The sequence below is a fragment of the Babylonia areolata genome, chromosome 2, assembly GCF_041734735.1.
Source record: "Babylonia areolata isolate BAREFJ2019XMU chromosome 2, ASM4173473v1, whole genome shotgun sequence".
Lineage (NCBI taxonomy): Eukaryota > Metazoa > Mollusca > Gastropoda > Neogastropoda > Buccinidae > Babylonia > Babylonia areolata.
Genome location: NC_134877.1, coordinates 67,139,219 through 67,210,636, shown reverse-complemented (window position 1 = coordinate 67,210,636; position 71,418 = coordinate 67,139,219). Strand labels below are relative to the sequence as shown.

At 42.2% G+C, this 71,418-nt stretch overlaps 4 protein-coding genes across 11 annotated transcripts in view; 2 read left to right on the top strand and 2 right to left on the bottom strand.

The window, feature by feature from the left end:
- LOC143276550 (vasoactive intestinal polypeptide receptor 1-like) overlaps positions 1-15,628 on the top strand; it is a 251,435-nt gene extending 235,807 nt beyond the window's left edge. For all 5 annotated transcript variants that reach the window (XM_076581141.1, XM_076581150.1, XM_076581123.1 and 2 more), the window contains 6 exons: positions 1,286-1,442; positions 3,495-3,555; positions 4,477-4,546; positions 5,862-5,953; positions 6,975-7,155; positions 10,119-15,628. In XM_076581141.1, the coding sequence (XP_076437256.1) occupies positions 1,286-1,442; positions 3,495-3,555; positions 4,477-4,546; positions 5,862-5,953; positions 6,975-7,155; positions 10,119-11,114 (1,557 nt within the window). In that variant the 3' untranslated portion in view covers positions 11,115-15,628. The remainder of the gene's footprint in view (positions 1-1,285; positions 1,443-3,494; positions 3,556-4,476; positions 4,547-5,861; positions 5,954-6,974; positions 7,156-10,118) is intronic.
- A 7,336-nt stretch (positions 15,629-22,964) lies between these two features.
- LOC143276545 (uncharacterized) lies at positions 22,965-33,031 on the bottom strand. Its single transcript, XM_076581108.1, has 6 exons — positions 32,959-33,031; positions 29,529-30,442; positions 28,525-28,698; positions 26,034-26,219; positions 24,643-24,697; positions 22,965-23,416 (listed from the first exon to the last, which is right to left on the bottom strand). Exons 2-6 carry the CDS (start codon positions 30,414-30,416, stop codon positions 23,280-23,282), a joined length of 1,440 nt encoding a protein of 479 aa, XP_076437223.1. The 5' UTR covers positions 30,417-30,442; positions 32,959-33,031; the 3' UTR covers positions 22,965-23,279.
- A 1,630-nt stretch (positions 33,032-34,661) lies between these two features.
- On the top strand, positions 34,662-49,127 carry LOC143279558 (bifunctional coenzyme A synthase-like). 4 transcript variants are annotated; one of them, XM_076583631.1, is made up of 11 exons: positions 34,662-34,702; positions 36,518-36,968; positions 38,342-38,580; positions 39,371-39,585; positions 39,903-40,034; positions 41,138-41,264; positions 42,674-42,801; positions 44,864-44,945; positions 47,028-47,128; positions 47,825-47,971; positions 48,893-49,127. In XM_076583631.1, exons 2-11 carry the CDS (start codon positions 36,553-36,555, stop codon positions 48,947-48,949), a joined length of 1,644 nt encoding a protein of 547 aa, XP_076439746.1. In that variant the 5' UTR covers positions 34,662-34,702; positions 36,518-36,552; the 3' UTR covers positions 48,950-49,127. The 4 variants fall into 4 exon arrangements, with proteins under 4 accessions (XP_076439746.1, XP_076439747.1, XP_076439748.1 ...); XM_076583632.1 differs by having other exon boundaries at positions 34,665-34,702; positions 36,540-36,968; XM_076583633.1 differs by lacking the exon at positions 34,662-34,702 and adding an exon at positions 35,425-35,514 and having other exon boundaries at positions 36,540-36,968.
- A 5,195-nt stretch (positions 49,128-54,322) lies between these two features.
- Positions 54,323-71,418, bottom strand: part of LOC143276537 (cyclic nucleotide-binding domain-containing protein 2-like) — a 26,656-nt gene continuing 9,560 nt past the window's right edge. Inside the window, exons 4-11 of the mRNA XM_076581096.1 lie at positions 70,595-70,743; positions 69,020-69,098; positions 68,141-68,206; positions 63,624-63,792; positions 60,319-60,407; positions 59,397-59,555; positions 56,743-56,903; positions 54,323-56,447 (exon numbers count right to left, since the gene is read on the bottom strand). Of these exons, the coding sequence (XP_076437211.1) occupies positions 55,628-56,447; positions 56,743-56,903; positions 59,397-59,555; positions 60,319-60,407; positions 63,624-63,792; positions 68,141-68,206; positions 69,020-69,098; positions 70,595-70,743 (1,692 nt within the window). The 3' untranslated portion in view covers positions 54,323-55,627. The remainder of the gene's footprint in view (positions 56,448-56,742; positions 56,904-59,396; positions 59,556-60,318; positions 60,408-63,623; positions 63,793-68,140; positions 68,207-69,019; positions 69,099-70,594; positions 70,744-71,418) is intronic.

Below are 71,418 nucleotides of genomic sequence, written 5' to 3'. Positions count from 1 at the left end.
AAAAAAAAAAGGAGAAAAGAAAGGGAGGGTGGGGGGTGGGGAGGGGTAGGGGGTTAAGGAGGAGCTATTTTTGGATAAAAGTAGGTTCTACATAAGGCCATACATGGAAGGCCTGAGTGCAGGAATTTGACGAAGCGAAACACTGAGATGGCTTCAAGTGTAAGGCGGTCGATTTCTTGGGTGTTCGAATCTGGAAACGCAGAAACAGGGTGGCTCTGAATTAAGCTGATCGTAAGCGAGACACGGAGCCTAGAAGTAAAGGCTGCCACACATAGATTGGATGGGGCAGATTGTTAGGGTCTGTTGTGAGGAAGAAGAAAGAAGAAAGGTAAGTGCATTGGGAAGCACGCGCGCATGTGGTGGGGAGCTGCAGCGAACGTTCTACGTCGTTTAACATCAACCACGGTATGTTGTCCTTTCATGTTCGGGTTGAAGAGTAGGTATATGCTCATGTGTGGATTCCTGTCAATGCTACTTTGGTGTTTAAACCACGTTTTCTTTCTTTGTGTGTGTGTGTGTGTGTGTGTGTGTGTGTGTGTGTGTGTGTGTGTGTGTGTGTGTGTGTGTGTGTGTGTGTTTCCCCTTTTTTTTCTGCTTCTTCTTTTTTATACATTTCTCTGTGTGTGTGTGTGTGTGTGTGTGTGTGTGTGTGTGTGTGTGTGTGTGTGTGTGTGTGTGTGTGTGTGTGTGTGTTTCATCTGTCTATCTGTCTATCTCTCTATTTATTCATTTATCAACAACCATCTACTTGAAGATCTACATGTAATGTGCGGCTTCTGTTCAAACGCGCGTGTGTGTGTGTGAGGAAGAGAGAGAGAGTATGTGTGTGTGTTTGCGTGTGTGTGTGTGTGTGTGTGTGTGTGTGTGTGTGTGTGCGTGCGTGCGTGTGTGTGTGCGCGCGCGTGTGTGTGTGTGTGTGTGTGTGTGTGTGTGCGTGCGTGTGTGTGTGTGTGCGTGCGTGCGTGTGTGTGTGTGTGTGTGTGTGTGTGTGTGTGTGTGTGTGTGTGTGCAGTACGTGCATGTGTGAGTATGCACAAGTTTTTAGATTGATATGCACTTGTATCATAATTTCTACTGTATTTGTGTTTGTGTATGATTTTCGATTTATGTTCGTATCTTGTTTTGTACTATCCCCCCTCCCCCTTCCCACCCCCCATATTCTTTGTGACCCCGGTACACTTGGTAATTCTATTCTGTTCTTCTATTCTATTCTATTATTCTATTCAGTATATCTCTCTATCTACCGATTGATTTATTCACGTGTGGCTGTCCTGTGTTGGCACAGCATTGGGAGTGCAAGCTGTTCTTCACGCTGTTCTACTACATCCTGCTGGCCAGCGTCATGTGGCTCTTCAACGAGGGCCTCTACCTGGTCCTCATCCTCTCCGTGTCCGTCTTCGCCGAGAAGACCAAAGTGCGCTGGTTCGTCCTCCTCGGATGGGGTCAGTTCAATCACTGGAGCGTTACGAATGTCACGATGCACGTTGCCATGTTGCACATGATTATTCACACTGGAGCGTTACGAATGTCACGGTGTCCGTTGCCGTGCTGCACATGATTATTCACACTGGAGCGTTACGAATGTCACGGTGTCCGTTGCCGTGCTGCACATGATTATTCACACTGGAGCGTTACGAATGTCACGGTGCCCGTTGCCGTGTTGCACATAACCATTCACTGGAGCGTTGCAAATGTCACATAATAGAATAGAATAGAGTAGAATACTTTTTATTGTCATAAAACCTTAACGTTTATAAGACACAATGGAACATAAACATGAGCATATTAAGAAGAGAAACATTCGTGAACAAATTTCGCCAGCCTTGGCTGTAATTCTGTTAGAAGGATCAATTCACTAGGCTTTGCATTTGGACGACGTACATCGATTAGGATGTCTGTGTCTGTAAGTATTGTACTTTACACAATTGTCTAAAAGGTGAATCTCATCTTCTAAACTGTTACAAGTATCACACAGTCTTTGTTCTTTCGGTGTTTCTTTATATCTTCCCTTTTCGATTTGTAAGTCATGGGCGCTGATTCGTAACATGGCCAGTGTTTTCCTGTGTTGTGTATTTGCTGTATTATTTGAATACGGTTCAATTTGATAATTTGTCACAGCGTTCTTGTAAAATTCTAGTTTAGATGAACTGTTATGTTTCTGTTTCCAAAATTTTACATATTCATTTTCAAGCTTCTTGGATAAAGTATACTTTAATCTTTTAAAACTAAAAGTGAACTGATTTTTTCCAAACATGATCTAATCCAGTGCTAGTTACTACATTTCTAATGAAAAGTAGCCACTAAACATTTTATTTGTTTGACGATACATGCTTTTATATGTTGTGTATACAAGTGAATTTTGAAAAAGCTCTAGTATGTGTATCCACATGCGTGTGCACATAGTTATTCACTGGAGCGTTACGAATGTCACAGTGTCCGTTGCCGTGTTGGACATAGTTATTCACTGGAGCGTTACGAATGTCACAGTGACCGTTGCCTGTTGGACATAGTTATTCACTGGAGCGTTGCAAATGTCACAGTGTCCGTTGCCGTGTGCACATACTGATTCATTGGAGCGTTACGAATGTCACAGTGTCATTTGCCGTGTGCACATGATAATTATTACGTACACGTGACATTTTGTATTTTCTCAACTTTTATGTGACATTGTTGTGGATATGTTTGTACTGGGCATGAAAACATAATTTTTTGTTAGTAACCCTCCATTACTCAAAAAGAAGTGAAAGGATGATTAAAACTTGAAACGTGGATAAGAGATTTATAACTACATACGTGTGAGCAAGTGTGCATGAACACACATAAGCGCGCGCGCGCTCACAAACACGCGTACACACACATAGATACACATTATACACATACACACACATGAATTATATACACACGCACACGCACATGCACGCCCACACAAGCACGCACGCAAACACACGCACGCGCTACGCACGTACACGCGCTCACACACTGAAACTGGTGAATAGTAGCTCGCCAGATCATACTGCATACTGTTAAAATCTCTTCTCAAACAACTATAAAAAAAAAACTGCATAATATCTCTCTCTCTCTCTCTCTCTCTCTCTCTCTCTCTCTCTCTCTCTCTCTCTCTCTCTCTCTCTCTCTCTAACGTGTGGACTGAATAGAATGTGTGTGTGTGTGTGTGTGTGTGTGTGTGTGTGTGTGTGTGTGTGTGTGCGTGCGTGCGTGCGTGAGTGCGTGTATTCAAAATATGTCATCGAGTTGTTTCCATCACTGTTTGCTCTTTGTATGAACAACTATCTTTTCCAGTATATAGAAAATTATTGATTAGGCGAATCGGGATTAGAAAATTCGGGAACAGGAAAATAGGGAATAGTTGAAGAGTGATCATGCGAAATGTGAATATGTTAGTAATTAAGTGAGGATAGGCGAATTGGGAATGGGTGAAGCGGCAGTAGGCTAAATGGAATGATGACATCATTGTCTTGTTTGTGTGTTTTCAGGCTCTCCGGTGATCTTCGTCATCCCGTGGGTCATTTGCAGGATCAAGTTCGATGATATGCTGTAAGTGGTGTGTGTGTGTGTGTGTGTGTGTGTGTGTCTGTCTGTCTCTCTCTCTCTCTCTCTCTCTCTCTCTCTCTCTCTCTCTCTCTGTCTTTGTTGGCCAACTTGTGTAAACAAAGTAAGTCTGTATCATAAATCGGTGTTCGGTTGTGTGTGTGTGTGTGTGTGTGTAGTGATTTTTTTTTTTTTTTTTTTTTTTGGGGGGGGGGGGTACATTTCAGTGTCAAAGATGAAGGTCACATCAGTATGTCTTTTAGCCAGATATCCATTTTATCGGGAGATAGGGGAGGGTGGTTGCGTTGTTGTTGTTTTTGTTTTTTTGTTTGTTTGTTTTTTGTTTGTTTGTTTGTTTTTTGTTTTTTGGTGGGTTGTTTTTTGTTTGTTTGTTGTTGTTTTTTTTCTTTCTTTCATTTTTTTGAGTATTGTGATTCCTTTGCAGGAATAAGTGCATAAAAAAAATTATCACAAGGAAGTCGTGGAGGCCTCACCTCTCTTGTCTCTTCTCTTTACACTTTCCCTCTCTTGCTTTCTCCCCTCTCTCTCTCTCTTTCTCTCTTTCTCTCTTACAAGCACACCCATACATGCACACACACACGCACACATACACACGCACACACGCACACACACTCACACACCACACACACACACACACACACACACACACACACGCACACACACACACACACACACACACACACACATATTATACTTGAACTTGTGTGTGGAGTGATTATGTATTGATTGTTTGTTACTCACATGTGAGCCATCACCTTTTTTTTTCTTTTTTTTTTTAGTGAAAATTAATGGTAAGCAGAGTGAAAAGGTCAAAAAGCCAAGGAATTTATTAATTAAAGAAAAACAAAAGCTTGACAAGATACCGTATTTAACATCTAATTGTAATCATGCTTTGTGCTGCTGCAGATGCTGGAACGTGCACGTGAAGGCCAAGTTATTCTGGATTCTGAGAGGGCCCATGGTGGCCTCTGTTGCTGTGAGTGTTCCTGCTGTTGTTTGTTGTGAATGCTGTTACAGTGCTTACAATTATCATCAGTGGTTTCTCCATTGCAACTGGGAATTCATTTACAGCTTTAGTCTTTTGTGAAGAACTATGACTCTCAAACTAGAAGGCTACACTGTACTGGCTCTAAGTGCCGCAGCCTTATTGGGGGAGAGGGGGGGTTGCGGGGATCGGGGGGGGGGGATAGTTAGCCTTTGGGGACCATCCCAACATCGACTATCCTGAATCCGATCAGCTGCAAAAATACTAAACACAGAGGAACACTATGTCGATTGTGAATAAGTGCACATGAACTTGAAATTGAGCGTGGACGTCACTACAATGTAACTAGGAAAGACCGGCTATGTAAATCATGTGGAATTATAGAGGATGAACTGCATTTTCTGGACAAGTGTAGTGTGTACTCTGACTTGAGATCTCGCCTACTTGTGACAGTTAATTCCCAGTCTTCTAATCATTGACCAGATGGCACTGGCAACACAATAATCCAAGGGCCGAGTTCTCTGTTGCCACAAAATTATTTCCAACCAGAACTGGCAAAATACATATATGAATGCTTTAAAGTTCGCAGTCCATAACTATGTCCTATGGAATATCCTGCATGTGCTCACAACTTATTGCTTTTACTTTTTGTTTGCTTGTTGTGTTTAGTTTATAGTATCCATAATTCCTATGATGGTTTTACGACAATTAAATGAGTTCTGAGTTCTGAATCCAACCCTCAGAGCCAGGAGAGTGGGGATGATGTCACTTGGGCAAGACACTCTCCACTATAATCAAATCAAGTCTGGACCAGAGAGTCAGCTCAGCCAGCAGTTGTTATCCTCTGCTGCTCTGATTGTCATGGCCGAACACGGCTGACTGTCATACATTATCCATCATCATGGTTCTTATTTCATGAGTCGAGTGGCGGCATCGTGGCAAAATTGATGGCCCGACTGCTGGGGAGGCGAGTGTCCATGGGTTCGAATCCTGTGTGTGTAAGACCGATATTTTTTAGCACAATATGTATGGATGCATTGTTTTATTCCCTTTGCTGCTGTACACTTCTTCGTTGTTGTTCAATACAATCATCGGTGTGTGTGTGTGGGGGGGGGGGGGGGTGCGTGCGTGTGTGTGCGTGCGTGCGTGTGTGTGTGTGTGCGTGCGTGTGTGTGTGTGTGTGTTGTTAACCTCAAGACAGTCCAGATATAGTCACTCATTCGGGTGTGTAAGTTTGTTGGTTTGTTTGTTTGTTTTATCCTAATCATCAAACAAAGCGTTGCCATTGGCAATTTAACGTGTGCAGGTAAATTTTGCATTCTTCATCGTCATCATCCGCATGCTGTTCTCAAAACTGACCGCATCCAACTGCCCAGAGTCCAAGAAAGTCCGATACAGGTGAGGAAACCTTCTAGACAGGTCAGCTCGTTTTCAGCGTGCGATTAATTTAGTGCGCTCACGCTTATGTATGCGCGTGTGTGTGTGCGCGCGTGTGCGTATTTGCGTGCGCGCGTGCGAGCGTATATGTATACGTAGGTGCGCTTGCGCGCGCGCGCGTGTATGTGTGTATGTGTGTGTGTGTGTGTGTGTGTGTGTGTGTGTGTGTGTGTGTGAATTCGTGCCAAAGACCAGAGTCGAACCCATGTACGCTTGTGATTGATTAATCAAGAGGATGGCATGGTTTTATTCCTGTACCAAGCGGGAGTCCAGCTGATGTGCACTTCAGCAGAAAACTGTGGTAGTGTTAGTGTTAGCGTGTAAACGTGTCAGGGAAAAAGATTTATCAACAATTAGCAACCAGCTTCTCGCTTGTGCATCACACTATCAGAGCACACAATCAGCCGAGTTGCACCAGATCTGGCGGTGCCTTTAACCTTTTCGCTTAACAAGACAAGACGAGAGAAGCCAGTTCACGTGGATGTGTGTGTGTGTGTGTGTGTGTGTGTGTGTGTGTGTGTGTGTGTGTGTGTGTGTGTGTGTGCATGACTAAGTACGTGCTTGTCTGTGTTTGTGTATGTGAGAGTGATTTCGCGCGCGCGTGTGTATGTGTGTGTGTGTGTCTGTGTGTGTCTGTGCGTCTGTGTGTCTGTGTGTGTGTTTGTGTGTGTGTGTGTGTGTGTTCGTGTGTGTGCGTGTGTGTTTGTGTGCTGTGTGTGTATGCGTGTGTGTGTGTTCAAACTTAAGTGCCTCCGTATCCGTGTGTGTGTATGTACATGCGTGCACATGTCTGTGCATGCGTACATAACTACATGTGTGTGTGTGTGTGTGTGTGTGTGTGTGTGTGTGTGTGTGTGTGTGTGTGTGAGCGTGTTCGCTCGCGTTCGCATGCGTGTGTGTGTGTGTGTGTGTGTGTGTGTGTGTGTGCGCGCGCGTTCGCGTGCATCAGAGTTTGACAATATGTCGGTCTGTGCTGTGACAGGAAACTGGCCAAGTCGACGCTGATCCTGATCCCGCTGTTCGCCGTGTACTACATGGGTTTCATCTGGCTTCCTGACGGGCTCAGCCCGGCCTCCGACCTCTTCAAGCTCTACGTGGAGATGCTCTTCAACTCCTTCCAGGGCTTCCTCGTCGCCCTCCTCTTCTGCTTCCTCAACGCTGAGGTCCGTGGGGTGTGGAAAGAGGGGTTGTGGAGTAAAAATGTTTTTTTTTTTATGCACACACACACACACACACACACACACACACACACACATATATATGTATGTATGTGTGTGTGTGTGTGTGTGTGTGTGTGTGTGTGTGTGTGTGTGTGTGTGTGTGTTTCTTTTTATCACAACAGATTTCTCTGTGTGAAATTCGGGCTGCTCTCCCCAGGGAGAGCGCGTCGCCTACACTACAGCGCCACCTTTTTTTTTTCTTTTTCTTTTTTCTTTTTTTCTTTTTCCTGCGTGCAATTTTATTTGTTTTTCCTATCGAAGTGGATTTTTCTCCAGAATTTTGCCAAGAACAACCCTTTTATTGCCGTAGGTTCCTTTATGTGCGCTAAGTGCATGCTGCACACGGGACCTCGGTTTATCGTCTCATCCGAATGACTAGCGTCTAGACCACCTCTCAAGGTCTAGTGAAGGGTGAGAAAATATCGGCGGCTGAGCCATGATTCGAACAAGCGCGCTCAGATTCTCTCGCTTCCTAGGCGGACGCGTTACCTCTAGGCCATCACTCCACCGATATATCTATATATCGAGAAAGAGGTGTGTGTGTGTGTGTGTGTGTGTGTGTGTGTGTGTGTGTGTGTGTGTGTGTGTGTGTGTGTGTGTGTGTGTGTTTGTTTGTGATTATTGAGGTCGGTGGTGAGGGGTTTAGTAGCAGTAGGAGAAGCAGTAGTAGTAGTGCAGTTGTTGTTCTTCTTCTTGATGATGATGATGACGATGATTTTTATATAGCGCCTATTTTCGGTTAGAGACCAAGGTCTAGGCGCTTTGCAAACACAGAGGCATTTGCTTGAGAGGCTGTCTGCATGGGTAGCACCAACCGAGAGCTGCTTTAGGTGCTCATCATTCATTTCCTGTGTCATTCAGTCAGGTACATGTGTGCTGCGGACAGCTATGCTAAAAATGTTCCTGAATGTGTAGCTGTGTAATTTTATCAGTGATCATCGAGGTTGGTGGCGAGTGCTGCAGAGAGATAAGTCAAACATTTAATGTTCTTTGACGTGTCAGTGTCACTGTGCGTGATATTTTTGAATGCTTAAAAATGCACATGCTCACTACGATCGGCCTCGGATCCACTCTCTTTACGCATACCCAGATTCAAACACTCGACTATTGGCCGCCGTTCTTTCTCTGTTTCTGGACCTTGCGATTGGAATGAACTTCCTTTTTCGCTTCGTCAAGTCTCCACACTCAGCTCTTTCAAGTCTGGCCTTAAAACCCACCTCTTCCAAAAAAATAGCCTCCCTTGCCTGCCCTTCCTTGTCTTTAGTTTCTACAGTATTAGAGTTATGCATGCGTGTGAATGACTGGTGCGAAAGCGCTTTGATTTGTCTCTACACAAGATCCAGCGCTATATAAATACCATTATTATTATTATTATGTATTACACAAACTTACACTTGTGTTGACCAGTTGATTCTGGTTGCAGGACTCTGGACCTAACGCAAACATTCAGCTGACAGGCCTACAGTATTACTTTCTTGACTCAAGTGAACCCGACAGCTGTTTAAGGCAATCTCTAAGCCATAATTCTATAACTGATCAAACACTACATTTGTCGTTGAAATTCCCCAAGTCGCACTATATTGATCAAACTCCACAGTTGTCATGGAAATTCTCCAAGTCATATTACTGGCCTAACCCCACGGTTGTCCAAGCCATTCTCAAAGTCGTATTCGCAACTAGACCCCCAGCCCCACTCCTACTTCCCACCCACTCGTATTTTACTCGTATCAACTTTAATCAAGCCATTTCCTTAATTCTTCTTCTTCTTCTTCTTCTTCTTCTTCTTCTGCGTTCGTGGACTTCAACTCCCACGTTCACTCGTATATACGCGAGTGGGCTTTTTACGTGTATGACCGTTTTTACCCCGCCATGTAGGCAGCCATACTCCGCTTTCGGGGGTGTGCATGCTGGTTATGTTCTTGTTTCCATAACCCACCGAACGCTGACATGGATTACAGGATCTTTAACGTGCGTATTTGATCTTATGCTTGCGTATACACACGAAGGGGGTTCAGGCACTGGCAGGTCTGCACATATGTTGACCTGGGAGATCGTAAAAATCTCCACCCTTTATCCACCAGGCGCTGTCACCGTGATTCGAACCCGGGACCCTCAGATCGAAAGTCCAACGCTTTAACCATTCGGCTATGGCGCCCGTCAGTTCTATCTCATTCACCCCTACCCTCCACAGCTATGTAAATCAGTGTCTGACATGTCACTCCCACCCCAACCCAAAAACAGGTGGTGGTTTTAATTTAAGAACTGACGGGTAATCAGCATCTGAAATCGAACCTTTCAGAACAGAGTTCATCGACAAACTGGTTTCCGCCCTGAAAGTCAGGTTGTTCAGGACGTAGGTCTTGGATCGATGATGGTGTGCTGTTCCGAGTGGGAGAGTCGTATATAGGGCCATTTGCGGTCAACTGGGGACTGTAAACAACAGGTGGAGTGATGGCCTAGCGGTAACGCGTCCGCGTAGGAAGCGAGAGAATCTGAGCGCACTGGTTCGTATCACACCAGCAGTCGCCAATATTTTCTCCCCCACAACTAGACCTTGAGTGGTGGTCTGGACGCTAGTCATTCGGATGAGACGATAAACCGAGGTCTCTGTCCAGCATGCATTTAGCCGCGCATGTAAAAGAACTCACGGCAACAAAAGGGTTATCCCTGGCAGAATACTGTAGAAAAATGCATTTCGATAGGAAAAAATAAAATTCCAGGCAGAAGCCCCACCCCCTCTACCCCCCGAAAAAAATATAATAAAAAAAAAGTAGCGCTATAAGTGTAGCGACGCGCTCTCCCTGGAGAGAGCAGCCCGAATTTCACACAGAGAAATCTGTTGTGACAAAAAGAGAAATACAATAATACAAATACAACTTTTTTTTCTTTTTTTTTTTTTACTTCAGGTGCAGAACGAGATCCGCAAGAAGTGGCGCATGGTACGGCGCGGCAGAGGGGGAAGCTGGCGCTCACAGCCCTCCAACGGCTCCTGCCTCCGCCGCGGCGCCACCACCACCAACCACAAGGACGCCATGCGCCGCAACTCCTCCCACAGCCGCTCCTTTCTGGACAACACGGTCATCACCACCAGAGACCACCACCACCACCACCACCACCACCAAGCGGACACTCCTGCTACTACTATGGCGGCTGGAGCCGGCACCGTCGACATGAACGGCCCTGACCACCACCACCACCATCATCACAACGACGTGTCGGGGGTGGACGAGGAGTCCGCCCAGCTGACGTCCATGGGCGGAGGCGGCAGCAGTGGCGTGGAAGTGGGCATCCCGCTGTGTGTCCGGCAGGACTTCAACGACAACCACGCCCCCCCGTGGGCTGATGACGAGGACGATGATGATGACTGTGTGGCCGACACAGGGTTCTGTGAGGACGTGGTGGAGGAGGAGGAGGAGGAGGAGGGGGGCAGCTGTGATGCGATCACGGGGTCCAGGTTCAGGCAGGGTGGTGGAGACAGGTCCCAACTTCTTCCCCGTCATTCCTCAGCCGGCTCCGGGAATGACGTCATTTTCCCTAACGTCAGCGCCAAGGCTGGGGAAGATGGTGTGGGCAATGATGTCATCAGAGCCCAACACCACGCAGGGTACGACGTGTGCCATGACGTCAATCAACCGCCAACCGATGGCGAGAAACGAAACTTCAGTGAGGTCACCAGAACCTGTGACGTCAAAGGGTTCGTGCCAAATGACGTCAGCAGGAAGTGTGATGTGGAGGTGTTCCAGACGGGGTCATCCAACTGTTGTCACGCCGAAAGGCATAACGGCGGCACCAGCCACACTTGTGTTGAAGACGAAGGATGTGATAGGGAGACAACATGGATTGTAGGGGAAAATGTGATATTGACGTTCGGATGTGATGAATCTCACCGGCCGGATTTCTGACCGAAAATGAAACAAAACAATGACATTCTTGAGCTCTGTCATGGGTTACATCGATCAACAGAGTCAGTGGCTGTAAGAGCACGCTACATTTCACGAAATTTGACCGTCATTATCATCAGTAGTACTGCCGTTGTTACTGTTGTTGTGGTGGTGGTGGTCGTTATCACTGTCGTGTTTGTTGTTGTTGTGATAACCTTTGGTGCCTATTATCCTACAGCCATAATTTTGTGTGTGAAGGAGAGACCAAACAAATGCGAGATAAGAACTGGGAGAGTTTTCGAAGCTTTTTTTTTCTTCTTTGTTTTTTTAACTCTCTGTGCGCATGCATGCGAGTGTGTGTGTGTGTGTCTGTATGTGTGTGTGTGTGTGTGTGTACTTATATATAACATAAAAATCATATATGTTTCACAAGTATCTTCATCAATGATGACAATGCCTCGTACATTTTTGATCAATGAGATGGGCTGAAAGTATATAAAGAGCGTTTAAACCAGATTCTGCATCCTGTAAATATTAAGATAGATTATTTTTTTTGTTACTGGTTTGTTTTTATTCTTGCATTAGCTAATTTCAATGCACTGTATATCAGTTCAATGTTGCGTGGTAACCTCTCAGATCTTTTTTTTTTTTTCTTCTTCTTCTTCTTCTTCTTGCAACTATTCATCTCCAGCGTGATAAGTCACGTGTTATTTATTGTGCACGGAGTGAAAGATCTCAAAATCTGAAAGTAAAAAGCAGCCACTGCACGGGTCGATTTAGGTTGGTAGGAATGCTTGTTATCATTGGGGGCTATGAACAACCTGAACAAAGAAATAAACATGGTATAAATTTCTCAAGATGATAATCAAATATGATACTATGGTGTCAGTTGTTGGAGCTCTGCGTGTAGTGTGGAGGGGTGTGTGGGGGAGCGGGCGGGGGGGCAGGGAGGGGTAGGGGAGGGGGGCGGGACGGCATTCTGCAACGTTTATTCTAAGGCGCTCATGTGCCAAAAACAGTGTCCGTTAGGGTCTGAATTCGACTGAATCCCGCTCTCGCCCTTTCTCCCAGGTTGGACTGGAAAATCGGAAAGTCATTCGGATGAAACGATAAACCGAGATCCCGTGTGCAGCACACACTTGGCGCAATGGAAAAGAACCCATGGCAACGAGAGTGTCGTCCTTTGGCAATTAACTCTCTCCATACGAACGGCGAAAGAGACGACGTTGACAGCGTTTCACCCCAGTTACCATCATCAAAATATTGCAAGCGGAAGGCTCTTATACTGAAGAGGTGAATGTTGACAAAGAATACCACAATTCTGACGACGGAAGCTAAAGGTTGGGTCATTCAGACACCCACTGGACATCCGAAGGGTCTGTGTAGAGGAGAAGAGAGGACTGGCCGTACTGAGTGAGTTCAAAAAAAGCATCAACCATCTGTAGAGGAAGTCCACTCTGATTGGTGTGCATGCACTCAAGACCTGACTAAGCGTGTTGGGTTACGCTGCTGGTCAGGCATCTGCTTTGTAGATGTGGTGTAGCACATAATATGGATTTGACCGAACTCTGTAACACCTCATTGAGAAAATCGAAACCGAAACTTGGACTCGTACCACGAACCAATAATTATATGTCCATGACTCGTGAATACTTGGACATCGCACAATCTTACGCGACATCACGGAGCCCGGGCGCCATTTGATTCAAACCAGTCAGGTGAGCCAAGATGCCTCGACCAAAGAATCAGAAAGGAGACAGCAGCCACAGAAATGTTAGAGGGTGCTCGTGCTGCCAAAAAAAGCGAAGAGGAACGGTGAATTGTGTGTCAGTGCTGATCTCGATCTGGTGCAGCAGAGAGGAAAACATCGACATTGAAAGCTGCTGAAATTTTTGAAAGTCAGGACCAACAGTGGACATCGATACATAAGATTTTCCAGCTGACTCGACTCGTGTCAGATCTAGAATGCCCTAACTGCCAGGAAACTGGACTTGTCTGCCAGTGTTGTGGAGGGACAGAAGTGTTGAGGAGGGACAGAATGGTGGCTTAGCATCGAAGCTGGCACTGACATGTGATGGCTGTGGCTATCAAAATAAGTGAAATATCGTCACCATGTGTGCAACTGCAAGACAGTGACTGCAAGAAGAAAAAAATAATACTGGGCAGGTTTTACATTGATCAAGTTGTTTAGAGATTTTGTTGAGCATAATCGGTTGGTCTTCTTGTGCTTTCGATGGTGCTCAAGTTATGTATCGATAACGCGTTCCTTACGATGCACACGGTCATATCAGTAAGAAGTCGTTTGTGATGTCCTGCTGCTCTTCAGTGCGCCATGTCGATTTCATATTTTACTTTTTTAGTCAGTGTTGGTGTATGGTTATTGTATGAGGAAAGGGTCTCCTTCTTCCACTTGATGACCAACATCAGTATGTTGATGAAACTGTCGTGTTGTGGAGTATTGTGAGGGTACATACATTCTCCTGGTCTGGCAGAGTTGGGAAGTTCCCAAAACCAAGGCTCAATGAGTTGATACAACTCTAGACTGTATAGTTTTGCTCAACCATGATGCAGTTCTCTTGAGAGTGGATGGTCTCTTGCTCTCACTCTCTCTTCTCTCCCTCTGTCCATTATCACTCATTGTCACAGCTCATTAGAGTTTCATAAGGGAACATTGCTACAGACGGAGACATTTATTTTCTCTGCTTCAATTAACACTATACTAGTATTGCAGCTTGTGCATTTTAGTAGTAATTTTTAGACAGTTCATGTTAGTAGTTCACATGTTGCTTCGTCTTTCAGTGTTTAAGTGGTCATTCTAAATATCATTTTCAAGATCAAAGAAATTTCCTGCATCTCAGAACAGTGTATTTGGTGAGCAGTGAAACATGACTGTCTAGTCATGATCAGAAACAAAACCTGCTCAAATTTGTCAATATGTTCCCAAACTCTGATTTTGTTATGCAGTTTGGGAACTCAGGGATAAGGGAAGTAAGAGATACCTTTTGTAATCATGTTTAATTCATTGCTTTTCCAAGAACTAAAAGAGAAAAGCATAAAACGTTTTTCTCTGTTTTTGAATTCTATCATTTAAAGTACAATGGTATTTTACATTTACACATAATTATTATGAAAATATAGCAAAAAAAACTTTTGTTACTTTGTGTGTTAGCTGCGATCAGTCATCACGCATCATGATGGAAAACTAAAAATTCATTATCTACTCCACATTTTGATAGCGAAATTACTTTACCTGTTTGAAAGTAACTTGATATAGATCTGCAGTTTTTGTTGCTGTTTTCTTCATGATGCTTTATGACAGATGTTTTGCAGGGTTTATGCAGATCAGCAGTGTACATTGTAAATTTGTATGCATATGAAATGTGTATTGTGTTCAGGTTGAGAGTGTAAGAGACAAAATATGTAATAATAGTGTGCACAAAAGGAAACATTAAAGTGGTTTCTGATTAATGTATTACTATTATTATTATAGTAAAAAATGTTGATGATAGACACAAATTAATTGTTATTGATGAATAAGGATGTTTCTCAATTAGCACCGATATGGGAGCACCACAGTTCAAAACCTGGCATTTATTTAACTTTAAGTAATCATGGTTTGTTGGAAGCCATGGGTGCTCTCCCCTCTCTCATTCTCTTCCTGTGTTTCTTGGTTACTTCTCTGTTATGGTGTGAATGGTTTTTGTTTTTTCTTTAATCTTTCATTGAGTTTTTCTTCCCCCCCCCCCACCCCCCCCCCTTTTTTTTTCATCCAGCTGTCAATTGTATCCATCCACATTTATCTATTTATTGCTCTGTTTATTTATTTCATTCCTTGTTTGCTGGTTACTTAAGATAATTGATTAGTGTATCATTAATCACCAATTCTTTCATTAAATTCATTAATTAATAATCAACTTTCTGTGTGCAACAAATTATAAAACTGATGACCCTCTCCCCTTTAGAAAAAAAAAAGAAGAAAAACAGATTAAAAGCACAGTTTTGGGAGAGAGAAAGCGACTACTGACATCATATAATGTGTTATGTTTCACAAGACTATAGCGTATACCATCTGAGAATCATTAGTTTCACATAGACTGAAAGAAAGCGTCTAGTTGTGAAGACTGATTCATGTACGCCACAATTCTGCTATAGATATTAGATATCCAGTATTTAATAATAATAATAATGGATACTTATACAGCACAGTATCCAGAAATCTGCTGTAGGTGCTTTATAAAAATGCTTTTGTTAACATAAAACATCATATCTATGTTACATACACACAACAAAATGTGACTACACACACACACGCTGCATACATACATTTTAACATACATGTGTATCTAACAGCTACCACAACACATAAATTATGCACACATAGGCAGGCACAAACTTACATAAACACACGCACATGCACACACAATACACATTAATATACATGCATGTAGTTATGTACACATACATATGTATACACACATAGTCAAGCACAGCCAACGCAAAGGAAGTGGACCTGCCACAATTGAACTTATTTTATTTAAAGGGATTTGCAGGGTGGGGGGGGGGGGGCGGGGGGGGGGGGGGGGGGCAGATGACTGACCTATCCAGCTTTACTGACCTATGTATTTTCAGGTCTTGTCAAGTGTTAATGTTATGTTTTTCAAGCAAGTGTAGGACCATAGCGCTATTCGTGATGTATGACCACTTCACCCCTCCACAGAACACTGCTGGGGAACTGACCAGTGTGGTCTGCTAGGTGCACGCGAGTGTACATGTTCACCCCTGCTCTAGGTGTGCCCAGGACTCATTCAGCATTTAGAATATTGATTCCCACCATCTGGAAATTCTGTGCTAGAATTTGTCCTCTTTTCAGTTGCTATTTCTGGCATTTGCCTTTTTTTCTGCCTTTTTTATTTATTTATTTTTTTATTTTTTTACAAGTCTGAGTGGATCCATGCACCTATATATATTTTTTTTTCTAGAAAACCTTGGTTTTTCTGGACTTGATGATTCATTGCTCTGTCTGGTTTCTGTCTTGTAAAATTTGTATTCCTTTTTGCTCAACAGTTGAGAACATGTGGGGGGGGGGGGGGGGGGAGTGCCTATTGACAATTAATGGTTTTATATAGCCATATATATATATATATATATATATATAATGTTTTTGTGTTTTGTATTATTATGTTATGTTCAAGTCAGTTATTTAATCCTCTCTTCTGGCAAAAAATTGACAAAATGGTCAACATTACCAGCACGTTCAAGGTTTATGTGCATGAACTGGTGCAAAATTTTCTTTCTTTCTTTTTTTTTTTTGGTTAGGTTCTGCAGGATCTATAGATTGTCAGTGCTGATATGGCCCTGTGTGGTCAGCTTGACTTGACTATACACAACATAAGACAAAGATGCTGAATGTAAGCGTTTGGTTGATCACCTTTCCTCCAAAAGCCTTGCACATTATAAGGGTATACCAGTATATATATATATGGACAGTGTATACATACGTATGTCCAAGTAGGGCAGGGCTTGAAATACCAACCCATCCGAAGGATCATGATTTTCCAAGACAGCTGAAGCTTCTGAAAGACTCTCCACTTGTCAGTTGGGCAGCCAGTTGTTGGCTGTGTCAGTGAACGGGTGAATGAGCAGCTGGCTTTAAATTCAGGGCAGACTGATCACATTTCCTTTGACCATTTTTCAACTCAGCACCTACCACCCTCCCATGCTTTTTATCTCCCCATGACAACTAAAACTTATCCAGGAATTTCTAGTCCTGTAGGTGTACATGGATATATTTTATACACTTTTTCACACAGTGGAAGGGCACAGCACTGAGGTACCTGGATGCACACTGTATGGTAAAATATTGAATTTTTTATGGCCAAAGTGTTAGTGGAATACATTCATGTATATATTCACAATATAACTTATACTGTATGGGTACATGAATGTACCTATGATCACAATATTGGGGTATAATGCATCATAATTCATATTTCAGTGGTATAGGGGTATATATATACACACACACGCACATATGTATACATTGTCCACAGCACTGGGGAATGTGGACATACTCCAGTGAAAATAGCATCCCTGCCTTTTGGTAATTCTGTGCTAGAAATTTTCTCTTTGAAAAAGCTCTTTATAGTTTATTTCTGCCTTTTTTCTTCCTTCACTGTTGTCTCCTGTTTCTGCCTTCCCAGCCCATTCCCCTTTCTTTTTTCGAGCAAGCCTTTTCTCTCTCTCTCTTTCTTTCTCTCTTTTCTTCATTCTATGATGTACTATCTGTGCTGGTTTGTTCTGGCAATTAGGAAGTAACATTGTATTTGTTAACACTGGGATGGGCACTACCTGTCCATTCTGCAGTGTTATTTGCCTGTGTGGCCTTTTTTCATGTATTTTTCATTTGGTTTAGAAGTATTTTTTTCCCTTTTTTAAAAATAATTTTTTGGTTATCTGTGGATGATGAATTAAGCATGGGGGCCGATGTCCTCAGCAGGGCCTAATCTTATTTACCCTAAGGAACTAAATGGTTAATCAATATAAATTGTCCTCAACTGTGATTTGTAGGTTCATTTTAATGAGTATTTGTTTTTTTTAAGCATGTGACAGTTTTGTGTTTAACATGGTTGGACAGTTGTGTAGTTGGGCAGTCCTGATATGTCCCTGTTTCAGTCAGCTGGACTATAAGCAACAATAATAATTATGATGCGGACATACAGCTGTCCACAGCATCGGAGTAAAAGGATAAATATTGCATGTTCACAGTATAAGAGTATGCGAATGTGGATACATATGACCACAGAATAAGGGATCATTGACATCTGTATGCCCACAGAATAGGGGAAGTGGGATGGAACTATCATTTCAAAAGAGGGGGAGCAGATAATCGCCATCTACGGACACAACTCTTTGTCAAAGAACGAAGGGTTCTTTTTTTCTTCTTTTTTTCTTTTTCTTTTTGTACTCCAACTTGTATTGTGTTCTGTGTCATGAAAATCTGTAATAAACCTTATTTTTGTATGATTGCATGAAACAAAACAAAATGCTATTCTGTGTTAGCACAATAATCATCAGTATACATGTCTTATTCATAGATTGGACATTCTCAAGTATTATTTTTATTCATGAGAGACACACAAAGACAACTATCACATATGTTCACACTGTATCAGTGCAATGCATAATTATAATATTGCTCAATTAAGTGTTCTGCAATACAACTGATGTGTGGAGTGTTTTATTTTGTAAATGTTTGTGAGTCAGTTAGCATACACTCTGTGTATTTTTGTTCAAATCTGCAAAAGCATACATTGTGTGTCCATGCAGTTTAGTGATATTTATTAGCTGATCATTGATGGTTTTCCACATACATCACTCTTAAACTCTTAAGATTTATCCATCTTTCCACATTTAAGACAATAAAAAAAAAAAGTACCACAACTGTGGCTTTCACAAAGACACAGCAGATAAATAAAAGTTGTGTCCATTCATATCTTCAAATAGCACATTAATACATGCAGTACTATAATCTACACTCAAAATTCCACTGTTTTTGAGACACATAGACTGGTTTACTGTATTCACCACAGCATCCACAGATTTTTAATTCACACTGATCAGTCACTCATCACCTTCACTGCAAAATCCTTCAGCTCGCACAAAGTAATAAATATGAAATAATAACCATCATAATGACTTATCACGTGCACATTAACAAGGAGAAAATAAAAAAAAAAGGAACATCACTAATCATGATAATTTGAATTCAAAACACAGATTTGGAGAATACATCCATTACGAAGAATTCCTCCTTGACCACAGATTCCATTATTCTTTGCTTTTTTTGTTTTCACAGGAAAGTCATATGGCTTGAAAACATCATGCAGTATAGTATGTCAATGGTTTCAAGGAAAAAAAGAAAAAGATTGTGTTTCCTGATGCTGTCAAACACAATATAACAACAACAGAAACTACTGTCCTGCTTTCAAGGAGGCAGTACAGCAAGCAGACTCATCCATGGATATAAGATACACAACATGTTCACTTGAAAGAAAAACAAAAAGAAGGAAGAAAAAAGAAGACAGGGGGAACGCAGAAGCAGCGGATCAGGTTCCAGAACTGTGCATAGTTCCAACGCACTAGTTCGCCATTCACAGCCTACCAAGTATGCTGCACCAAAAAAAAAATGTTTAAATACGGCAAAATGAAGATAAATCAGTCAAACTAATAACAGAATAAACTTACTCTTGTTGCTTATTAGTTCTAGTCCAGCCAACCGCACATGGCCATATCAGGACTGTCAAACCATACAAATGCTCAACCATTTCAACACAAAACTGACATCTACAAAAAAAAACAAAAAAACTACTAAGACAAACCCACAAATCATAGTTCATGACACAGTATCCCAACCATTTAGCTCCTCATGGCAAATAAGACAAGGCAATGCTGAGGACGCCAGCCATGCCGCTTAATTTATTTAAAAAAATCATCAAAAAGGAAAAAACAATACTTCAAAGCCAAAAAAAAAAGCACATAAAAAAAGATCATATAGGCAAATAACACTGCAGAATGGGCAGCTAGTGCCCATCCCAGTGCTTACATGTCACTAACCTTTGCCAGTTAAAAAAAACCATACAACATGTACATCATAGACTGTTTAACACAAGTGAGTCTAAAGAGAAAGGGTAATGGACTGGGAAGGCAGAAAAGGGAGACCACAGTGAAGACAGAAAAAAGGCAGAAACAAAGAGAGTGATAAAAAATAGGAAATTTCTAGCACAGAATTTCCAGAAGGCAGGGAAGATATTTACACTGAACAAAATAAACTAAAACAGAATCAAACATATACGGAAGGTGCGTAATTAAAATTAAGAATATGAAAAAAACAATGGACCATGTTAAAAAAAAAACAAAACCCAACCTAAACTCTCAAATACTACAAGCACAATCATTCTAACCCCACTTGTTAAAACATACTCTGCAAGCCAAAACGATTTGTTCATCATGATGTAACTTTTTTTCAGAGGTGGTGGATGGAGAGGAGGTCTTGGGGAAACACAACAAAAGAAAAGCTTGAACGTGAAGTACTATCATAGACAGACAGCCAGCTGACCAGAATGAATGAATGAATGAATCTTTATTTTCCAACGGTGAAGATATTAGCACTTTGGCCGACTTACACATCTGCCGTTGTTCTAAGAGACACACAAACATGTACGCATATAAATGTAGTTATACTGAATACTTAATACATGTATAATGTACGAGTATAACACAGCGTCAAACTGAGAGACACAACATCGCTCACATCTGTACGGAACGGAAGCGAGTAACACACACACACACACACACACACACTAACACACCAAGGGAAAAACAACAACAAAACCCTAGCATGAATGCTACACATGAAGGAGGAACTAGAACACTACCATGTTTCATACACCCCATAAACCCACCAGGAAAGAGAGAGAGAAGCTAAACACAAAACAGCACAAGAGATGACAGCATCCGGAGATCTCACTTTAAACATAGGCCATACCTTGAAATGGACAATTTTACTTATAAAAAAATAAATAAATTAAAAAAAATTTAAATTATACAAACCAAACGGAACAACATATTTTTTAACATGAACACTAATACACTACAAAACTTAACAAACCCCAATTAGGAACACTATGCATGTTGCAAATTGCCCAGTAAAACCCAATGTCTGACAGACATTCATACTCTGTACAGTGCAATACCTTTATTCCATACTCGCATCACTCCACAACAGACACTGGTGCTAAAAACAAGGCATACACTTAACATGTTCTACACAGACCACACAGGCATATGTAACACACAAAACACTCACACGCATGCACACAGTTACTCACAAGTGCAGTAACATGCAAACACAATATTACCCACATGCACGCAAACACATACAAGCATACAAACGCATGATTGCACACGTCTGCAAACACAAACACACAATTAGAAACAGTTCCAGTCAAATAATAATGGCAACGCACTGCTTCAATATCTAAGAACACACGGAGTAAAATTTAAAAAATGAAAACCTGGCAACCCTACTACAAATAATTTAAAATCAATCTGAATCCAGTCTTTCCATTAGCATTCTCTCTCAAACAGAATCAGCCAAGGTCAGAATAAGGCATGGATGGACTGTCAGTGCCCTCTGATAACCACTATCACATGGTCCAGTGGCTCTGAACAATCCAAATAAAATTCTCCAACTCAGGACCACAAAGGAAAAAAAAAAAAACCCAAACAAAAACATGCACCACCACTTACATCAGGACCACACCACAAAAACAACCATTCTGAAAATGATCAGCAAAAACAACATCCAACCACCATAACAAAGTGATCATCCTTCAATGGATGATATACCATCTGCACAAAAGATGCTACAACAACCTTCCTGTCAGGCCTCATATACCTGTTTTTGTTAGTTTCAGTTAAACTCTCATAATATGTGTGTCAAGACGGAGTCCCATGGACCTACATTTTTGTGATTTAGTGAGTCCCTTGGACCCTCAGTTTCAAGAAAGAACAAGAGAGGCAAGGCCTTCAAGACTCACTTGTGATAAATTAAGTCCCCTAGCATTAATTACAGAGTAATTTCCCTTTTTTTAGTATCCGCACCAAAACGTTTGCAAATAAATAAAACTTCCATGCTTAGCAAAAGAAGTTCCTGTTTGAACAAAAAATGATAATAATGACTCCTCTTGTTGTTGTGTCAGAATAAGAGGTCAAAGTGCCAAGTTTAGATAATACAAAATATATATATATAAAACAGTAAATGCAGTTTGCATATAATTAGGCTTCATTTTTTATTTTTTTGTGCCCATCCCAGAGGTGCAATATTGTTTTAAACAAGATGACTGGAAAGAACTGAATTTTTCCTATTTTTATGCCAAATTTGGTGTCAACTGACAAAGTATTTGCAGAGAAAATGTTAAAGTTTACCACAGACACACACACAGACAACCGAACACCGAGTATAACATAGACACTTTGTTTACACAAATCAGTCAAAAATAACACAAAAATGTGCACTGATCGTTTTGACACACTCTTCAAACTCAACTTTAAATGCATGTTATTTCATGTGAAGATCAAATAGTGCGGGTGCCATGTTTGTACAATTAGCAACCATCAGTGAAGTTGCAAGCATCAGCAACTGTTCCACTGTTCTTTCACTATTTTTACTTCTTTTTTATATATATATATATATATTCAATGATTTCAATGTGGCAGCTGCACACACACACACACACACAAAAATGATCATAGTTGGTACCTGACAAACTACTGTTTTGGGGTGAAACAATTTGAATTAGTACAACATCCAGATTTTTATTTACGACAAATAATTGTCAAACAACCTTTTTTCAATGTTTCGTAACATCAATTCTATACCTTCAACATCCAGTACAAACAAGACATACATATAAATTCAAGTGTATTTGGTAAGCAGCAGTAACTCGAGTCCCAAGACAACACATCTACCACTGCAGTGATTTACCTTTTACACAAACACACAGATAGTCGTCCAAATGATAAACACAAAGCAGCAATCAGTCAGACAGACAACAAAAAAAGCCCAGAAAGTTTCAGTCGGTGAGGAATCTTCAGACCACAGCAGCATGACCTACATATCTATTTTTATCTTTATTTTTTTTTTTAGAAATTTACACCGTCTATTGAAAGAAAACAAAACTAAACATCCACCCAGCCAAAATCTCTCCACAGAGAGCGGCACTGTCAGAACCCTAGTTGACCATTGGTCAGAGGTGTGTGTGTGGACAGACAGACATGAGTGGTTGGCCTCTCAGTGACCGCTGTGGAGGGGGGAATGTGGACAGACAGTGAAAGTGTAGGGGTGGTCAGTGACCGTTGGTGGGAGGAGGCTTGTGGACCAGGTGGTCAGTGGCCGTTGGTGGTGGGAGGTGTGTGGACATAGTGACCAGGTGGTCAGTGACCGTCAGTGGGGGCAGATGTGTGGACAGAGTGACCAGGTCAGTGGCCTTTGGTGTGGGGAGGTGTGTGACAGAGTGACCAGGTCACTGGCCTTTGGTGTGGGGAGGTGTGTGACAGAGTGACCAGGTAGTCAGTGACAATGCCGGGGGGGTGGGGAGGTGTGTGAGAGTGAAAGTGACAGGGTGGTCAATGGCCATTGGTGGGTGGACTCTGGACGAACTGGACAGAGTAGGATCCGGTGCCAGGGTCCTGCTGCAGCTGGAAGTTGTTGGTGGACAGACCGAAGGGGCGCAGCACCATGTTGCCCAGGTCCTTCAGCTTGCCTGCAACACGGGAACAGCGCAGTTTGAAGGTTAAAGGTCCCATAGCCTTTCATGGCCATTTGGGGGGCAGTGAATTCACGCCATTGTGTAGGTGCTTGACAGAGTGACAGGCAAGCCAATCACTGCCTTCTGGGCGTGTTACGTGACGACGAGTGAACCCTTCAATACCCAATGGGAGTTACATCTACAAATCGACGATTAGATCAGTGTTCCCAGGCCTGCTCAGCTGGTTGTTCAGATCTCATACCAAACGTCAGCGGACTCCTGTTCCGCAGGTCCTTCAGCCTTGCTGCAACTCGGGGAACCAGCGCAGTTTGAAGGTGTTTTAGAGCCTATATGCCTTTCATGGCATTTTGGGGCCAATTACATCCGTTTCTGCTCCCGCGAAACGGCAAGAACACTTCAGCGTTTAACCTCACAACGCAATCAAAATATTCAATGATGGCAAGGCTACTTTCCAACTAACGTAGTAGTGTTGCAAATGTAATCCTTCAGATTTCTACACGGAACTTAATTTGGGTCTTCCAGACACCATTGGACACCAGGTACGTGTAGAAAGGGTGAGAGAGATGGAATGCGCTGTACGTGATGTGAGATAACCAACCGGTTTAAACGAGCATCGTGTCTTTCGCGTTTACTCATACCATCATCATTTGTCAAACGCTCTACTGTAGGTATGTACAAGAATACCACATTGACAAAGCTTTGGCTCTTCAGCCACCACTATCCACCTGAGACTCCTACTGAGATTAAAAACACACCTTTTAATGACCTCATCCCCTTAGCTTCTCAAGCTATGACCTTGCACATTCACCTGACCTTGAATAACTAACACTAGAATAAAATGTTCAAAAGTCCAACCACTGTTCTCTCTGGGTTTAATGAATGAAAGTGAAAGAACCGTACAACACCAACACTATTATTACATCATTATTTCAACTACTCAAGCAAATACTCATAAATTTCCTTAGTTCACATGAAATAAGTAAGAATGAACTCCTCAATTTCTGTTTCCCAAGTTGCTGACTTACATACATGTCTAGCTTGCTTGTTTTATGAAATGTACAGTCCATTTTGTCAAAGAAAAAGAAGACAAAGAAAAGAAGAAGACACCGATGATGGTGATTACAACAATGATGATCAAGAAAGCAAGAAAGAAGAAAAAGAAAAAAAATAGGAAGACAACAAACAAAAAGTACAAAATGATTAATTAACATTATCCATACCCAGCATTTCAGTTTTCAGCTTTTCATTTCTCTCCTGGATTTCCTTCTCCAGCCTCTGAGAACAGAACAAAACAGAATGAAGTCACTCTCACAGAAAATGTTTTGTTCACATTTCACCCACAACATAATCATCAGACACATGCCTGCTCTATGTTTTTCTCTTTACAAAGCCACTTAAAGCAAGAACACCCAGGATTTAACTTTGGAAAACACCCATGTACAATGAAGTACACACACACACACACACACACACACACACACACACACACAAACATATACTCACAAACTTATAATCATTACAGATGCAGCCATGCACACCCACACACATAAGAGACAGGTCAAACATCACATCTCCATGAGAACATGACTACATTGTGGCCATTCTTTGTTTCCCCAATGCACGTAAAAGAACCCACGGCAACAAAAGGGTTGTTCCTGGCAAAATTCTGTAGAAAAATCCACTGCGATAGGAAAAACAAATAAAACTGCACGAAGGAAAAAATACAAAAAAAAATGGGTGGCACTGTAGTGTAGCAACGCGCTCTCCCTGGGGAGAGCGGCCCGAATTTCACACAGAGAAATCTGTTGTGATAAAAATACAAATACAAATACAAAAAAACTGGAGAAGAGAAACATAAACACATTATGATGTTTATCTTCCAGTTCCATCTCACTGTGTTTGCCATAACATAACTGTTCTGCTTGCAGGTTTTCAAACACATCTGCCTCGTGTTCAAGATTTCATTTCTCTCATTTTCCTGTATCTTTGTGGGACTTCATCGTTTTTTTCTTTCACATGTGTGCATCAGTATACACACTACAGTACCTGTACAGACCTGTCAGAATAGCATCAACATAACTCCAACAGTTACCTACCTCATGGACTGCTAGTTCTGGGCCTGTGCCCAAGGGACCTGTGTGTAGCTGTGTAAGGGGGCTATACTTGTTGTTTTTTGTCAGAACAGATTTCTCCATGAGAAATTTGGGAAGCGCTTCCTGGAGAAAGTACACTGCCACAGTGCAGCACCACACAACCCCCTTTTTTTTATGTGCCTGCAAGTTTATTTGTTATCCGATCAAAGAGGATTTTTCTACAGATTTCTTTCAGGCACAACCACTTTATTGCCATGACTTCTTTTTCCTGTGCACAAAGTGCATGCAACACATGGGACCTCTGTTTATCGTCTCAATCGAATGACTAGCGTCTAGACCACCACTCAAGGTCTGGTTGGAGAATGAGAAAATATTTGTGTCAGATTAAATCCAGTGTGCTCACTGAAACAGTTCAAAGAATGGGACAGCAAGTGAGCAACAAATTGTTCAAATATTGATAAAAAAAAAACAAAAAAACACGAAAGACAGACAGAAAGACAGACTTATCAATGACGTACCATACAGGCGTGGAAGGAGGCAGCCTGAGATCGATCCATCTCCACCACTTTCTGGTGGTCTTTCAGGGCCTCCTCCAGCTTCTCCAACTTCTCATAGGCATCGGCCCGGCGGAAATACGCCTTGATGTAACTGGGGTCCAGCTGTATCGACTTGCTGCAGTCCTTGACGGCCGCCTCATAGTCCCCCTCAATCACGACAACAAAGTGAAGCACATTTTCAAACTAAATGTGACTTTGGAATTAACAAATAATGAGGCCAGGAGATGAAATGATTAACAAATAGTAAAGAGTGGTAACTCTCTCCATTACACAATGTACACAACTTCAAGTCAGTGATGCTTACGCTACCGATTCAGCTAGCACACAGGTAAATAAAAGAGGCTTAACGGGATTAAAGAGGCTATGCCAGTCTTGAATAAAAGCTAATTTGTGTTTGCATATTTCTTCTGTCTTTGCTGCTGTGTGCACATGTCAAATGACTGGTATCAGGACAGGTCCGGCGCTTCCTTTTTTGAGGAAGTGTCTGGGTTTGTTCCAATGCACCTTTTATTCACCTGTGTGCTAGCTGAATCGGTAGCGTAAGCATCACTGACTTGAAGTTGTGTACCTTGTGTAATGGAGAGAGTTACCACTCTTTACTATTTGTTAAATGTGACTTTGTTTCTAAAATCAAAATACTTCATTAGTTCATATAAAATGTGATAATTATCATCACTCTTCATTGGAGCCACATAGAAGGGTGAGGCAAAGGAGGAACTCACACTGATGAGGAGGCAAATCAGAATGCCCATGACTTGTCCTGGTGAAAACTAAGCTACAAGGGTCAGGGGGAATCCCTTCATCCAACACTTGACTTTCATAGGAACATACCTACTGCACAAATCAGGAAATCAGCTCTTCAATGGGGATTCATAGTGTGGCTGTTGTTAGAGGGATGTGGTGGTGGTAGTATCCATTCAAATTCCAGAGGGCAATCAGTCTGGCTCTGACTAAGTGATTATTCATTTATTTCTTTTTATCACAACATTTCTCTGTGTGAAATTCAGTCTGCTCTCCCCAGGGACAGCGTGTCACTACACTACAGCGCAACCCCCTTTTTTTTTGTATTTTTTCCTGTGTGCAGTTTTATTTGTTTTTCCTATCGAAGTGGATTTTTCTACAGAATTTTGCCAGGAACAACCCTTTTGTTGCCGTGGGTTCTTTTACGTGCACTAAGTGCATGCTGCACACGGGACCTCGGTTTATCGTCTCATCCGAATGACTAGCATCCAGACCACCACTCAAGGTCTAGTGGAGGGGGAGAAAATATTGGCGGCTGAGCCGTGATTCAAACCAGCGCGACCAGATTCTCTCGCTTCCTAGGCGGACGCGTTACCTCTAGACCATCGCTCCACTTATTCTCATCTGTAGATGGCTTGCTGTTGTCCTGCGAATGCGCCTATGTTGAATCAAAACAGACACTACATAACGCCACTAAAGTGTGTCGGCAGCTGTGAAGGGTTTCCTCTGGTGTGTGATGACTGGCTGCAAATGAACCAAGGTGCAGGTGTGTATGGAGGGCTCAGAGTGAGCAGTGTAGGAACAATGCAACTGAAACAGAGCGGATGATGAGGCAGTGCAAAGAAAAGAAAAGAAAAGAAAAGAAAAGAAACCACTGCTTCGTCAGAAACAAATCAGAACAATGTATCTCACTTTTATCACCACGCATTTTCAAACGTAAAATCCACAAGTTTACTCTCAATTCATGTTGACAGATCTGCTGAAACAAAAGTCAAAAGTACTGGTAGGTAAGGAATCAGCAGCGATCAATCAATACAGCCCTTCCCTCCTGCCCCCAGCCCCTTCTGACAAAAAGCCAACTGAAAGAAAAGGGCTACGCTCAAGCTTGACATATTCATCAGTCTGCCTCTTCCTGTACAGGCAATAAATCATCATGTAAAAACTTCTCATAGATCAACTCAAATAAACCTCCTCTCTCTCTCTCTCGTCGCCTTATTTGCTGTCTTTTATGTCTCTTACATCTGTATTTAAAATTTTATCATTACTTTTCTGTGTTAATTTCACTTGAGTCATTCATGTGTAGCAGTCATGCTTGGGTTTTGTTGTTGTTTTTCCCTTGGTGTGTGTGTGTGTGTGTGTGTGTGTGTGTTAGTGTGTGTGTGTGCGTGCGTGTGTTACTCACTTCCGTTCCGTAAAGATGTGAGTGATGTTGTGTCTCTCAGTTTGACGCTGTGTTATGCTCGTACATTATACATGTATTAAGTATTAAGTGTAACTGCATTTATTTGCGTACATGTTTGTGTGTCTCTTAGAACAACGGCAGATGTGTAAGTCGGCCAAAGTGCTAATATCTTCACCGTTGGAAAATAAAGATTCATTCATTCATTCATTCATTCACACACACACACACACACACATACGCACACACACACACACAACACAAGCAAAAAATTGTATATATATACATGTATATTTTTCCACTGTAACTCACCTCCTTGATGTGACAGGCAGCCCGGTTGGAGAGCATGAGGGCCCTCTGATGGATGTACTTGAGGGGGCAGATCTGCAGACTCTGTGTGTACAGCTCCAGGGCTTCAGCGTGCTGGCCGCTCTTGAAGGTGTCGTTGCCTCGAGTTTTCACCTTCACTGCCTCTGCCAGGCGGCTCTGGGATTCCATCAGAATCAGAACAATTCTATTGTCTGAGCAAGAGAAAATTAAGCGTGGTGAAGTCTGTGGTACATAGAACTTTGCGTACAGAACATACAGAGAGTTCCCCACAGCAACTGCTTCATGAAACACCACTATCTGCCGAACTTTTTAAATTTTTTTTATTTTTATTTTTTGGTAAACGCATTGAGAGGGTAATGTATACAGCTGGGTGGAGGTGTATGTTTATGAATATGATGTATAAACTAAAAATGCACCAGGATTTCACTGAAGATGTGGTAATACACTACCACTGAACAATGGCATATATATATATATATATATATATATATATATATATATATATATATATATATATATATATATATATATATATATATATTTGAGTGCATGACATGTGCACTGACATAGTGACATGAAAGTCATAGTCATGCTGCATAAGACAGCCTTTCTCTTATTCACACACATGTACACATGCACACAAAATACGCTGACTTGTGAGATCAGATTAAACTCAGATCTACATGCACATTCCATAAAGACTTGTAAGAATAAACCTTCATGCACATTATTATACATAATTCAGACAGATACATGGTTCAGACATACACATTATCTGTACATGTATACATAAAGGCAGAATCACTAACAATGAATATTTCTTATTTCCAATTATAGCGTGGCCATGAGCACATAAAATGATGCACACGCACACACACACACACACACACACACACACACAGTGACACACACACACACACACACACATACTGTTTACTGTGTGGACCTACAACTGCTGCAAGTTTCTTCACAACCAATGTACACACCTGTCGTTCCTCTTCCGTCCAGGTGTCCTCTTCTTCCTGCCGTCTTCTTTCCTCCTCCTCTTCTTCCTTCTCCTTCTTCTCTCGCTCCTTGGCCTCTTCACTGTCTTTGCTCTCATCATCACCCTTTGTATCACCCTCAACCCCAAGCTGCTGCTTCTCAACTTCATCCTCCTCTCTGGTCTCCTCTTCATCGGTGCCCAGTGCAGCAGCAGCTATGGCTTCTTCAACTAGTTCCTCTGTGTCTTCTGGCAAAAGCACAGCATCCTTCTCTGGCGGCGACATAATGTTTTGACGTATTTTGGAGGGGGAAGAAGTGATTTCTGATTTGTCCTGTTTGTCTGAGTCAGTGCTGGACTCGGACGATGGCTCACCTAATCCCTCAGGCTTTTCTTCAACAGCACAAGTTGCAGAAGTTGATGCAGTGTTCAAGTCACTGTGTGAGTCTGGGGCTGGTGCTCTTTCCTTGCTTTTAGCAGAGGAGCACAGCTCGGACTCACCATCCACAGCTGCTGGCATGGGAACATTCACATCACCACTCAGATCCGACAGGGACTCTGCCCATTGCTCTAATTTTTTATCATCGTCATCATCATCATTGTCCTCATCCCCTTCCCCTTCAGAAGCGGACAGAAACTCTTCATCGTGATCGTCACTCTCATCACCAGCCTGTTGTGATGACTGGTGTCTGGGCTGCAGTGTCTCACCGTCGCCTACATCCTCTGTTTCACAGTCAGTGGCGCCACGCTGACCACCTGTCTGCGAGTCACAGCCAGGCTGTTTGACAGAGTCACTGTGTGAAGAAACCTGAAGGTCTGAGGGTGAATCAGCTGGGGCACCGTCACCAACTGCATGCGAGGAATCAGGATGAATTCCTGTGTCTTTTTCCATCTTGATGGATATATGTGTAAACGTCACTGAAATCATACAAAACTAATATAAGGTCTGGAACCTAAAAACTACAAAAATATAAATGGCAAAGTAATGGTAAGTGAGTAAATCAGGACTATAGTTGTATTAAATCAGAATTAATACTGTTCACAAAAAAAAACTAACAACCCGCCCCCCCCACCTCCCCACCCACACACACCCTCAAAAAAAAAAACAAAAAAAAAAAGTACCAAAAATGTGGCTTTGTCTGTTTAGGTTCATGCTAGTGTTCCCATGGTCAACAACCTTTCAAGTACTGTTTAGGTTCAGGCTAGTGTTCCCATGGTCAACAACCTTTCAAGTGCTGTTTAGGTTCATGCTAGTGTTCCCATGGTCAACAACCTTTCAAGTACTGTTTAGGTTCAACTTCAAGCTAGTGTTCCCATGGTCAACAACCTTTCAAGTGCTGTTTAGGTTCATGCTAGTGTTCCCATGGTCAACAACCTTTCAAGTGCTGTTTAGGTTCAGGCTAGTGTTCCCATGGTCAACAACCTTTCAAGTGCTGTTTAGGTTCATGCTAGTGTTCCCATGGTCAACAACCTTTCAAGTGCTGTTTAGGTTCAGGCTAGTGTTCCCATGGTCAACAACCTTTCAAGTGCTGTTTCAGTTCATGCTAGTGTTCCCATGGTCAACAACCTTTCAAGTGCTGTTTAGGTTCATGCTAGTGTTCCCATGGTCAACAACCTTTCAAGTACTGTTTAGGTTCAAGCTAGTGTTCCCATGGTCAACAACCTTTCAAGTGCTGAGGAGGGTGGGGAAGAAGGCCGAGGGTGAGGGCTGAACAGTGCTTTGTTAATTGTTTCCTTGGAAAATGGGACTGGAGGGACAAGGTTTGTGGGAATTTTAGTTAAAACAATATTACCAGCTGTAAGGAACAGGCTTCACTGGCCTGAAATATAAGATTATGTCTCTGACTGGTTACAATACTGTATGTCTGCCATTTTTTTTCTTTTTTTTTTCCCTGATTTGCATTGATTTTTTGTATACATTAATATTATGATCTGAATATAATGAAACGTTAGCAGATTTACCAACTCTTCAGTATTCTTTCAATTTATTAAATACAGAAAAGTTTACATTTTCATTGATCAACAGACTTGTTAAGACAAAGTCGGTTGTGTTAACAACAGTCAAAAAGTTAACACTAACCAGTTAATGCCAAGAAATATCAGAACTGAGAAAGTTAAATCAAAAGAAATTCAGTGATCATAAATTATACTTCTGAGTTAGTTACCTAGTATCTTCAGTTATGCATTTCACTGAATCTGGGGTAGTTGTTCTTTCTGTTTGTATTTTCATTTTATGATTTCTTCTTTTTTCTGCTAAAGTTATGGGATGCTCTGTTTTTTGTTATTTGTCTGAACATCTGTTCCAAAACTTTGCTGGACAGACAGACAGAACACCAGCGATATGTATATATGTTTGTGTATGTGATATATAAATACATATGTCAAAACTTTATATGGCACTACTGGCAGTGTATTGCATGAAAGGCATATGTGGCAACAAATTATTCTAATTACCAAACAATTCATTCTATTTAAAAATGTATGTGATATATAAATACATATGTCAAAACTTTATATGGCACTACTGGCAGTGTATATCATGAAAGGCATATGTGGCAACAAATTATTCTAATTACCAAACAATTCATTCTATTTAAAAATATTCAAAATTACCAGCCGGCTGCTCAGTATATCATATGCTACTCATATTTCTTTTCATCTATTTATTTATTCATTTATCTATTTATTCACTTACTTATGAGACTATTGAGAGCAAGAGAGAGAGATAGACTCAGAGAGAGAGGGAGAGATCAGCTGATAATCTTTTTTTGGTTAAGACAAGAAAAACATGAACAGAAGAAAGTTTCTATCTGTTCAAAGGAGTACAGTCTGAGTTTTACTTCCCAGTTCCCCAATCCTTGATCAATATTTGTGATTGAACTGTGTGTGAACCCTTGAGTGAACTTTTCTTTGGTCCTTCAACACATACATGACAAATTTGATCACTTTAACTATATAGTATATAGTATAAATAGTATAATACATAAGATCAAGTCCATTTATTTCATACAACAAGTGACAACGGTCACTGCTCTGAATTTTGCCTGGAAAGTGGAATGAGTCAGGTTCTGAACTGTGAACAAGAAGGAAGAAGCAGAGTTACTTATACCAGTAAAACGTGTACCAGCTGAGGCTGTGAGTGTGATAAAAAGAAAGCTAAACAACACAATAAGTTACATGCTTCGTTCATACAGCTCACTCACAGCTCGGATAATGTAATCTATAAATCACTCAGCAACTTGCAAAAAAATTTACGACAGGTTTGGGTTGGGGACAGTACGACCAAAATAAATGACAATGGCTGAGGCGCACTGTGACAACAAACTGCGACAACAAACTGCGACAAAAAAACGTTTACCTCATCTTCCATTCAAAGTACAAGTAAAAGAGAAATGCCTAAATATATTGTAGTTAGCTTTTTATTTTCTTCCTACCTGCTTCTGGAATCTTTCAATATCGCGTCATCACGCACACAAGTTTCTGTTTCGACGAGTCCAAGGCTCAATCTAACCGGAAAATCGTGAATGCCGTTTGGCAAATGCCCCATTTAAGTTTGTGGGTTGACTTGATTTGCACACCACAGCAGGCATAGTGAACGGGAGGACTGGGATGGGAGTGGGGGGAGGCGGTCACTGTCATTCAAACCCATATTTTGCCTGGAGAATGTAAGAAAATGTCCCATTGAGGGAGAGGGAGAGGTGGGGGATCATATTTTTTTCTTATCTTTTTTAACCTTTTTTTTTTTTTTTAATTATTATTATTATGACACATCAGGTAATGTGTGCTATAGATGTACGTGGCATCATATTGTCGCGGACACTGTTGTTGTTTTTTCTCAAGGCCTGACTAAGCGTGTTGGTTTACGCTGCTGGTCAGGCATCTGCTTGGCAGATGTGGTGTAGCGTATATGGATTTGTCCGAACGCAGTGACACCTCCTTGAGCTGCTGATACTGACACTGATACTGTATGCCAGAAAATTACACGCCTGTGTGTGTCGTTGTGTGTGGGGTGGTGGTGAAGGGGAAGAGTACGTGGGGAGTGTCTTGGAGTGTGCTCAAGATCGCTGAATGTGATTCGTCTTTATCTGTTTCGTAGAATCTATAATTTCAATGATTTGCCGTTTTCTCTCTATTCATTTAACTTATTTTTGACAGCTCCGCGATCGAGATAGATAGCCGAATATTGTTAGTTCATCGGTGGTGCCTCCACAACCCCACCCAGGGTTACGAGACCGATGATAATTTTGAGGTTGATTGTGTGTGTGTGTGTGTGTGTGTGTGTGTGTGTGTGTGTGTGTGTGTGTGTGTGTGTGTGTGTGTGTGTGTGTGTGTGTGTGTGTGTGTTGGGGGTCATATACGTTTATGTGTATTTGATTGTGCTTTCGTATCTGTGAAACTCATGTTTGGGGCACTAGTATCTGTTATGCACAGTGATATGTGTGTGTATGTGTGTGTGTATGTGTCTGCATGTTTTACATTTATTTGCTTATTTATCGTCATTGTTGTCTTTTTTATTTTATTTATTTATTTAATTTTTTTTCTTCTTTTTTTTATCTATCTATCTTTCTATTTATTTTTATTTTTGTACGCTTATAGTTGACATCATTAAGTTTTTGCGCCTTATAAATATTATTATTAGTAGTAGTAGTTCTTTTTTATGTATTCATCTATTAGTTATTTTTCTATTTACCTATTTCTTTTTATTTTATTTTATTTCTTTTTTCTTTTTATTTTTTCATTTATTCTCAAGGCCTGACTAAGCGCGTTGGGTTACACTGCTTGTCAGGCATCTGCTTGGCAGATGTGGTGTTGGGAATATGGATTTATCCGAACGCAGTAACGCCTCCTTGAGCTACTGAAACTGAAACTGAGTCAGTCATCTGCTACCTCCTCCAATTTTTAAGCAAATGTGGTGTAGCGTGCATGGATCAGTCGGCATTCTTTGATGTCTCCTTCAAAATTTAACTGCAACAAGCGTTTGACAGGATACTGTACGATGCGATGCGATCCTCGTCGATCCAATAATTACAAAACAATCGTAACCTACCGACACGTGATTCTGGGAAAGAATCGAGTTCAACTCTTTGTAACCAACTAAAACCAAATAGATTTTAAACAGTATTAGAATTTTACTGTTTGAGAACGAGAAGACTTTGATCTGCAGATCTCATCTAAAAAGTAAACTATTTCACTGTCAAAGCAATTTCATCATTATCACAGTCATTTACTTGTACGATCATTTTATTAGAATCTCTTTCAGCACTGATCGAGTCAGCTGCGCACTATCACTTTCTCAGTAGCAGATTTCAGGAATGTGTTGTTCGGTTTGATACTGACATAATGTACCATAACAACAATAAATAATAGGAATTTTATCACATTGAACAATTATTGTTATTTGATTTTTTTTAATGCAACATTAACGGAAACCATGTTCACTAACATGCTGTAAGAAGGTGGTGCTGGCAGGCTCTGTAAGCAAGTGGTTACAAAGTTGAACTGGAAGCAAAGGAGGGTTCAAATGCAGACAGCTGGTAGTGGTTGGTGAAGTTAGAGATTTTTCTTTTTGTTTATAATTATGTATGTACCCCAGGTCAAAAGATAACATGCCTGAGCGTTTTGTGTGTGCACACTGTGTGTTCATATAGTTTACTTTTGTAAAATGTACGTGTTTCTATTTGCCTGCAAGACATGGACCTTGACAGCTGGACTAGACTAGAGAATAAGATACAGGCCACAGAGATGAGATGTTTCCAGAAGATCCTTGGCATCACATACAGGGGACACATCACAAACAAAGTGTGTAGAAAAGTCAACCAAGCTATTTGGCCACATGATGATTTTCTGACCACCGTAAAGAAAAGGAAAGTGAAGTGGTATGTCCCACATCTTGCGTTCAGCAGGACAGGCCAAGACCTTCCTGCAGGGGACAGTGCAGGGAGCAAGGAAGAAGAAGAAGAGATGGGAGGACAACATTGCTGAGTGGACAGGTCTGACCCTAAGTGAGACAGTCAGGACAGAAAACAGGAGGAGGCTGATTGTCAAACGTTTGGTGCCCCCTTGGTCTATGAGACTAGGGGATAGATAGATAGATAGATAAGCATGTAGGAGTGTCTGTATTGAGTGTTGTTCTGTATGTTGATGTGCATGCACACAGTTATGTATTATTTGCATAATTTTCTTGTAGTGTCATTTTGTACCTTTTTGTTGTTGCTGTTGAGTGTTTTTAATGACAGATTCATTTTACATCCTAAGCTGTGCTAGCTGTTTATTCCAACCCTGTACTTGTATGCATGTATGTATTGTTTATATGCGTCTATGTATAGTCAGCAAGGTGCATTTTGGTGTGTATATATGTAGCATTGGTGTAATGTATTATATAGAATGTTATTTGTTTTGTAGAGCACTTAGAGCAGTAACTGTATTTTCTGGATAGAGTGATAAATGTAATTATTTATTATTCATATATTTGTGATAACATATGTTATAGACAATATGTCTTTGACAAGACACTCTTCTGATGAAGCTCAATGGATGGAAATGTAATTATTTATTATTCATATATTTGTGATAACATATGTTATAGACAGTATGTCTCAGACAAGATGCTCTTCTGATGAAGTTCGATGGATGGAAATTAATTATTTATTATTCATATATTTGTGATAACATATGTTATAGACAATATGTCTCAGACAAGACGCTCTTCTGATGAAGCTTGATGGATGGAAATTTAAGAGTTGAAAGGAAGGAGAACAACTCTTTTCTTTGTTTTTGGTAGTTTTTTTTTCCCAGGATTTTGTATCTATCTATAAGATAGATGATAGATAGATATCCATTATTATATTATTGTTGGTATGAGTGGAGCTAGATAGATAGATAGAAGGACATATATCCATTATTATATTATTGTTGGTATTAGTGGAGCTAGATAGATAGATAGAAGGGCAGATAGACAGCTATCAATCATTGTCATATTATTGTCATTATTAGTTGAGCTGTTGACTCCTGCCAGCCAGAGCCAGAGGATGTTTCCCAATGCCCTGGTCATCCTGACCCAGCCAGTGTCAGCGCTGAGAGCCCAGATCCCTCGCCTGCTGGACCATGTGGCTTCCCTGGTCTCCAGCACTGTGTACATCCACCTGCACCCAGGGGCCTGCAGCATCTCCGCCCTCCAGTCGTCTCCCTTCTCCCCGGTTGCCTGCACCAAAGATGTCCAGTCCTTCATTTCTGATGTCTACGGACAGAGCTCCTCCCGATGCCAGAACCTGGACATTCGCATTTTGTTGGCACATATCACGAATAAAAGTTCAGCACCATTGATGCGTTACCAGCTGAACAGACCTCTTAGTGCCCTGTTTTCAGATGCACCGTTTGTGTTGGACTCATGGAGGTCGGATAAGGCCTCTGTGATGCAGCTTCTTCAGCAAAACTTTTCTGATGGGTGAGTGTGATGAAGTAGTTTTATTATCATCATTGTTGTTGTTATTATTATTGTTGTTGTTACTTTATTTAACAAGACCAAATCTAATCACTTTACAAGATTTATACAGTCATTTGCACAACAGGCTGCTTACCAGGGTAGAGCTGATTTTGGTGCTAGGCATTTGTTTCCCTTGTCATTTCATCCGGCTTCAGTCATGTGCATGCATACACAAACAGTACATAAACTATATTCAGGATCATGTTATCTTCAACTTCACTTTCAAGTGATGGAGGAGAACCCCCACCTTCCCCCCCCCCCCCCCCCCAAAATGAAGTATGACTGCTTACAATTTACATGGCAGGGGATGAAATGTTCAGACACATAAAAACCCTCTCATGCAATATATGAGTGAACATGGGAGTTGCAGCCCATGAACAAAGAGGAAGAAGAGAAGATGACTGTTGTCATTAATTGCAGTCTTACATATATTCTTATTAAATGATAATTTAACAGTCATAACAGAATTATTACTGTGTTTGGGAGTTAGTGTCATAATAATGAGTAAATGAATCATTGACACAATAGATGACAATGACTGCTTGATGTTTTGTTAAGAGATTTCTTTCAATGGATATTGACAGGGATTTCTTTCAACAGTGGTTATTAACTGATGAAACTGATACTGAATCATCTCTGATTTCTGTTGGTAGCATTGACAATAATTCCTTTTGTCAATTGATAATATTGATAATAATTTTCTTTAACGAATCAACTGTCTTGTTTTTTCATGTTCACATTCAAACTGATGTACAGTAAACTCATTTAGAGTTAGATACTAAAATTATATATCACACTGAGGTACACATAGATAATTGATGAGTGCTCTGATACATATAAGGAGGGAGACAGCCTGACCGCATCTTCTTTTTTTATGGAAGACAGAGTGACTGATGATGTTGACAATAGTGGAGTGGTGGCCTAGAGGTAACACGTCCGCCCAAGGAAGCGAGAGAGAATCAGAGCGCACTGGTTCGAATCACGACTCAGCCGCCGATATTTTCTCCCCCTCCACTAGACCTTGAATGGTGGTCTGGACGCTAGTCATTCGGATGAGACGATAAACCGAGGTCCCGTGTGCAGCATGCACTTAGCGCACGTAAAAGAACCCACGGCAACAAAAGGGTTGTTCCTGGCAAAATTCTGTAGAAAAATCCACTTCAATAGGAAAAACAAATAAAACTGCACGCAGGAAAAAATACCAAAAAAAATGGGTGGTGCTGTAGTGTAGCGACGCGCTCTCCCTGGGGAGAGCAGCCCGAATTTCACACAGAGAAATCTGTTGTGATAAAAAGAAATACAAATAGAAATACAAATAGTTTCTTCCTCAACAGAATCACTGACAGCCTGGTGGTCCAGGCTCTGGACCACGCCAGTAAATCAGGAGGAGACAACTCACCAGCCATGGGGAGGAACGACTGTGGAGATACAGAGCTGACCACCTATGACTACGTGGTGCTGGGAGGCACGTTTGATCGCCTGCACTCCGGACACAGGCTGCTGCTCAGTCAGAGTTGTCTCCTCTGCGACAAGCGGATCACTGTGGGTGTCACTGATGAAGCCATGAATAAAAGTGAGTGTGTAGAACATGTCTTTTTTTTGTCTTTTTTTTTTCCTTTCATACGTTATTAACAGAGTAGACACTATTCAAGGCGATATATATATAATAGCCAAGTGCGCAGCTGGCTACTAACTGTAGTTCAACTCACAGCACATACCGCAAAGCAGACGGCAGTTTCACTGCAGTGAGGGTGTATGTATCCCAGGTGGGGTTGCATTTGTTATCAGTTCACTAAAGAGATTTTGAACCGGTGACTCGGTTTATAACAACACGGCTACAAAAGTGGCGTCGCCGACAGGACATTGATCCACAACATAGATCCAGAGTAAATTATTCTTTTTAATGTTTTCATTCTTTAATCATTTTATCAAAATTATTTAAACATAAATAAACAAACCCTTAACACTCAAAAGCTCCATTACATATAGATAGATTTATAGATATGTAAAAAAAAAAAAATAAAATAAAATAAAATAAAAATAAAAAAAGGAAGAAAAAAGAAATATAATTTTTTTTTTTTTAAATGATAATAAAATGCACACCAGTGTTTATCTCTTATCCTCAGAAAAAAAAAACCCAAATAATTTGTCTTGATTTGTCTTGTCCCCTTCCCCCTTCCACCACCTCCCCAAACCCCATGTGACCACTACTCCCTTCCTCCGCCCTCCCCCCACATCCCCCCCCTTCCACCACCTCCCCAAACCCCATGTGACCACTACTCCCTTCCTCCGCCCTCCCCCCACACCCCCCCCCCCCCCTCCACCCTCCTCCCTTTCCCCCACCTCCCCCTCCACACACACAGAGAAGACGCTGAAGGAGCTGATCCGGCCTCAGGAGGAGAGGGAGGCTGAGGTGTCGGAGTTCATCAGGGACGTGAAGCCCAGCATTGACGTGGATGCCGTGTGCATCAGTGACATGTACGGACCCACCATCCACGTCCCAGAGTTACAGTGCATCGTCGTCAGCCAAGAGACGGCACGAGGCGCCACCATGATCAACGATGAACGAGAAAAGAAGGTGAGAAGATATGTAGTGAGTGCATATTTTGGATGTTTTAGTCTCTCCTGTGAGTCATTGTATAATCAGTGGCTTTTATAGCTGAATGTTAAAAAAAGATATTTTCATTGGTATATGGCATGGTTTAAAGAAACTGAATATATTGACCATCAAACTTATTGAAGACACTGGTCACAAGAAAAGAAAGTGAGAGATATGTAATGATTGCATTTTTTTTTATGTTTAGTTTCTCCTGTGTGTCATCATGTAATGATTGTATAAATAGTGGCATTTTTACTTGAATGTTAAAAAAAGAAAAATTCAATGGTATATGGCAGGGTATGAAGAAACTGGATGTATTGACCATCGAACTGATTGAAGACACTTGCCATGCTCCGGAGGAAGAGGAGAAAGTCAGCTCCTCATCACAACGCCGACGTCTGCTGGGGACATTACTCCGACCACCTCCAGTGAGTGACCTCCCTTTGCTGGATCATTTTGCAAAATACGTTGGCAAGAATACATATGAGAGAGGCTTAAACTCTTAGAATACAGTCCATGTTTATAAAGACTGTAGTATGTACTGTAGTTCCGTGAATCAGGCTTTAAACATGATTATTCATGCTAATACATGCTCCTAGTTCCACACATGTGTACATGCGCTCATGCATTCACAGACACACACATATTCACACATACATGCATGCACATGCGCACATACACCCATACACACACGCACACACACACACACACACACACACACACACACATGTAAAAGTATTCCAGCCATCATTTCGCATATTCACACCACACATTGCAAGTAATACATCCAAAATATAAAAACAGAAATAATCAAGGGAAGGGGATGGTGGTATTTTGTCTAAAATCACAAATGTGGGAGGATCTGTGTTAATCAGCGTACACACATCCACACAGCACTTAGACCCCAGCAGTCCTGCTATGTACTTGTGATTTTGCATGTGCGCTTGCATGACTGAAGCCTGACTGAATGATGCAGGAAACAAATATATGATAGTCAGTCGTGTCCGACTATGACCATCAGAACAGCAGAGGAGGCAACTGCTGTTCCGACTATTTGGGCTAGAATTTGATTATAGTGGAGAGTGTCTTGCCCAAGTACATCCCCACTCTCTCGGCCAAGAGGGTTTTAGGACAGTCGGCGTTGGGATGGTTCCCACAGGCCAACTAGCCCACAAGGCTGCAGCACTAAGAGCCAGTGCAATTTTGCCTCCTAGTTTGAGAGTCATAGTCCTTCACAAAAGACTAAGCTGTAAATGGTTTCCCATTGACTGGAGAAACCATTGATAATACAGCTCTCACTTTGCTGTTGGCCCAAATGTAAACTTATGTCAATCTGTGGTACAAGTCGAGTGTTGGGCCTAGCGGGAAACAAATGAAGACTGTCTAAAGGCAGCTTTAGATCGGCTCTACACAGGTGTGTAGTGCTGTTAACTCTGTAAAGCACTGAGAGCTTGGTCTGTGACTGATGGAGAAGTGCTACGTAAGTTATATCCATAATAATGTGTTGCTGTATGATATATGATGGCATCAGCCCAGGCCACATCTGGCCCCACATCCATACCGCATCGGTCTGACGGGTGGCATAGCTAGCGGCAAGTCCAACATGTGTAGGGAGCTACAGCAACTGGGGGCACCTGCCATCAACTGTGATCAGCTTGGTAAGAGATGTTGAAGTCTCAGTGTGTGTGTGTGTGTGTGTGTGTGTGTGTGTGTGTGTGTGTGTGAGTGTGTGTGTATGTCTGTGTGTGTATGTGTGTTTTTGTGTGTGTGTGTGTGTATGTGTGTGACTGTGTGTGTGTGTGTGTGTATTTATATGTGTGTTTGTGAGTGTTTGTGTGTGCACTGGTTGCATTTATTATCAGTTCACTAAAAAGATTTTGGACAGGGATGAAATATATGCTCTCTCTCTGTGTATGAGAATGTGTTTGTACTGTATATATTTACTTATATCACAGTAAAGATACATTCAGAATGAGCAAAGAATTTAGGGGGAAGTAAAGTATCAGAATCTCATAAAGTAACCCTAAAATCAAATGACCAATAAAAATAGATTGTGTCCAGTGTGTGCCTATGTGTGTATGTTGTGTCCAGTGTGTGCCTATGTGTGTATGTGTGTGTGTGTGTGTAATGTAATTATTGTTGGAAATACAGTGGAACAGTTTGTTGGGGTGTTGTTGTGTTTTACACAAAGTACCGGTATTTTTGTGTGTTAATTCTTCGGTAAAACTGATATGTTCACGACCCTTTCAGAATATTTTAGTCATTCTGGTAGTGTCACAGCTACTTGGGAGGTTGTGCACACACGCTTTCTTCAGGAACATTTTGTCGCTTGCAGGGCAACAAAATAGGTCATATGATGTCACTAGATTTTCTGGGTATGCACTGTCTTTCTTTGGACAGCTGTTTGGCAGAGTTGGATCACATCATTTTATTTGCAGACTGAACCAAACAACAAGAGAGGCAAGGCCCTCAAGACTCACTTGAGATACACTTAAAAAAAAAAAATCCAAGCTTTTTTTATGTATTGAGTATAATTTCAAAATGTAATGTTTAAGATGAGAAAGATCAGTTTAAAGCAAATTATGTCCCCTAGCATTAATTACAGAGTAATTTCCCTTTTTACTATCTGCACCAAAACGTTTGCAAAATAAATAAAACTTCCATGCTTAGGAAAAGAAGTTCCTGATTGAACAGAAAAATGATAATAATGACTGCTCTTGTTGTTATGTCAGAATATGAGATCAAAGTGCCAAGTTTAGAGAATACAAAAAATATAAATATAACAGTAAATGCAGTTTGCATATAATTTTTTTTTTTTTTTTTTTTTTTTTTTTTTGTGCCCATCCCAGAGGTGCAATATTGTTTTAGACTCACTTTGTATACACAAGTGAGTCAAAAACTATGTCATCAAAAAGGTCTTTAGAACTCAAAGACATATACAGCATTTTAAAAGAAAGCAACACGGTAAGTTTGTTACTTTAAAATCTTTTTTTTCTTTTTCTTTTTTTTTTTTTTTTTTTTTTTTTTTTTTGTCAAGCCATGTGGCAGGAGTCATGCAATGTTTCAGGCCACAAGGCGTATGCCCCAGGAACAGAAGGCTTCAAGGCTGTGGTGGCTGAGTTCGGATCTCAGCTGGTGACCGACACAGGTGACATTGACCGCAAACAACTGGGAGCTATCGTGTTTTCTGATAAGGTCAGTTACCTGCTGGTTCTTTCCTCAGTTTTTTTTTTTTTTCCCCAACAGTTCAGCATTTGCAGGAGAGGGGTGGGGGTGGGGGGGGAAGGAGAGCTATGGGTAGACATCAAGGAGGTGGGCGAGAGGATCAAAAAGGAAACTAAAGGTTCAAGATTCAAGATGGTTTATTCAGTGAAGGCCATAGCCCCATATGAACAGGGGGCAACAACAAAATTTTGTTTTGTATGTGTCATTGTAATTGTTAATGCAAACAGTGCAGCATATTCCATAACAAGCTCCAATAAAACTAGGATATAAGTGTCTCTCTTAAATGAAATGCTTTAGAGAGAAACAAAGCGAAACTACGTATAGTGTTTTCATCCACCGATGACATCAGTAAACACAGTCGTATGTACACAGTTACATGGATATACATAATATTTTTTAGGAATGAGCTGGATTCGTAGGTCATTAAGGACAGGACATTTCAAAACAAAATGGACTTCATCCTCTCTGGATTCCCCACACAAAGGACACATTAAACCAGGATGATAAATGGATTTATAACGATATCTATGTATGTTTAAGAAACAAAAGGTTGTTATATGATAAAGCTGAGTTTTTTTTGGGGGGAAAACCTCCATCTTTTACCCACCAGACACCTTGACAAGGGTTTGAACCCAGGACCCTAACAATTTAATCCATTAGTCTGTATAGATATTTTGTATGTATATATTATATATTCATAGATCTATATAGATATATATTGATGAAGCCAGATAGATAAATACAGATATAGAGATATATATTGTGTGAAGTTGAATCAAGACTGTTGGTTGATGCTTCTTCCAATTTTATGGGGAAAATTAAGAGATCTGGGCATGGGTTTACTGTCCTCACTCTTTCTGTCTCTGTCTCTGTCTCTGCCTCTCTGTTTAGATATATTTTCACACATATACATGTGCTTATTTATACGAAATGATCAAGCTCTCTTGGGGTCGTGGGCTCCGCACTTTTGTAGATTCCACTGAAGCAGGCACCACAAAACAGTGAAACGTGAAAATATAAAGATGTCTTAAAACTTGTGACACAATTTTGCCAATTTTCACTGAAATACAAATTCATCAGGCTTGAGAATTATATCAAGAGTTCTAAAGAAATGAATAGATTGCTGCTGTTTATATATATATATACAAACTGATATATATATATGGTCAGTTTGTTCCAAGGCTTGAGTCTTGGTTTGTATTGTATTACTCTTTTTTGTCACTACAGATTTCTCTGTGTGAAATTCGGGCTGCTCTCCCCAGGGAGAGCGCATTGCTACACTGAGAGAGCCAACCATTTCTTTGTATTTTTTCCTGCAAGCAGTTTTATTTGTTTTTCCTATCAAAGTGGATTTTTCTACAGAATTTTGCCAGGGACAACCCTTTTGTTGCCGTGGGTTCTTTTACGTGCACTAAGTGCATACTGCACACGGGACCTTGGTTTATCGTCTGATCCGAATGACTAGTGTGCAGACCATCACTCAAGGTCTGGTGGAGGGGGAGAAAATACTGGCGACTGTGCCGTGAATCGAGCCAGTGCGCTCAGATTCTCTCGCTTCCTAGGCGGACGCATTACCTCTAGGCCATCACTCCACTATTTGGTGAAGGTTTCTGTGTTTGACAAGACAAGACAAGACAAGACAAATTCTTTATTTCGAGGATAATAGATAAGCACTGGTGTGCTTTTTTACATCCAGTCCCCGCCCTGAATAGGGTCTACACTACACAATATTTAATAAAATGAAAGCATGGTGTTAGTAGAGATACACAACAGAGGAAAAAAAAATATGTATAAATCAAAACAAAACAACAACCACACACACACGCACGCACGCACGCATGAACACACACACACACGCACGCACGCATGACATACAGGCACTAGCATGGTGTTAGTAAAATGCACAGGTAAAAAAAAAAAAAAAAGGGAACAAAATCAAAGAAACAAACACACACAACACACACCGCATTACACATCAGAATGGGGGATAGCGGGTGAGGAAGGGGGTCAGGACTGTGCATGTGGTGTGCAGAGCAAGCTGGACAGGCTGAACAGCATCGTGTGGCCGCACATCCTGCGTCTGGCTGAGGAAGAGATCCAGCGCCTGGCTGCAGGTGTGTGTGTGTGTGCGCGTGCGCGCATGTCATTTTCAGTAATCTTATACCCTTTTTTTGTTGGATGTTTTCATTTGTTAATATTATTGTGCAATACCCTATTGTCTTAACATGAGTATGTGTGTGGGGGGGGGGGGAGAGGGTGTAGTATATCGTCAGCTGTTGGGAATTCTTATTTGACTAGTTTTAATCTCTTCTTATGTTGCGCATGATTTTATGCCAGTGTTTACAATGAGCCTGTGATTGCACAACTTAATTTCCATGTGGATTAATAAAGTGTTTTTGATTGATTGATTGATTGATTGATTGATTGTGTTGTTCACTTGTTGGTCATCAGTTTTATGTCTCCTTAAAAGATTTTCACTAAAAGTTAATTTAATTACACATACTTAACCGTGACCCACTAGTGCAGACTCCGGCAGGGGTCTGACATTCCAGTCCTGTGCAAACTGCTATCCGCCTATGCGGAGAAAACGAAAGTAGCTACGGCTGATAACCTCCTGGAAGTAGGTAACCTCCCCTTTGCCCCCCTGACTAGCGCCCTCTTTTTCTGGCAGCCATTATGACTCCTGTTCCTGTGCTCTTCATACGGCTAAGTTTTTTCATAGTTTCTGTCTGTCTGTCGATTCTCTGGCGTTCTTGTTTTTTGTCAAATTTTGTCTTCAACCAGGTCACATAATTATTGATAGGATTGGGAGATTGGACTAAAATTAAGGCGTGATCGCAATCGATTCACGGACACTCTGGGCCCTCTATTTCTGGCCCTCTCAAACATCAGTTTTATGTCTCCTTAAAAGAGTTTCACTAAAAGTTAAATTAGTTGAAGAAGAAGAAGAAAAAAAAAGAAGAAAAAAATAAGCAAGTGAGTCATAAAGCAGGTGGGTGGGTGTAGGGGGCTGGAAGGTGGAAGGTGGGTAGTGTTGTAATGAACTGTATATTTAGGAAAAGTGGGTGTGGGGGTGGGGAAGGGAGTGTGTGTGTGACTGTATGTGTGTGTGATGATTTCTTAGTGCTTAAGGGGGGACACGGCAGTGCAAAAGAGACCAAAATGATTTTTTCATGCTTTGGGTTTTTGATGGATTTTGATTCTTGAACATCTCTTCTATCATGTCAAAAGAGGGCGCTAGCCATGGGGACAAAGGGGAGGTTACCTACTTCTGGGAGGTTATCGGCCGTAGTACTTTCGTTTTCTCCGCATAGGCGGATAGTAGTTTGCACAGCACAGGAATGTCAGACCCCTGCCGGAGTCTGCACTAACAATGAAAAAATTGCTAATAAAGATTGCTTGCTGAATCACGGAAGTGTTTATTTTGTTCAATTTCGACGCAAGTCATCAAGTTTCTGGCCTTGACAACATACCTTGGACTTTGCATAATTGTTTTATAACATGTTATTGAAGTTTTGTTGTGAGTATGTATGAAAATATTCTCTGGGTTTTAATTCATAGCGGTTCCAATCTTTTTTACCCATAGTAAATTTTGAGGATTTTGCAATACCCAAAATTTCAAAAATTCATAGAAAATACATTAATTAAAAAATCAACACAATCTCACATGAAAATGAAGATAGTGTCATTGTGCATCAAGTCCACATAACAAAAAATGTTTGCATGCACCACGTGGACCACAAACCCGATTTCTTTGGTACATTGTTTGGCGGCCATTTTGATTTGTTTCCATAGCAACGGGTATTCACAGAAATCTAAGATAACACTTTTGTGATCCACAAGTGATGATACACCTAGTAGACAAAAAGAAAAGAGATATAGTTGGAGAGAAAAAAAGTCGTTATTTGACTGTAGTGTCTGGCCTTAAAAACATAATGTACCAATTGGATGGTGCAGTGTGTGTGTGTGTGTGTGTGTGTGTGTGTTTGTATGCTTGCATGCCTGTGTAAGTGTGTGTGTGACTCCACTTGAGTCAACTCGACTCAACATCATTTATTGTCATGAAATCCTTAAAGATTAATGTGTGTGTGTGTGTGTGTGTGTGCACATGCATGCATGTGTCTGTGTGTACACATATGTGTGCATGCTTTGTTTGAAAGGTGTCTGAACATCACAGCCCATGTAAAATGTTACAGACGGCGTCAGTGTTGTTGTTCTGGAAGCCGCGGTGTTGCTGGAAGCAGGGTGGGATAACTCTGTCCATGAAGTATGGACCACCTTCGTCCCGAGAGAGGAGGTCAGTGTTCAGGTGTTCATGTTAACACAGATTTGGTTTGGTTTTTTATGTGAGTGTGTGTGTGTGTGTTGTTGTTGTTGTTGTTTTTGTTTGGTTGTGTTTTTTTGTTTGTTTTTCTTGGGGTTTGGGGGGGGGGGGGGGTTGTTGGTTTTTTTGTTTTTTTCGGGGTTTTTTTGGTGGGGTGAGGCAGTGGGGGTGGTGGTGGGGGGGGGGGGGGCAAATTCTTCACAAATCCTGATCTGCAATATATAAAATGTTAGCTTTTTGTATTGGTAGATGGGAGATGTGTATATTGTTGGGTGAGGAGATAAATTCTTAACAAGAAATTTTTTCAGTAAAAAATATTTTGTTGGTGTGTTCATCTATGAAAAATATACGAGGGCGGTATATGCAGTTTTTATGTGTACATTATGTGTTTGTTGGGGTTGGGTAGGGATGTGTATATCTGTATGTGGTGGATGTGTGTGTGACAGAAAGAAAGGAACTAACAAAGGAAGTGCATGTATATGTGAGTGTGTGTGTGTGTGTGTATGTCTGTGTGCTGTTATGAATAATTCTGCAGTGTGTTCTGCAGTACATGTATTTCCAGTGTTGTTCACAGTTTCATGTGCGTGTTGTCATGGAGAGTTGTCAAGCCTTGAAGAACGCTTGTTAGAGGTGTGTGTGACATGATTGTCAACGGTGCACGGTGGCCAGGCTATACAGCGCCAGATCCGGCGTAACCAGCTGACAGAGGAGCAAGCGGCCCTGAGGGTCGATTCCCAGCTGTCCAACAAGGACCGACTGGCCAGGTCCAACGTCGCCGTCAGTCCTCTGTGGGAGTTTGACTACACCAGAAAACAGGTATGTTCTGTCCTTGTGTGTGTATCTGTGTGTGTGTGTGTGTGCGTGTATCTGTGTGTGTGTGTGTGTGTGTGTGAGAGAGAGAGAGTGACTGATTTACATACTTTAACATCAGTGACATTCACTTAATTTTTTTATTGTTTAGGCACGTTATATACATACAACAACAGCATGACATGCTGAATTGAAATGAAACTGATGAAATCGTTTAGTTTTATCTTTAATAAGGCGTTGTCATAGTGTAGTTCTAGTTCTGTTGAATGAAGATTGAGTACTTGGGTGAGAGAGAAGAAGGGGTGAGAGAAAGAGAGAAAGATAGAGAGTTACAATTGATTGCAAAGGTTATATATATTCTGACAAGTGTGGAAATATACATATATATGTGCACCTTGAAAAAAAAATTTTATGTGCTTTATGTTTTTAATATGTATTGTTGATATTTATTTTAATATCATGCATAATATACATTCATGTTTGATATGTTTTTAGAAAATATATATATATCCTCAAAAGAGTTTCACTAAAAGTTAAATTTGTTGAAGAAGTTGAAGAAAAAAAAAGCAAAAAAGAAGCAAGTGAGTCATAAAACTTTATTGTTTTTATTTACTTACTGCTTTACGAGTGTGGTGAATGCATTGAATGTATTTCAGTCTTGGGTAATGTGCAGTGGTGCACAAGGATGGGTGAATGAACAACACCACAATAATTTCCTGTGATTTTAAACATTGGTGCAATTAAATCACTTTTTCTTTCATTGTCTTTTTTTCTTCCTTTTTTTTTTTTCTTTCTTCTTTTTTCTTTTTTTTTTCTTCTTTTTTCTTCTTTTTTTTTTTTTTTTTTTTTTTTTTTTACACATGTGTACCTGCAGTTGTTTCATCACATATCATCAGTATGACTCCTCGCTGTTCCCTCTGCCAACAGATCCAGAATGCCTGGCATCTTCTTCAGCAGAGGCTGCCCTCAGCATCCTGTCTATGAACACCGATCAACAGATGGTCCCTCCTCACCAGCCATTTCTCTGTCATCTTCTGTGTTGTCTGTTCGAAGGAAAGTTGAGCAATGTTATAGAAGAGAAGAAAGTGAAAAGTTTTCATTTATAGTCATTTTGTATAACGGAGCACAGTATTGTTCAGATTTTATGTTAGGTTAATGCCATCAGAGTTTTTTTTTTTTTTTTTTTTTTTTTTGTTTTTTATTATTATTACTACTACCTTTTTTATATTATAATTATTATATATTTATTTATGTAAGCTTATCTATTATTTATTCACCTTTTTTTCTTTTTCTTTTTTTTTCTTTTTTCTCAAGGCCTGACTAAGCGCGTTGGGTTACGCTGCTGGTCAGGCATCTGCTTGGCAGATGTGGTGTAGCGTATATGGATTTGTCCGAACGCAGTGACGCCTCCTTGAGCTACTGAAACTGAAAAACATCAGAGTGGGCAAGTTGATATATATATATATATATATATGAAGATAATGATGATGTGTAGAGGATCTTACTAAGACTTTGATTCTCCTGTGTCGCTGGACGCATTAGGCAGTCAAAGCGCTCTACACTCCGCAGTCCTAAGCTGTATTTCTGGTGTTGTGCTATTATCTGTCAACAAGTCTCCCTCTCTCTACTGTTTGCTGCCAGTTCATCGTTGGCTGTCTTGAGGATCCGGAGCATCAGAAAACACACTCTGTGTGAGGATCGCCAGCCAGGACTTCAAGATGGACCCCCCCCCCCTCCCCGACCCTGACAGAAATCAGGACTCGCCCTCTTGAACCACGAAATCGTCCCCAAACCAAGACCACAGTCCTGAACGTTGTGACTTTAGGGGTGCTAGCCACTAGGTCAGACTCTGCAGCTGGGATGGCCAGAGTAGGGTGAGAATCATGACATGGCTGGTTGTGGTGAGAGAAAGGGGAGAGGAAAATCACCGAAGGTAATGAACATCTGCTGTGATTCTGATTATGAGAATTAGGGGGGGAGGATACCATAACCAGGAAATGTAAAGGAAGAGAGAGAATGCATGGGTTTTTTGGGAATTTTGGAGTGTGTCAGTGAACTTTGGAAGCATTTGCCTGTCATGTGTTCCTGTATGAACAAGTTATTTGTTTCTGTGGTATGTACAGTTGATTGTGAAGTCAGAAAACAGTATAGATTTGTTGTGTTGGGACCCAGGTTGTCTCGACAACAGGACAAGGACAACATACACACAGTGTTCAATATACATGTGTAAGCAAGCATGTATGTATATGAAAAAACAACATACATTTAAAAAAAAATATTGTAAGTCAGTATCACATACAATTATAAGCAAGTGTGTATCACTGTGTGTGTGTGTGTGTGTGTGTGTGTGTGTGTGTGTGTAACAAACATATACAACCTGGGACAGAAACAGCTGGTTCACAATCACAATCTTCTTCAGTCCCAGTCACACACCAACATACACATACACAAGAATTCAGCTGTGTAACTCAGCAGCTACTGATTACTGTTGGAACACTATGCAAGGTGACACAAGAAACGAATGATGAGTGCCTAAACACAGCTGTCAGTCAGCTCTGCTCAGGTAGGCAGCCTGTTGTGCAAATGACACGGTGTTTGTAAAAGCGCTTAGAGTTTGGTCTCTGATGGAAGATAAGTGAAATATATGTATCTATAATAAAGATTCGAAACCAAGTGCTTGAGGAGACCACTACACATCTCCTACAAGGAGCACAAGACCAATGACTATGTGTGGAACCTGATCAGCAACCTTGTTGGGCCCCAAGAACCACTGCTGGCGACTGTCAAACGACGGAAGATGGCATAGTTTGGTCACGTCATATGACATAACACCCTCTCCAAAACCATCCTGCAAGGGACTGTAGAGGGAGGGCGCAGACGGGGGCGGCAGAGAAAGAGCTGGTCCGACAACGTCAAGGAATGGACCAAAATGACAATGCCAGATCTCCTCACGACAGCTGCCAACAGAACGGCGTGGCGAGCTATGACATCTTCCTCATGTCCCCCCCAACGACCCCAGCGGTCAAGGGAATGAGTGAGTGAGTGATAATAAAGATGAAAAAGATATATATTTGGTCTATTGAGCACTGTGGTCACACAATTGCAACTACATATTCACACACTGACAGATACACACAGAGAAGCACTGTTACATACACACAGGGATGGGATATTGCCAGTGCTCTCAGCCGTGCTATAGCCCTATGTAGTCTGTTAGGCTACTCGTAAGCAACAACGGTAAGAATACAATGCTGGTAGAGTGTTCCATGAATTAATGTATGGTTCATGGGAAGAAGAAGCTGTATTTAGAGAGATTTATTTTGCAGGAGATATGTCTGTGTTTGAAGGAGTGTGCTATTGGAATGAATATTTTGGCACTTAAGTTTGTTTAGCTTTAGGACTTTATACATTAAATTTTATAAATGATAATGATGCTAACCTCCATCAAATTCTAGAAAGTAACAATGCAAATGTTACAGGTATATAAACAATGAAATATGTGATTTGATATGATTAGACTATACTGACAGAAATAAAAGTATTTATTTTAAAGATTCTTCATGGCTCATTTTGAGATCTGAGAGTAAAACATTTGCTTTCTTATGCAAAACCATTTTAGTTAATGTGCCATAATTCAGTATTTGAAATAATGAAGCATTTTTTAAAGACCATGAATGATTTGTCTTTAGTTTGCTGAATTATAGTGATGATAGTGATTATGCTGTTAATTGCTTCTGTTCATTTCACTCTTGGTGTAAATGACACAGGCTGTCAGTTTGTATGGGTAGGTATGTGTACTTCTGTGATCTTCATGTAAAGTTCTTCACAGGTGTTTTGTTGTGTGTTAATATGTTGGTCTAGAATTCTGTTACATGTAAACATCATGTTTGATATATTTGTATTCACAGAAAAAAATTATTTCCTTGTTTGATAACAGCTTTTCTGGAGGTTGTTCCATGATGCTGCAATTTGTTGATAATTAGCTGATGTTCTGAATCTCATTAAACATCAGCACATGGTGAAATGTTGTGTGGGATGATTAAAACCATCTCTATCACAGCCTTTCCTCAGCAACCCCCCCGACCTCCCCACTCTCTCTCCCTGTCTTCAGCCATCCCCTTCCCCTTCTTCCCCAAAACTCCAAGATGTGAAAGATACAGGAGGTAGACAGTTCTCAACTGACAACATTTTGCCAACACTTTCCAGTCACTAAATGAAATGACTCCGTCATTGAACGGCATTGTCCATATGAAGGAATATGATTGCACTTCTGCTGAATTTTCCTTTCTGAGTTTCTTTCTTTTCAGGTTCTAGATGACAGCCTGAGTCAGCCGATTTTGTGATAGTGCCGATGCTGATAGCAGTTTAGGTCATTGTTACACAGAGAGTAACAGAACCCATGGCCTGCTTTATCAGCGTCATGCCTCAAGCTCTTCTCCGATTCTGGGGCTCTTTAACCCTGTTAGGATTTGAACCTATACAAACACAGTTACACACTTACACACACACCCACACACACCCCACTCCAACACACACTCACACATGCACACTGATTCACGTGCATATGCACACAAACTCACACCCCAAACCCCTCACACACACACACACACTGACAGACGTGTGTGAGCGCACACACATGCACACCCACCCACTAGTACACGCATAACACGCGCACACTGTATACACACACATGTAATCATTTGTTACATGTTCTCACATCCTCAAGGCCTGACTAAGCGCGTTGGGCTATGCCGCTGGTCAGGGATCTGCTTGGCAGATGTGGTGTAGCGTATATGGATTTGTCCGAACGCAATGACGCCTCCTTAAGCTACTGAAACTGAAACTGAACTCAGGTTCTATAGGATCAGTATTCACTGTGCTTTCAGCCCTGATTAGGCACTGTGAAGTCTGATGGGTCAGAAGCAACAATCACAATCAATCTTTTTCACTAAATTACAATTAAATTCAGCTACATGTCATTTAGCATTGCCTCCTGTAACCCCACACAGTGGTACAAACAGATGAAAATACATATGGTGCTGGATGACACAGTACCTCCAGACTTAGTGTGACCCTAAGACCCCAGGACAGAAGATGGTCTCTCCTCTGCATATCTCTGACTGTATCTTGGATGAAGGGTGGACATTCGTCCTGCCCAGCTTTCCAGGTTAATTCATGTATACAGAGGTGCTGCTCTGTGTAGATGGGCATGCCAGAATAAAAATGTGTGCGTTTGTGGTCCCATAATTCATGCCAGCATTTCTAGGAATATCGTTGCGTAATTCGGATGTAGTCATTCAGATTAAATGATAAACCATGGTCCTGTATGCTCAGCACAGGTAAAAGAACTCACGGTAACAAAAGGGTTTTCTCTGGCAAAATTCTGTAGAAAAATCCACTTTCATAGTAAAACAAACAGAAGAAAAGGAAAAAGGGTGGCCTGCGCTGTGGCGATGCTCTATCTTCAAGTAAACAGCCTGAAGTTCACTGTGATGATGCTCTATCCTCAAGTAAACAGCCTGAAGTTCACTGTGACGATGCTCTATCCTCAAGTAAACAGCCTGAAGTTCACTGTGACGATGCTCTATCCTCAAGTAAACAGCCTGAAGTTCACTGTGACGATGCTCTATCCTCAAGTAAACAGCCTGAAGTTCACTGTGATGATGCTCTATCCTCACGGTAACAGCCTGAAGTTCACTGTGACGATGCTCTATCCTCACGGTAACAGCCTGAAGTTCACTGTGACGATGCTCTATCTTCAAGTTAACAGCCTGAAGTTCACTGTGACGATGCTCTATCCTCACGGTAACAGCCTGAAGTTCACTGTGACGATGCTCTATCTTCAAGTTAACAGCCTGAAGTTCACTGTGGCGATGCTCTATCCTCACGGTAACAGCCTGAAGTTCACTGTGACGATGCTCTATCTTCAAGTAAACAGCCTGAAGTTCACTGTGGCGATGCTCTATCCTCACGGTAACAGCCTGAAGTTCACTGTGACGATGCTCTATCTTCAAGTTAACAGCCTGAAGTTCACTGTGACGATGCTCTATCCTCAAGTAAACAGCCTGAAGTTCACTGTGATGATGCTCTATCCTCACGGTAACAGCCTGAAGTTCACTGTGATGATGCTCTATCTTCAAGTTAACAGCCTGAAATTCACTGTGATGATGCTCTATCCTCAAGTTAACAGCCTGAAATTCACTGTGATGATGCTCTATCCTCAAGTTAACAGCCTGAAGTTCACTGTGGCGATGATCTGCCCTCAAGTAAGCAGGACAAACAGCCTGAAGTTCAAACAGAGAAATGTAATGTAGCAAGAAGCAGTACAATACAATTACTCAGTATCCTTTATGTGTAGGCACAAGAAAACATAATATACACATTTCAAATCCTCAAATCCATGCCAGCATTTAGTAGACTATGTGTAACTGCCCAGTATGGAACATCTTCATAAGAATATGGTTGCCTAAAGAGCGAAAAAAATACTGTTGGTATGGTCAAAGTTTAGTTGACAAGAAGGCAATACAGCAGAAGTACCTCTTTAGGAGTCATGGATCGGAGCAGGGTCTCCAAACTGCATGGAAATTAATGCATGGGCAGCAATTTTGATTGTGGTATCATGATTTAAAACATGTGATTTGTTCACCTACTGGTGTACTTTGTGTTTTGGGTTAATTCTTAACTCCTTGATTGCTGAACCTTAGTGCAGTTACCACTTTTTGAGTACTTTTCAGCGGTGTCGGTGATTGTGCTGGTCATATAATGCAATCCCTTGCAACACCTGTGGGAAGTGCTGCACATCTAGAATCGGCCTCTTCTCCCATATGAGGACACACACCGACAGATAAGCCTGCCTGCCTACTCATCCGTCGGTCCGACGGGAGACTCCATCAATGCAATCCCTACAGGAAAAGTCCAAAATGGTGACTGACATCCTGTCCTGAAAGCTGTGTAGTGAGGTGAAAGCCATTTGGTGATGAGCATGTTCGTCATCCATCAGGATTTTGCCATGAAATAAAACATATGGAGAAACGATATCACCCCATTGAAGATCATCGTTCAGTATTTGTATTTTCATGTAGAAGGTCATTCAAAACACATTCTAAATTCTTTCTACATGTTCCACATAATCGTTATAAATTAACAAGAATGAGATCACAACCAAATGATATAATTTTTTTTTTTTTTAGAAAAAAAAGCGACCAAAATAATATGAGAACTTCTCCAAATGGCACAACAGATGAACAGCAATATGTAAAATGAAACGATGAAGAAGTGTGAAAGCAATGAATTTAAAAAATATTAAATATCACAACAGTCAAATCACAAGGCTTCGTATTCGTTGAACAAAAGTGCTAAGTTGCTAGTTCATTAGCTGCTTTCTGAGAACCTCGGAGATATTCAAACTATGGAAGTAACAGATGGAAGTTCTGTAGATAATTAAGTAAATAAATAACACAGCAGTTGGTAGTTCTTCTTCTTCGTTCGTGGGCTGCAACTCCTCCCTTCACTTGTAAATACAGGAGTGGGCTTTTACATGTATAACCGTTTATACCCCGCCATGTAGGCAACCATACTCCGTTTTTGAGGGTTGGCACTTCAATTCATTCTCAAAGAACTGCCTGTCACATTGAACTCATCCACTCCACCCCCCAACCTTTCCTATGCCTTCTCCGCCACAGCGGCTGGATCTAAGTCGCTGGCCACTTTGAACCGGGTCGTGGGAGGGGCCCTGGACGATGACTCGTCACGTGACCGATGGCGCCGTGTGACGAAGGTGGTGTCCACAGACACCCCGGACGGCCGGAAGTTGGGGTGGATGGAGGACTTCCGGCGGATGATGACGGCCTCGGGGGCAGGCCCCGCGTCCCGGAGCAGCGACAGCGGCACCGGGGGCTGCATGGGCGGCAGGTCCTGAGCTGTGGCGGAAGAGGAGGAGGAGGTGGGCCTGGGGGTGCCTGGGTCAGGGTTCGTGTCCACTTCCATGATGGGGAAGGTGCGTCGCTGCTGCTGCTCTTGCCTGTGTGTGGAGCCAGGGGGGTCTGTCGCGTCGTCCTGAGTCTGCATGTCATCGTCATCCTCTGCGATCGCCTCCAGACCGCACTCCCTGTTGGACTGTTGGACAGGCTCCCTGGGGTCCTGTGCTGAACTCTGTGTGTTGTCTTCCTCTTCGCCATCATCACCAACACCGGCACTGTTCTTGTCAACCTCTTCAAACGTGACGCCACCTTTTTGTTTATGTGTGGTGGAACCTTTCGCTTCTTCTGCCGCAGACTTTAGATTTGTGGAACTCTTGCTGCGGTCCGGGCCCGGTGGTTGTGGTGGTTGAGGTTCGGCTCTGTCTTTGCTGTCGTCGGCACGGAACTTGGGGGCGGTGCGCAGGTCTCTGGCCCTGACCACGCCGTGCACCACCTGGCTCTTGTAGGCGTCCCACGTCACCTTGTTCCGGTAGGAGTCCACGATAGCCGTGTCTGTGGGGAACCTTCAGCACACAGACAGTGGGGTTTTGCTGCTTCGTGTGGACACGCACACACACACACACACACACACACACACGCACGGACACGTACGCACACATACGCACACATACACACACACACACACAAACAAACAAACACATACACACACACACACAGACACACACACACATCCTCCCCCCCTCCACCTCCACCCCCCCCCCCCCTCCCCACGCACACACAAACACACACACAAACACACCCACACCTACATTCACCCTCACGCACACCCCACACCCGCACCCCCACACACTGACGTACGGGTGTCTGCTGATGACGGTCTTGGCATGCTCCAAGGCCTGCGGGGAAGCCAGCCTGTGGAAGAGGGACTTCTTGAGGCGCAGCAGTCTGGCCCCGCAGCTGACCAGCAGCAGAGCGCTGTGTGTCCGCGGGGCTGGCTTCTTCAGCAGGGACCCGATGTCCTGAGAACAACACAACACTCACAGTGAAGTGCCTGGTCATAATATAGAATATGTCTGTGGCGTGTTGTGAATTGGTTCTCTCTCTCTAACGCACACTGTGAAGTGCCTAGTCACAATAAACCGTGAATTGGTCTCTGGCATGTTATGAATGGGCTCTTAATTCTCTCTGTCTGTCTGTCTGTCTATCTGTCTCTCACTCTGTCAATCATTCACGCGCGCGCGCGTAACTACGCACGCACAATTCTCGCTGCGTGTCCGCGGCGGGAACGCTTCTTCAGCAGAGACCCAGTATCCAAAAAACAACACACACACAGTCGAGTGCCTTGTCATAATATTATAATCACCGTGAATTAGTCTCTGGCATGTCGTGAATGTGCTGACTGTCTGTCTCGGCCTGTTTGTCTGTCTGTCTCTTTCTCATTCTCTGTCAACTACTCATACACACTCACGAAACTAAGCACGCACGCACAACTCTTGCTGTGTGTCCGCGCGGAAGGCTTTTTTTAGCAGAGACCCGATGTCGTGAAAAAACAAGAAGAAAACAAGAGAGGCAAAGCCTTCAAGACTCACTTGTGATACACTTTAAAAAAAAAAAAAATTTTAAAATGTGTTCTGTATTTGTTATTATAAAGCTTCCGGTTAAAAAAAAGAAAAAAAAGTCCTAATCAGATTCGAACCTCGCGTGTCCGGGTGAGAAGAAACTGTCTTGCCCATTACGCTATCATGGCTCCTTAACTGACGTTCTAAAATTTAATATTTGAACATATTCTTTTAAATGGCGATAAATCAATTGCGGTATTCGCAGTGAGAATGCTGTTTAAATCATATTATTATGGTGTATCTTGGGCATTCAAAAAATCTTTAAGGGCAATAAAAAGTTCTTTTTTAAGTCCGCGGTAAAGGAGACGTGGCTATCGCGGCAATCACACTGCAACATTTAGCCGTTTTCTCCAGATCTAGATCTAGATAGTTTAGTTACACCCGCCGGGAATGTAGTAGGACAGGGTCGATTCAATTTCTCTTTCATGTTCATTCTAGTTTTATAGTTTTAAAGTTGATATGAAAATTTATTATTTTGTTAAACTAATAACATGTAGAGCCAAGTACAAGTACTTCTAAACGTCGTAAGAAGTGAAAAGGACTTCATTTTGAGAAAAGTCAAGACTGGAAATTTTTTCGTTTCATCGTGATCAATTCAAGGGTATTAACTCCCATGGTTTACAATTGTTAACTGTGAATTCCCACTGATTCTGTGGATATTTTTATGGCAGTTTGGGGCATAATCCAGTAAGTGATGAGGCGTTCACAAATCTTTCTCTGAATAAATATTTAACGGTCTTCCTCTCCAACTTTCCATCACATGTTATCGTGAATTGTCCATTGAATATAGGACTGAATGGGCAGGTCAACAACTTGAAACAAAATGGCGTCGTTCGCGTCCGCGAAGAATATGAGCACGGGCTTTGAATGTGTATAAATATGTGTACGCAATTGATTTTTGCCCATGACCTTCAGGGCTCAGCCAATAGATCTGTAAAGTCCGCTCGTCATATTGATTTGAGTATTTTCCGAAAAAGACCACTTGGGCGAATGAACATAGTGAAAGCCCTGTACACTGAGAGTAAAACACACAAGCTTTTTATGTATTGAGTATAATTTCAAAATGTAATGTTTACGATGAGAAAGATCAGTTTAAAGCAAATTAAGTCCCCTAGCATTAATTACATATTAATTTCCCTTTCTTACTATCTGCATCAAAACGTTTGCAAAATAAATAAAACTTCCATGCTTAGCAAAAGAAGTTCCTGTTTCAACAAAAAATGATAATAATGACTGCTCTTGTTGTTGTGTCAGAATATCAGATCAAAGTGCCAAGTTTAGAGAATACAAAAAATATAAATATAACAGTAAATGCAGTTTGCATATAATCTGGCTTCTTTTTTTCTTTTTTCTTTTTCTTTTTTTTCCCCCATCCCAGAGGTGCAATATTGTTTTAAACAATATGACTGGAAAGAACTGAATTTTTCCTATTTTTATGCCTAATTTGGTGTCAACTGACAAAGTACTTGCAGAGAAAATGTCAATGTTAAAGTTTACCATGGACACACATACACACACACACACACAGACACACACACACACACACACACACAGACAACCGAACACCGGGTTAAAACATAGACTCACTTTGTTTACACAAGTGAGTCAAAAACCCAGTGCAGTTCCTGTCATACCATAATTATGTGAATGTCTCTCTCCTGTCTGCCTGTCTATGTTAGTCGCTCATATACATACACGCATCCGATATCTCTCTCTCTCTCTCTCTCTCTCAACCACATGCAGATACGCACAAACATATGTACCATCCTTCCTAGCTCTCTCTATTTTTGCTAAAAATTAATGGTCTTTATTTTGCTCATCATTTTGGCTCAGTTGCCCTCAATCTCGGTCGCCGGCTCATCATTTTCACAGACCCAGTTCGTGGATACTCACGAAGATGTCTTCAGCCTCCAGATTGCCCACTTTGATGAAGACCAGCCCTGACTTCTCTTGTCGGGCCATGAGGGAGGTCAAGGTCATGGGACCGGAAGAAGCCTGTAACCATTTCCGGCGCCCTTCTGCCTCCACTTCCTCCAGGAAGGGTCCGCTTCTCTGGAAACGCAGCGTGAATGGCTATTTTGTGTGTGTGTGTGGGGGGGGGGGGGGGGGGGGGGGGGGGGGGGTTGTTTGTCTGTTGTTGTTTTTGCTTTTTTGGTGTATAATTTTTTGTTGTTGTTGTTTTTTGTATCCCCCCCCCCCTTGCACAGAAGATTATATTTCTCCACATAGAAATATACATAACAAGGTTTTGTCTTTTTTTTAAAAGAAAAAACAACAACAAAACAACCGCCAAACAACACATTTCACAAGTTTCGTAACACTGAAGAACACTTTTTTTTTTTACTTAATAGCGTGGATGTTGACATCTCTGCCTGCCTCTCTCTGTCTGTCTACGCATATGTGTGTGTGTGTGTGTGTGTGTGTGTGTGTGTGTGTGTTTATCTCTCTGTCTGAACATGTATCTGGGTGAACATGTATATACGTGCATGTGTGTGTGTGTGTGTGTGTGTGTGTGTGTGTGTCTGTGTGTCTGTCTGTCTGTGTGTCTGTCTGTCTGTCCGTCTGCCTGTCTGTCTTTATCTCTTTTTCTGAGCTTGTATATTTGCAGGTGGGTGTGTATTATTTTGTGTGTATGTGTGGAAAAAGCCACTGTGTTTTTGTATATCTGCGTGCATGCGTGCGTGCGTGCGTGTGTGTGTGTGTGTGTGTGTGTGTTTGTGAGAGAGATTATAATGCTTTGCCAGAGTTGATATCGTATTAATTATAATTATGTCTGTGTCATTCTCTGTGTATGTCCGCCGCGTGTGCACGATACCTTTCCGGTGTTGACATACTCCAGCCCGAGCGAGGAGAGAAGTTTCTCTTGGCTGGTCTCTTCGTCTGGCCTCTCCTGTCCGTCTTTCGCTGCAACAGAGGGAGAGAAAAAAGAGATCAGTCTGAGATCAGTACGTTTTCCTGCAGGACGGAGGATGAACAGGGCTGGTTGCTGTTTAGCCAGCCTGTAAAGCTTTCACTTCTGTACCCGGCCTTGCCTGAAGAAGTTGTTTTCGCAGCGAAAAATTTGCTGCTTTTTAAGAATACAAGTTTTAAAGACATGAAGAGCCTACTGTTGTTGATTTTTTAAAATTTTTATTTTATTTTATTTTATTTTATTATTATTATTTTTATTTTATTTATTTATTTATTTTTTTACCGGTCTTGGTATTTACCTCAGTGCTTTCTGCAAGGAGCGGAGCCCAGGACACGAAGAGAGTGTGTGACCACACACACACACACACACACACACACACACACACACACACACACACACATATATATATAGCGGTACATGTGCCTGCGTGTGCGTGACTGAAGTCTGATTGAATGACAGAGGAAAACGAATGATGAGCACCTTGAGGTAGCTGTTTGTCGTCTCTACTGACCCTAGGAAGGCAGCCTGTTGTGCTCAGAGCTTGGTCTGTGACCAAAGATAGACGCAAGATAAGTATCAATAGTAATAATCATGATCAAGAAGAAGGAAGGAAGGAAGGAAAGATGGAAGGAAGGAATGGATCAATTAAGAGATGGCATGGACGCACCGTTCATCTGATGAACAGTTCTGTGCGGCGCCCCAATGAGTCTTCACAGTGCTGAGAGTGAAGAATATGGACACACGGACAGATATACACGGACAGATATATAATATAATATACATGCAAGTGGTATATTATGTCATGATATACTACTCACACACACTCAAACTGTAATTCTGAGATGGCGCACTCTCACAGGGTATAACAATGAAGAAGAAGAAGAAAGAGAAACACCCGTAGGTGTTGGGGAGCACCCAGAGAAGCACTGTCTCCACCCGCCCTTGGAACAATCCTGCACCACCCTTGAAGGCCTGCGCTGTGTTCACGATGGGTGCAGGCACACACAGGGCACTCCATTAAGAATTCAACTGACATATAGCTAGGAAAAAACTTTCTTTATAATGACTTTATCAGCAAATGGTCTCCATATAAATCCTTGTTTTTTAATACAAATTGAAATAGGAATATATATTGTGTCATACAGTTCTGATATTGGTATTACTATATTTTGTATCTTACTATGCAATTTAAAGTATGGCCACATATGTGTCATCTATTGTGAGGTTGACAACCTACAATTTATCGGATTCCTTAGACTGCGCCCGGCGACCTTATATTTGATCTTTGCCAGCATGTTCTTGTGGCTGTGCTATTATTATTACTACTATTAGTAGTAGTAGTAGTAGTAGTAGTAGTGGTAGTAATACTTCTTTTTGTTTCTCTGTGTGAGTGTTTAACAATGTAAAAATTGAATAAAAATGTTTTTGAAAAAAAAATTCAACGGACATAACTGCTCCCGAACAGAGGCAAAAGAGACAACAGGATGCAACTCGCGACAGCCTTAAAAGAAGTAACTCAGGCTGAAGACACACTCGGAAATGAGTAAAGCACTGGAGATTTTTTTTTTTTTTTTTTTTTAATTCTCCATAAAAAAAGCCCACTCTCAAGTCCATACGACTAATATTATTAATCAGTTTTGACTCACTTGTATAAACAACGTGAGTCAATGTTTTTCCCCGGTGTTTGGTTGGCTGTGTGTGTGTCCGTGTCTGTGTGTCCATGGTCAACTTTAACATTGCCATTTCCTCTGGAAATACTTTGTCTGGCAATACAAAATCTGGCTGAAATACTGTACGAAAAAAATCTTCAGTCATACCAATAACAGGTTGTAAGTCTCCCGAATTAAGCCGTGTCATTAACGGTTTATTTCGTTGAGATTCGTTTCGAAATCCGAAAATTCTAAAACCCGCTTCCCACTGGGTTAGGCATACTAGAAGGTAGGTTGTGTTCAAAGATGACATGACCTTGTTTTTCTTGTTCACAGTTAAAAGGAAAGAAATAAAAATTCTGGACAGAACACATACATTGATACTAACTATACCATCGACGTGTTTACTGCATGTAAATATCCTAAAGTGGATACTGAATTTACTGGAATGAACATGCAAGAAACATTGAATCAATCGTTTCTTTCAGCCCATTGTAGACTGGTTTGTGCAGATCTAGAGATCTACCAGGTGTTGCGGTGTGCTTGAAGTGATGGCCACGTCTCCTTTACCGCCGAAATGAAAGAATAATCGAGATATAATAAAACACACACACAAAAATATGATTTAAACGGTGTTATTACGTCTGCTACAATGAAATCTATTCATCCCATGAAGAAGAGAACGTCAACACTGCTATAAATATCGTTTAATCAAATGACGTCATATGCGACATAGCAGTGGGGATTATAGTCTGCTTGCTTCGGAACTGAACACTCATTGTTTGATCCCGCTTGTATGCCCCCCCCCCCCCTCCCCCCCCAGCTTATTTTATATATAATATTTCATACAGAGCACTTTTCAACGATTTAAAAAAAAAAAATTCTTTTCTTTTTCTTTTTTTTTTCTTTTCTTTTTAAATTTTTTTTTAAAATCTTTTTTATAATCCTCATGATTCCTTTACTGGATAAAGCGTAAACCACAAATGAGTCTTGAAGGCTTTGCCTCTTATTTATGGACTGTGATCGACCAGCCAACTGACTGTTTCTCACAGAAATACTCCTGAGTCCCTAGAAGGCCTCCCATACCCTACAGTGCACCCACCATGGCGATATGACATACATCACATGTCATGGCGCTTCCAGAACACTGGAGTGATGTTGTAACATTACTTTTCATCACTCGTCTGTGACCATAACCATCACGTCCAGGACGCCAAATTCAACGGAAATGCTCATGATTAAAAAAAAAAAAAAAGCGATCTTTTCTATCGTGAATGTCACCATTGGTAAACATGGCGGAAATAACGTCAGGTTGTAAACAAATGCATTGGAAAGACTACCAGAGTATGTGGAACAGAAAAACCCTATAGAGAAAATCAGCACATACAAAACACACACACATACACATATACACTCACACGTTTACACGAACACACACACACACACACACACACACACACACGGACGGAGGAACACCGGTAAAACGAGACACGGACAAAACTGGACAACGACGATACAGTCATCAATGAATTCAAACAAACACGGGCATGGAGGACCTACCAGCCGCAGAGGCGGCCGCCAGCAGTTCAATGATCTCCTCGGACAAAATGACCGACTGTTTCCTCCCACGCTTTCTCTTGTCCTTCTTCTTCTTCTTCTCCTCCTCCCCCTCCTCCTCCTCCTCCTCCTCCCCTTCCTCCGACAGGCATCGGATCACCTGACACTGGCCCTGCCGGGGGTGGAATGGGAAACAACAACAACAACAACAGCATAGTTACCAAAGGGAAGTGGTACACGTTTTTCGTGTTGTTTACGTTGTGCTGTGTTGTGCTGTATTAATAGATAAATACATAAAAATACTACTACTAATAATAATATTAAAATTTTATTTCTGTTATTTTAATTTTGTTGTTGTTGTTGTTGTTTGTTTTCTCAAGGCCGGACTAAGCGCGTTGGGTTACGCTGCTGGTCAGGCATTTGCTTTGCAGATGTGGTGTAGCTTATATGGATTTGACCGAACACAGTGACGCCTCCTTGAGCTACTGATACTGATACTGTGTTGCATTGTAGTTGTATTTGTATTTCTCTTTTTATCACAACAGATTTCTCTGTGTGAAATTCGGGCTGCTCTCCCCAGGGAGAGTGCGTCGCTACACACCAACGCCACTCTTTTTTTTTCTTCTTTTTCAATTTTTTTTCCTGCATACAGTTTTATTTGTTTTTCCTAACGAGGTGGATTTTTCTACAGAATTTCGCCAGAAACAACCCTTTTGTTGCCGTGGGTTCTTTTACGTGCGCTAAGTTCATGCTGCACACGGGTCCTCGGTTTATCGTCTCATCCGAATGACTAAACGTCCAGACCACCACTCAAGGTCTAGTAGAGGGGGAGAAAATATCGGCGGCTGAGCCGTGATTCGAACCAGCACGCTCAGATTCTCTCGCTTCCTGGGCGGACGCGTTACCTCTAGGCCATCACTCCACATTGCACTGCATTCATTATTTTGTCACCTCAGATTTTGTTGGGTTTTTTTCCACAATGAAATTCGGGCTGCTCTCCCCGGGGGGACAGTGGCGTCGCCACAATGCAGTGCTACCCATATATATATATTTTTTTTTCTCCTTCTGCAAGTGTATCATTTTTTACTATCAGAGTGGATTTTTGTCCACGGAATTTTACCAGGAACACTTTCATTGCCGTGGGTTCTTTTACGTGCGCTTAATACATGTTGCATATGAGACCAGTCAGTTTTTCTTCTCATCCAAATGTTTGGGGGCGTGGGGGTAGGGGGTTGGTGTTTTTTTTTGTTTCTAATTTATTCACTCTTCTTCGTGCTCTATGGCGCATAATCTGGATGGTAAATAATGCTTCTATCTTTCTGTCTCTGGCTCTTTCTGTCTCTAGCTCTTTCTGTCTCTGGCTCTTTCTGTCTGGCTCTTTCTGTCTCTGGCTCTTTCTGTCTGGCTCTTTCTGTCTCTGTCTCTGGCTCTTTCTGTCTGGCTCTTTCTGTCTGGCTCTTTCTGTCTCTGTCTCTTGGCTCTTCTGTCTCTGTCTCCGGGCTCTTTACTGTCTGGCTCCCCTTTTTTCTGTCCTCTGGTCTCTGCTCTTCTTTCTGTACTCAGGTCTCTGGCTCTTTCTGTCTCGGCTCTTTCTGTCTCTGTCTCTCTCTGGCTGTGTCTGTCTCTATCTCTGGCTCTCTTTCTGGTCTCTGGCTCTTTCTGTCTCTGTCTCTCGGCTCTTTCTGTCTGGCTCTTTCTGTCTCTGGCTCTCTCTGTCTGGCTGTTCTTCTGTCTCTATTCTCTGCTCTTTCTGTCCTCTGGCTCTTTCTGTCTCTGTCTCTAGGCTCCTTTCCGGTCCTGGCTCTTTCTGTCGGTCTGGCTCTCTCTGTCGGCTGTTTCTGTCTCTATCTCTGGCTCTTTCTGTCTCTGGCTCTTTCTGTCCTGGCTCTTTCTGTCTCTGGCTCATTCTGTCTGGCCTCGTTCTGTCTCTGGCTCTTTCTGGTCTCTGGCTTCTTTCTGTCCTCTGGCTCTTTCTGTCTCTGGCTCTTTCTGGCTTGGCCCTTTCTGGTCTGGCTCTTTCTGTCTCTGGCTTCTCCTCTGCTCTGGCTCTTTCTGTCTCTGGCTCTGGCTCTTTCTGTCTCTGGCTCTTCTTCTCGTTCTCTGGCCTTCTCCCTGGCTTGCTCTTCTTGTCTCTCTGGCTCTTTCTGTCTGCCTTCTGTCTGGCTCCTTTCTGTCTGGCCTCTTTCTGTCTGGCTCTTCTGTCAGGCTCTTTCTGTCTCTATCTCTGGCTCTTTCTGTCTCTGGCTCTTTCTGTCTCTGGCTCTTTCTGTCTCTGGCTCTTTCTGTCTCTGTCTCTGGCTCTTTCTGTCTCTGTCTCTTTCTGTCTCTGTCTCTGGCTCTTTCTGTCTGGCTCTTTCTGTCTCTGGCTCTTTCTGTCTCTGTCTCTGGCTCTTTCTGTCTCTGGCTCTTTCTGTCTCTGGCTCTTTCTGTCTCTGGCTCTTTCTGTCTCTGTCTCTGGCTCTTTCTGTCTCTGTCTCTGGCTCTGGCTCTTTCTGTCTCTGACTCTTTCTGTCTCTGGCTCTCTCTGTCTCTGTCTCTGGCTCTTTCTGTCTCTGGCTCTGGCTCTTTCTGTCTCTGTCTCTGGCTCCTTCTGTCTCTGGCTCTCTCTGTCTCTGTCTCTGGCTCTTTCTGTCTGGCTCTTTCTGTCTCTGTCTCTGGCTCTTTCTGTCTCTGTCTCTGTCTCTGGCTCTTTCTGTCTCTGGCTCTTTCTGTCTCTGGCTCTTTCTGTCTCTGGCTCTTTCTGTCTCTGGCTCTTTCTGTCTCTGGCTCTTTCTGTCTGGCTCTTTCTGTCTCTGTCTCTTTCTGTCTCTGGCTCTGGCTCTTTCTGTCTCTGTCTCTGGCTCTTTCTGTCTCTGGCTCTCTCTGTCTCTGTCTCTGGCTCTTTCTGTCTGGCTCTTTCTGTCTCTGTCTCTGGCTCTTTCTGTCTCTGTCTCTGGCTCTTTCTGTCTCTGGCTCTTTCTGTCTCTGTCTCTGGCTCTTTCTGTCTCTGGCTCTTTCTGTCTCTGGCTCTTTCTGTCTCTGGCTCTGGCTCTTTCTGTCTCTGGCTCTGGCTCTTTCTGTCTCTGTCTCTGGCTCTTTCTGTCTCTGGCTCTTTCTGTCTCTGTCTCTGGCTCTTTCTGTCTGGCTCTTTCTGTCTCTGTCTCTTTCTGTCTCTGGCTCTTTCTGTCTCTGTCTCTGGCTCTTTCTGTCTCTGGCTCTCTCTGTCTGGCTCTTTCTGTCTCTGGCTCTTTCTGTCTCTGGCTCTTTCTGTCTCTGGCTCTTTGTATGTTTCTGTCCCTATGTTTCTGTCCTTCCATCGCGTGTCCACCATCTTCCATCGGTTCCTCCCTCTCCCTCTGTGTGTGTGTGTGTGTGTGTGTGTGTGTGTGTGTGTGTGTGTGTGTGCATCGCATGTTCGCTGTGCGCGCATGTGTACATATATATGCATGTGTGTGTGTGTGTGCGTGTGTGCGCGCGCGCGTGTGTGCGATTCTCTTACACGGTGGACTTTTTTTTTTTTATATATATAATGTCATGTGAATACTATATATTCCAATACATTATCCATCAATGGTTTGTCTCATGCATGCCTACCCCAAAGGTTTATTGCAAGTAACAGTTTCAAGAATCCGGTGAAGAAACAGACTGACAGACAGACAGACAGACAAACAGGCAGACAGACAGACAGACAAGAGAGATGGAGAGAAAGGGGTGGAGTTGGGGGGGGGGGGAGGGCAGGGGCAGTTGTGTGGTGGAGGGGTTAAGGTGTGGGGGTAGATATAGTATCCAGCCCAAAGACAGAGAGTGTGACAAGAGACAGAGAGAGAGGTGGGGGGGGGGGGGCAGAGACACAGAGAGAGACAGAAGCAGAGACAGAGACAGAGAGAGACACAGAGCATGTGTGAATTAGAGGGTGGGTTGTGTGGTGGACGGGGTGAGGTGTGGAGGCAGATGAAGTCTTCAGCCCAAAGACAGAGAGAGTGACAAAAGAGAGAGAGGGGAGGGAGAGAGTTGGAGAGAGAGAGAAGTGGCTGTCAGCTGTCAGGGAAATAGGGAGCTGTACGTGGGTGGGGAGGTAGATGTGGAGGCAGATGCCGTCTCCTGCCCAAAGACAGAGAGAGTGACAAAAGAGAGAGAGAGGGGGAGAGAGTTGGAGAGAGAGAGAGAGGTGGTTGTCACTTGTCAGGGAATAGGGGAGTTGTGCGGAGGGGCGTGGGGGGGGGAGGGTTGGTGGTGACGGGCTGGGTAGATGTGGAGGCAGATGACGTCTCCAGCCCAAAGACAGAGAGAGTGACAGCCCAAAGACAGAGAGAGTTGGAGAGAGAGAGAGAAGTGGTGGTCAGCTGTCGGGGAATAGGGGAGCTGTGCGTGGGTGGGGGTGGGGGTGGGGGGGTAGATGTGGTGTCAGATGACGTCTCCAGCCCAAAGACAGATAGAGTGATAAGAGAGAGAGGGGTGGTGTGTGGAGGGGGGTTTGGGGGGGGGAGAGACAGCAAGAGAAAGATAGAGAGGTGGGCGTCAGTCGTCAGTCTCACACTGACCTCCATGCAGATGTACAACCACTCCTCTGTCGTACTGTTCTCCACCACGATCTTGTTGATCTTGTACTGCACAGCACCACTCATCTTACATACTGTACAGCACCACTCACAGCACCACTCATCTTACATACTGCACAGCACCACTCATCTTACATACTGCACAGCACCACTCATCTTACATACTGCACAGCACCACTCACAGCACCACTCATCTTACATACTGCACAGCACCACTCATCTTACATACTGCACAGCACCACTCATCTTACATACTGCACAGCACCACTCATCTTACACACTGTACAGCACCACTCACAGCACCACTCATCTTACATAATGCACGGGCGCGCATATCATGAACACAAAACACACACGCACACATACGCACACACGCGCGTACTCACACACACACACACACACACACACACACACACACACACACAGCCTACCTACGCACACATACTCTCTCTCTCTCTCTCTCTCTCTCTCTCTCTCTCTCTCTCTCTCTCTCTCTCTCTCTCTCAACTGACGACAAACGACGAACACAGGCTTGTCTGATCTATAACATAATATGTTCTTGACAGGAAAGGATAAACGAAAAACTATTGCACCACACTTTTGATCCTAGAGTTTGGCAAAATAAAATAGTTGTCCGTCTGTCTGTCTGTCTGTCTGTCTGCATCCCTGCCTGTGTATCTTTCCCCCTTGAGCGTTTAGGTACTCGAAGATTCATTCACTGTCACCTATACTCTGCATTTCTGTCTTTGTTTTTCACCTTTGTCTAAAGATTCTCACATATCATAAGTACACCAGATGGATGGTTAACTCAACATTTTATTTGTGGTAAATTCCAATAAAGATGAAATGAAGCATACCTACCTCCTGTATCTGAGCCTCCATACATAAAGAGCTGAGGACGTCTGCATTCCAAAACTTCGATGTAAACAAAGGCATGCGACTGAAACACACACACACACACACACACACACACACACACACACACACACACACACACACGCACGCACGCACACACAAACTGTATACATGCATATGGACACACTTTGTTCATACACTGAGTAATAAAACGTGCCGATTTATTAAGAGAGAGAGAGAGAGAGCGGTGTGTGAGTGTGTGTGTGTGTTTGTGTCACTGTGTGTGTGTGTGTCTGTTTGCCTATGTACGAGTCTGCGTATGTGGTCTGTGTGTGCCTTTGTGTGCGAGTATATTCAATATATGTGTGCAATTGCGCGTTTGTGTGTTTTCGCCACAAATGAAAGAGAGGCAGACAGACAGAGATAGAAAAAAAAACCCACACATACTATGTCTACACATGTGGACTTAGTGAGCGACATTCGCGGCGAGAGGTCGTGTTTTTTGTTTTTTGTTGTTGTTGTTGTTGTTTGTTGGTTGGTTGGTTGGTTGGTTGTTTTTTGGTTTTTTTTTTATTGTTTGTTGTCGTTGTTTTTTGTCTGTCCGCATACAGAAGGAGTAATCGTAAACTTCAGCGTTGTTTAAAGTGAAAGAAAAGCAGACAGATAGAGACAGAGTAGAAATAGAGAGAGGCAGAGAGAGAGAGAGAGACAGAGAGAGAGAGAGAGAGAGAGAGAGAGAGAGAGAGAGAGAGAGAGAGAGAGAGAGAGAGAGAAGACACACCCTAACTACACATCACTTAGCAGGGAAAACAACACGAACAGTCATTGCTCCTACAACTGAAAAATCCAACCGGTTGCCATATTTTTTGGACAGCCGACTCAAAGGACGCATGTTCGCTCAGCACTCATCTGCACACTCCAGCCCAGCTCCACTATCCCCTCTCACCCCTCCCCCCCCCACACACACACACACCTCCCCCTCCACACACACAGCTAAACCCTCCGCTGTGGAACCCCCCCCCCCCTCCCCCCCCCCCCACACACACACAATTGAATAAATGCGAGGTTTGGAAGAAAGAAAGAAAGACACACACACACACACACACACACACACACACACACACACACACACACTTGAATAAATGCAAGGTTTGGAAGAAAGAAAGAAACACACACACACACACACACACACACACACACACACACACACACACTTGAATAAATGCGAGGTTTGGAAGAAAGAAAGAAAGAAAGACACACACACACACACACACACACACACACACACACACACACACACACACACAATTGAATAAATGCGAGGTTTGGAAGAAAGAAAGAAAGAAAGACACACACACACACACACACACACACACACACACACACACACACACACACACACACACACACACACACACACACAATTGAATAAATGCGAGGTTTGGAAGAAAGAAAGAAAGAAACACACACACACACACACACACACACACACACACACACACACACACACACACACACACACACACACACAAGAGTGAACCAGAGGGTGTCCGCAACGTCGTGTCCCCACAGCACACTGACCTGATGAAGGATTTCTTTTCCTGCAGCTCCTTCTCGAAGATCATGGGGCAGACCTGGCTGAAGACATCCTTCTCCACCACCAGCAGTTCACACGTCTCCCGCACAGACACCGTGGCCGTCCGTCTGATGTCCTTCAGCAGGGCCAGCTCCTGGGTAAAGGGAAGGAAGGAAGGAGTGAAGGAAGGGAGGAAGGAAGGAACAAAGGAACGATGGAAGGAAGGAAAGAACTGGTGAGTAAAATGAATGACAGAGGGAAGGAAGGAATGGACGAATAAATGAATGACAGAGGGAAGGAAGGAATGAAGGAATGGATGAGTAAATGACTGAGGGAATGAAGGAATGGGCGAATAAATGAATGACAGAGGGGAGGAAGGAATGAAGGAATGGACGAATAAATGAATGACAGAGGGGAGGAAGGAATGAAGGAATGGACGAATAAATGAATGACAGAGGGGAGGAAGGAATGAAGGAATGGGCGAATAAATGAATGACAGAGGGGAGGAAGGAATGAAGGAATGGGCGAATAAATGAATGAGGGAAGGAAGGAATGAAGGAATGGATGAGTAAATGACTGAGGGAAGGAAGGAATGAAGGAATGGACGAATAAATGAAAGACAGAGGGAAGGAAGGAATGAAGGAATGGACGAATAAATGAATGACTGAGGGAAGGAAGGAATGAAGGAATGGATGAGTAAATGACTGAGGGAAGGAAGGAATGAAGGAATGGACGAATAAATGAATGACTGAGGGAAGGAAGGAATGAAGGAATGGATGAGTAAATGACAGAGGGGAGGAAGGAATGAAGGAATGGATGAGTAAATGAA

What these genes read in the sequence shown, in the direction of transcription:
- LOC143276545 (XM_076581108.1), bottom strand. Translation starts at nt 30,416, where the DNA reads ATGGAAAAAGACACAGGAATTCATCCTGATTCCTCGCATGCAGTTGGT. An exon ending in GGACGGAAGAGGAACGACAG is followed by an intron (nt 28,699 to 29,528) that starts GTGTGTACATTG and finishes ATGGAATCCCAG; the next exon opens with AGCCGCCTGGCAGAGGCAGT. An exon ending in CCTCCTTCCACGCCTGTATG is followed by an intron (nt 24,698 to 26,033) that starts GTACGTCATTGA and finishes TTCTGTTCTCAG; the next exon opens with AGGCTGGAGAAGGAAATCCA.
- LOC143279558 (XM_076583631.1), top strand. Translation starts at nt 36,553, where the DNA reads ATGTTTCCCAATGCCCTGGTCATCCTGACCCAGCCAGTGTCAGCGCTG. An exon ending in CAGCAAAACTTTTCTGATGG is followed by an intron (nt 36,969 to 38,341) that starts GTGAGTGTGATG and finishes CTTCCTCAACAG; the next exon opens with AATCACTGACAGCCTGGTGG. An exon ending in CATCAACTGTGATCAGCTTG is followed by an intron (nt 41,265 to 42,673) that starts GTAAGAGATGTT and finishes GCAATGTTTCAG; the next exon opens with GCCACAAGGCGTATGCCCCA.